The 66,684-nt window shown below is 56.7% G+C and overlaps 5 protein-coding genes across 11 annotated transcripts; 2 read left to right on the top strand and 3 right to left on the bottom strand.

The window, feature by feature from the left end:
• The first annotated feature begins 11,203 nt into the window (after window positions 1–11,203).
• ENTPD2 (ectonucleoside triphosphate diphosphohydrolase 2) lies at window positions 11,204–23,115 on the top strand. 2 transcript variants are annotated; one of them, XM_062505424.1, is made up of 9 exons: window positions 11,204–11,314; window positions 17,506–17,623; window positions 18,122–18,272; window positions 18,908–19,067; window positions 19,160–19,387; window positions 19,703–19,969; window positions 20,171–20,290; window positions 20,563–20,697; window positions 21,706–23,115. In XM_062505424.1, the coding sequence occupies exons 1-9, from the start codon at window positions 11,204–11,206 to the stop codon at window positions 21,904–21,906; spliced, it is 1,491 nt and encodes a 496-aa protein (XP_062361408.1). In that variant the 3' UTR covers window positions 21,907–23,115. The 2 variants fall into 2 exon arrangements, with proteins under 2 accessions (XP_062361408.1, XP_062361409.1); XM_062505425.1 differs by having other exon boundaries at window positions 19,160–19,392; window positions 19,711–19,969; window positions 20,632–20,697.
• TMEM141 (transmembrane protein 141) lies at window positions 21,095–25,983 on the bottom strand. Of its 4 annotated transcripts, none has more exons than XM_062505426.1 (6): window positions 25,930–25,983; window positions 25,756–25,822; window positions 25,572–25,655; window positions 25,263–25,394; window positions 24,599–24,656; window positions 21,095–21,137 (listed from the first exon to the last, which is right to left on the bottom strand). In XM_062505426.1, exons 1-6 carry the CDS (start codon window positions 25,981–25,983, stop codon window positions 21,095–21,097), a joined length of 438 nt encoding a protein of 145 aa, XP_062361410.1. The 4 variants fall into 4 exon arrangements, 1 of the variants encoding a protein (XP_062361410.1); XR_009933798.1 differs by lacking the exon at window positions 21,095–21,137 and adding an exon at window positions 23,292–23,352 and having other exon boundaries at window positions 24,387–24,656; XR_009933796.1 differs by lacking the exon at window positions 21,095–21,137 and adding an exon at window positions 23,643–23,822 and having other exon boundaries at window positions 24,387–24,656.
• An 82-nt stretch (window positions 25,984–26,065) lies between these two features.
• Window positions 26,066–28,406, top strand: PAXX (PAXX non-homologous end joining factor). Of its 3 annotated transcripts, XR_009933806.1 has the most exons (6): window positions 26,066–26,151; window positions 26,236–26,296; window positions 26,424–26,458; window positions 26,554–26,744; window positions 27,271–27,909; window positions 28,023–28,078. XR_009933806.1 is itself a non-coding variant. In XM_062505607.1 (4 exons), the coding sequence occupies exons 1-4, from the start codon at window positions 26,360–26,362 to the stop codon at window positions 28,060–28,062; spliced, it is 591 nt and encodes a 196-aa protein (XP_062361591.1). In that variant the 5' UTR covers window positions 26,336–26,359; the 3' UTR covers window positions 28,063–28,406. The 3 variants fall into 3 exon arrangements, 1 of the variants encoding a protein (XP_062361591.1); XM_062505607.1 differs by lacking the exons at window positions 26,066–26,151; window positions 26,236–26,296 and having other exon boundaries at window positions 26,336–26,744; window positions 27,271–27,342; window positions 27,816–27,909; window positions 28,023–28,406; XR_009933805.1 differs by lacking the exons at window positions 26,066–26,151; window positions 26,236–26,296 and having other exon boundaries at window positions 26,336–26,744.
• Window positions 28,407–29,269: 863 nt separating this feature from the next.
• CLIC3 (chloride intracellular channel 3) lies at window positions 29,270–32,214 on the bottom strand. Its single transcript, XM_062505876.1, has 6 exons — window positions 31,873–32,214; window positions 30,970–31,079; window positions 30,502–30,627; window positions 30,259–30,365; window positions 29,767–29,942; window positions 29,270–29,431 (listed from the first exon to the last, which is right to left on the bottom strand). The coding sequence occupies exons 1-6, from the start codon at window positions 32,203–32,205 to the stop codon at window positions 29,270–29,272; spliced, it is 1,014 nt and encodes a 337-aa protein (XP_062361860.1). The 5' UTR covers window positions 32,206–32,214.
• Window positions 32,215–34,573: 2,359 nt separating this feature from the next.
• Window positions 34,574–65,947, bottom strand: ABCA2 (ATP binding cassette subfamily A member 2). The gene is made up of 49 exons (XM_062505661.1): window positions 65,882–65,947; window positions 58,832–58,925; window positions 56,329–56,440; window positions 55,780–55,946; window positions 55,462–55,589; window positions 55,189–55,293; window positions 54,526–54,711; window positions 54,226–54,444; window positions 53,277–53,611; window positions 52,873–53,032; window positions 52,533–52,661; window positions 52,084–52,251; window positions 51,251–51,347; window positions 50,722–50,895; window positions 50,539–50,641; window positions 49,882–49,996; window positions 49,343–49,533; window positions 48,961–49,111; window positions 48,469–48,673; window positions 47,860–48,024; window positions 47,380–47,560; window positions 46,882–47,094; window positions 46,377–46,573; window positions 46,114–46,296; window positions 45,515–45,699; window positions 45,306–45,426; window positions 44,319–44,606; window positions 43,110–43,316; window positions 42,879–42,981; window positions 42,218–42,524; window positions 41,836–42,122; window positions 41,558–41,663; window positions 41,150–41,261; window positions 40,663–40,723; window positions 40,232–40,406; window positions 40,033–40,148; window positions 39,443–39,590; window positions 39,110–39,233; window positions 38,147–38,279; window positions 37,856–37,973; window positions 37,558–37,736; window positions 37,115–37,256; window positions 36,646–36,780; window positions 36,368–36,471; window positions 36,013–36,105; window positions 35,615–35,717; window positions 35,344–35,481; window positions 34,935–35,141; window positions 34,574–34,694 (listed from the first exon to the last, which is right to left on the bottom strand). Exons 1-49 carry the CDS (start codon window positions 65,945–65,947, stop codon window positions 34,659–34,661), a joined length of 7,572 nt encoding a protein of 2,523 aa, XP_062361645.1. The 3' UTR covers window positions 34,574–34,658.
• Between the last annotated feature and the right edge of the window lie 737 nt (window positions 65,948–66,684).

The following is a 66,684-nucleotide window of genomic DNA, read 5'->3' as shown; positions in this document are numbered from 1 at the left end:
CTGACAGAAGCTTCACACACCTGGATTGATATCAGCTCTCCTGAGGACTCACCAACCTGTGCAGCTGCTCCAGCACCTGGTGCAAGAGAGTTTGAGACCTGGCAAGCGGCTGCTGAGTGCCTCTGGCAAGCTGCCTGCACCCCCAGGTGCTGCCAAATTTCACACTCATGCACTGTTTCTCTTTTGAGCCCTGCCCAGGGACTTTGAACAGAAAGAAATTACCCCAGTGAAGAAAGCTTTCCCCCACAACAAGGTAGTGTCTCACTGGAGCACCTGTCGTTACCCCATGAAACTATGATTGTTCTTCCACACCACAAAAACTAAAATCCACCCGAAACTGGAAAATTTGCACTCAGTAGTTTCATGCAAGTCACCTGCTGAAACCTGAGAGCAGGAGGTGGGACAAGCATCCTTCCCATGCTCATCCTGGGCATGGCCCTATCCCTACAGGCACACAGGAGCACATAGAGGTCACTGCCAGTTTCCTTGCAATGAACCTGGGTAGGTTTTTCTTTTCCTTTTGTCCTAGGAACAATGCGTTAATGTATCTTGAAAGGGCAGGGCCATGGCCTGGAGTGAAGTATTAGCAGCTCTGAAGGTCTGAGAATATCCCAGTATACAGCTGTTCTTTATCTCCTTTCCCTTCCTGGTGACTCAATCACCTCTGCAATCTACTTCAGCCTCAGATACGCATTTAACCCATGCCATCCCAGGTGAGTATCCTGATTGTTCTCTTGTCCTGCAGCAGCGAACATTTGTCATGGGACCTTTTCTTCAAAATATTTTGCAGATCAGAACCATAGAATGGTTTGCACCAAGGGACCTTCAAGTCCATCTTGTTCCACCCCCTGCTATGGGTAGGGACACCTTCCACTATCCCAGGTAGTTCCAAGACCCGTCCAACCCGGCCTTGGATACTTCCAGGATGGGGCAGCCACAGCTTCTCTGGGCATCCTGTGCCAGGGCCTCCCCACCCTCACAGGGAAGGATTTCTTCGCAGTAGCCCATCTAACCACTGAGGCTATTCGCCCTTGTCACTTCCATCCCTTGTCCCCAGTCCCTCTCCAGCTCTCCTGGAGCCCATTTAGGCCCCGGCAGGGGCTCTCAGCTCTCCCTGGAGCCTTTTCTTCTCCAGATGAACACCTCCAGCTGTCCCAGCCTGGCTCCAAAGCAGAGGGGCTCCAGCCCCTCAGAGCATCTCTGTGGCCTCCTCTGGACCAGTGTTAATGAAGGAGGGAGCTGGACTCCAGACAGGACTGGGACCCTGCCCAGCACTGAGTGTGATGCTGCACCATGGGGGCTGTGGAACTGTCCCAGACTTGCTTCGTGCTGAAGCAACATTTTTTATGTTTCAGAGGTTTGCACAAAGCCAGCTGACCTGCCTGAAGTGGCCTTAAGGCACCCAAAGACGTGTCTGTTTTGGGACAGGAATGGGTACCTGCAGCCCTGGGGTGTGTCTGAGGGTGTCCCTCTGCAGCTGGAGAGACCCCTGTGCTTCCTTGGGAGCATCCAGCTGCACATCAGTCACATTGGTTTGTAGAATGTGGAGGAGGAGGAAATGAATAAGGCTTCCCAGGGCTTTTTGAGATCTTCACAACACATGATTTTCTCACATTCAAGCTGGTTGCATGCCACAATCAGCTCAAAAGCTCAAGCTTCTCCTGAAAGACAAATAAAAGTCCAGTTCTGCAGATATGTCAAAAACCTGAAAATGTATAACCATGAAAATCTCTGCCAGTTATAAATGTTAGAGATTTTTCAGTGTCAGGGTTTTGGGTTTTCTGACTCTCATCTTTGAGTTCTGAGTTGTTTGAGAAAAAGCTCTTAGGATCGCTGGGAGGCCCTGGAGTGCACCAGGAATTCAGGAGGAGAGTTCATACAGAAGGCTCCAGGTTGGGCAATGGTGATGAAGCAGGATGGTTAAATCTGGGGGAAAATTAGTTTAATAAATTGATTAAAGCTGGATAACTTTCTGACCAGGGTATGATTTGACTCAACTGTTACAGGTGATTGCACTGCAGCTCTCCAAAGCTCATCCATTTTCCTGCATGAGCAGCCCTGTGGAACCTCAGCTTTGCTGGAAGGAGACAAGTCTGGCTGCTGGAGGGCTTGCCAGGAAGTGAATGTTGAGGGATGCTGAGGGATTGTCTCCAGGAAAGTGAGCTCCCAGTAGTGTTTGTCCAAAGTGGGAGCTGTCAGGACCCAGGAAAGGTCTTCCCTTTGCCCAGATGTCAGTGGATTTGGGTGGGAATCCTGCAGGGCCTGGGCAGCAGGAACAGGGAGGGATGCTGCCAGGAGGCACCCATGGCCGAGAGACAATATAGGAGATGGAGTGATCCCTTGGCTGAGCCTTGGCAAAGGCCACAGCACCTGCTCTCCTCCCCTTGTGTTGCAGTGGGTCCACTGCTGCCATCCCTGAAACAGGACTCCTGCAGCCAGCCAGGAGCATTTCAGGCTGCTTCGGGCACCTTGCACTGCCCTCCCTACCACAGTGGTGGGAAATGAATCTGCTGTGTATGCCACTGTCTGCCTGTGCCATCAACTGTCTGCGCCACCATTCGCTTGAGTGTACCATTACCTGCCCTGCCTGTGCATTATGCTGATATTGCTCTGCTGGACACGAGGGGTTTGTTCTGCTACCAGGAGCAGTGACAGCTGGAGCCAGGAATAACAACAGCCTGTGATATCCCCCTTCAGAAGGGCTTCTGTACTCCTCTGCCCCCACGAACGACTGGGAGCCCTGGGAGCACATAAGCACTGACTTCCCGAGGGCAGTGGGAGCCGAGTCCTGGGGCACCCAGGCAGTACATTTGGGTTTTGGCTCTGTCAGCAGGATGGCACCAGAAAGTCCTTGTCCAGGAACAAAGGATGCTCTTCCAGTCTGGGTCCAGCATAGGTGGCTTTGAGTCGTCTCCTGACCTCCAGTAATCAGCTGGCTGAGGCTGCACACTGGAATCCCAACAGGCAGGGAAGGATCTGGCTGCCCAGTTGGTGGGGAAAGCCATTTGGACTAAGGCTGGGAAGAGAATGCACATTGTGTCAGTTAGGGCCAGAGCAAGCCCTGGACTCTAGCAGAGGAAATGGCTCTCCTGAGATTTCTTGCTGCATTTTGGGATGTGTAAAGGACTAGAAATGTGCCAGCTGGCTGGAGGGGTGTCCTTGACGCTGTGTACCTTTGCATAGAGGCAGTGACCATCTGTCACAAGAAAAATCCATTTTCAGGGCCACAAATTTAACTTTAGGATTGTTGTTAAGGCAGTCACTGGATAGACAAAGGATGGCTCCAGGCTGGTGGGGAGATCTGAGCCAGTGTGCTGGGGTTGCTCTCATGGCTCCTGATGGAAAACAGTGGGAAAAGAGACCAGTGAAACCAAGGAGTCCAGACAAGATGTTTCTGTGATGCAGAGCTTTCCCCAGAAGTACTGTGGAGTGGGAGAGGGAACACTGCAGGATAGTTCTTCTTGGTGCTCCCCATCTCCTGGGGGGGTTGGGAACAGGAGTGCACCAGGAAGCCCAAGACATGCTGGGAGTCTGTTTTTTATTGATGTCCTACCAAAGAAGAGGAGAGACCCCTCCATTCCCATAGGCTGAGTTTCCAGTGTGAGATCTTGGAATAAACAAGTATAGTGTGCTGCCAAAGATTTGCAGGAGCCTTAGGACAGGATGAGACAACTTCTCCAGCTGCAATGCTGTGCAGCAGCATGGAGGGACAGAACGTTGCCACTGGAAGTGGAACCCTCCATGGGATGCTGATCCTCAAACAGACTGTCAGCATTAGAGGGAAGAAAGATGATTTTGCTCAGTGCAAAATGGGACCCCCTTCCTGTATCCTTTTCCAGAGCTGAGGAAAAGGATGCTGGAGCAGCATCAGCTAGCTGGCCTATGACTTGCTGCTAGAGAGCTGCAGTATGGCAATGGGAAGGTGGCTTATGCCCTAACAGAGGTGCTCCTGCCTCCTGAACTGGCTGCTATGGCACAGTAGGGGATGCTCAGAGCCCTCCTAAAATGTTTGCTTTTCCCTAACAACTCTAGGGATTTGAGGGAACCTCTGGGCAGAGAATTTCTCCATGCAGTGGTAAAGAGCAAATTCACTGCACAGAAGAGCTGATGGAGAGATGCCAATACAAACCCTATCCTTTCAGGTTACTTGAATTCTGCTTGCACATCAGTACAATAGCTGAGCATGGAGTAACAGGTTCTGTTTGGAGCTTCAAGGGACACAAATCCCTCATATAGCTGGGTTAAATATAGATAACTGGGGAATAAGAGACCACTTCATGTCAGAAAAGATGTGGGTTTCAGGAGACAATAGACAGTACTGCTTGTATTCACCCCAGGAAAAGAAGACACTCCCAGGCGCCCCACCTCCCCATGCCCTGCTACCTGTCCTCTTGCCACTCTCAGGGACCTTTGCAGCATCCCAAGGCCCTTTGCACTTCAGGCCTCTGGGTGTTGAGTAGCAGGGTTGGCAGAAGGGCCCCTCAGCTGCCCCAACAGTGCCCTGCTTGGTCAAAACCCTCTGATGCTTTGGTGGGGCTCAGCAGGGACAGCTTGAGTGTCTCAGACTCCCCCAGAAAGTCCATTCTTGCTGTGGGTCTCCATGGGGCTGTGTTGATGGCCATGGGCTGCTTCAGTGAGCCTGCTGCCCTGAGAGCCAGGCAAGGGCTCAGCCTCTGCATGGCCCAGCTGCTCACCATGGCCATGGCCTGGTACTTGTGGAGATGAGATGAGATTGTTGAAAACATGGTTTCTCACTTGGAATTGGAGCCTGTGGGTAGTGTTGGCCAGTTTAAGAAAAGTGACAAACAGTTCCCTGCTTTATTCCAAGAAGAAGATAATTTTTCCCCTCCATCCTGCCAGCTCTGTCCCCGCCCCACTACTGTTCCCTCCCTCACACTGATGATGGGGATCAGCCCCTTGTCACAAGGCTGCCCAGGAGGATCTCACTTTCTTCATGCTTCGCTTGTGTTCATCCAACCCGTCCTGCAGGTGTAGGGACAGGTGAGCATGCAGTGGCTGCATGGAGCCAACAGGATGTGACCGTGACCCTGGGCCTCCATGTGCCAAGGACACCTCTGCCCTGGGACAACAGCGTAGGGGACGGGTGTTCTGCTGGTAGTGTGGTGTCCTGTGCCAGCATCCACAGGCTCATGTCTTGAGCTTTGGGGAGAGAGTTTGTCAGGTGTCGTGCCAGGCTTGCAGGAGCAAGGCTGTCAGCCTGAGGGGCTGCCCATGCCTCAATACTTCCCAGCCCTCTGTCCTGGCAGGAGAGGGCTCCTGGCAAGACAGCCAGGAGAAACCAGTGGGGCTTTTCTGGAAAAGCTACCTACTTCCTGACGGGTTCAATGCCAGGACAATGAGGATCCCTGCCCATGGACCCCCTCAGGGCTTGCATCACACAGACACTGTTCTGGGAAACAGGAGACAGAAAAGAGTTTAGAAAGTGAGGCAAGAATAGAGATTTGTACTTGGGCTTGATTTTCCTTCCAGGCAAGGATCCTTGCCAGGAGGGGGATTATAGCCTTGGATACACTGAGATCCTTCCAGACCTTCAATGCCTCTAAGGGGACAAGATCTGGGCTTGGAGCCGAGGCTGGAATACATCAGTGGGCTCCCACTCACAGGGTGCAGAGGCTCAGCAGGAGCTGCACTCTATCAGGACCCCACTCCTGACAGAGGAAGGTTTTTGCATTCCCTTATTTTTTTAACTCTACCAAGTGTAAACACTGGTTGGATTTGCAGCTTCACTGGCCACAGACTCGAAAACACCCCATAATACCTCACACGTGTGTGCTGTGGCCTTGCTCAATGCTAGGACTGGTGTGGGCATCCCCAGAACTTCCTGACAGGTCCTTGCTTCCATTTCAGTCCTGTCTGACTCCAGCTTTGCGCAGGTGGAGATGTGGGTAAGTGCACCCTGAGTAAAAGCATCTTTCTGGCTCCAGGTTCACCCAATATCTGCTGGAATGCAGGATACACCCAACAGCAAGACAGGCAGCTGGACGGTTTCCTGATACCCCACACAGTGTTGTGGCTCCTCCATGCAAGGCAACAAGATACTGGGGAGAGAGTCAGCCTCAGCAGTTGGGGAAGCCTAGATATCCAAATCCTCTGGTTGCTACAGGACTCACCCTGTCTGGAGGTCCCTGAGGAAGAGGCACCTCTGGGCTTGCTCAGTGGCCTGCATTAGCCTGCACTAGCCAAAATATGCACTTGATGTCTCAGCTGAGTCCCAGGGTACGTCAGTCCAGGTCCTGACTGTAGTCACAGAGCCCTGGGGACTGGGAGCAGATTCCCACTCCTCCATCTCTCTGTGCATCCAGTGCAGCTTCCAGGCAGAGCTGAGATTGGGAATGGGAGTGGGATTGAGGTTTGAATTGAGAATGGGGTTGAGGGATTTCTCCTATGGACCACAGCCTGTGGATGGGTGAGCAACCTCAGCCCAACCTGAGACCAAAGGAACAAGTCCCTGCCCTTATTCATTGGTCTGTGCTTCAGAGGTAGATGTGGGCTGTGTTCCTTCTGGGAACACCTTTGCAACCTCATGCTGTCTCAAGTATCTTTCTGGTTGCTACAGGGACTAGGCTGCTCTCCAGCCATCCCTTCTCTGTCCCTGCTGGTTCTTGGTCTGAGTGCCTCTGCAAAGGAACTCCACTGGCTTCCAGTGCTCCCTCAGGTGCAGGTCAGGACCCCTGTGGCTTCTGCCAGGGCTGAGATCACTGTTGTGCTGAGCAACGGTGGAGTGTATTGTGGGACTGTTTGTGCATTGCTCAGGGCTGGCCCGTGCTGGGCCAATCCCAAAGCTGTTGAATTCTTCTGGATTGAATGGTTCCCTGCACTTGCTGTTGGCTGAGGAGCTCACAGATGGGAGCAGAGAACCCTGTCCCTAACCCCTCCCTTTGGACCCCAGCCTGTTGCAGGGTCTACAGACTCATTGTGTTCTTCCTGTTATTAACCAACCACATATGGAGCTGCAGTGCCGCCCACCAGTGCTCCCAGATGTGCTCATCCATGTTTTACAAAGCCATGGAGCAGCCCTGAGTCCCACAACCAGCAAACCCCACCTTTCACCAGCCACCAGGTAATTCCTTTTCCTGCTCCAGTGTCTCCTTTGATCCCTCATTCAACCCTGCAACCCTACCCCCCCCCCCCCCCCCTCGCCCAGGTGGCTCTAACTCAGAGGCTTTTTTTTTTGGAAGAGATGGATTAGAAAACCTCTCTCCTTTGTCTGGGGAAGTGGAGAATCCCTGCACTGCTGGATGACTAATGCACTCCCCACATTCTCCTCTTTGTTCTCATGTTCCACTCTGCCCCCAGGGATAATTTCCCCTGCTCCATGGTGGGGACAAGCTGGGATGGGTGCCAGCATGCCCCGTTGTTCCTGGGGAGTCTGTGCCTGTGACTCTCCTTGGAGGAAGGCCCTGTCTCCCTGAGTCACTGAGCTGAAGCCCATGTCCACACTAGCTGCAGGGGATGTAGAAATACAGACGAGAGTCCTCAGGTGTCTCAGGCATGCTGGTCACATATCCTTATCCATCTTTACCTGGGATTAAGCTCTCTGTTTATTACAGGTATAGGGTGAGCCAAGGATGCCAGCACAGTAGGGAGTTGGGGCTCCTGAGCTGGTTTCCCTTTGCCTGGGACATCCATCCCTTCCTCTGGGCTCCTATTTCATGCCACAAAGAATGATAGAACCATAGAACGTCCTCAGCTGAAGGGACCCACAAGGACTGAAGAATCACAGAATCATTAAGGTTGGAAAATACCTCTAAGGTCATGGAGTCCAAGTCCTAGCCCTGCATAGGATACCCCAACAGTCCCACCCTATACATCCCTGAGAGCATTTTCCAAATGTTCCTGGAGCTATGGTAGCCTCAGGGCTGTGCCCATTCCCTGGGGAGCCTGGGCAGTGCCCAACACCCTCTGGGGGAAGAACCTTTCCCTGATATCCAGGCTAAACTTCCACTGACACAGCTTCATGATGTTGCCTTACGTTCTGTCACTGAGCAGCAGAGAGGAGAGATCAGCACCTGCCTGATCTCACAGGTTAACTTGGTCCCTTGCTGCTGTGGCCCCATCACAGTGATGACACAGACTGTAATCATGAAAAAGTGGCATTAAATTGTGGGGAACTTATTGCTGCCCCACAGCAAAACCTGTTCCTGCATCTGGTGGATCGTCTGGTTATTCCAGGTTACAATGCCATTTTCATATTTGGTCATGCTGACGGGATCTGTCCCTCCCGCTATCAAAGCAGTTCCCCAAAAATTCACAGCGTGCCTCTGGCCCTGGGAATGGTCAAGGCAGGATGAACATATGCAGCACTGTGGAGGTCAACAGAGGTGACAGAGCTGAGATGCTGGCAGGCAAACAGATGGCAAGCAGCGTGGCAGGCAAACAGGTGACAGCATGGCAGGTAGAGATGTGGCAGAGTGGTAGCATGGCAAGGCAACCAGGCTGTGCTGGGCTGGCTCCCCATGCAGCTGCTTGCTCATTGAACCTGCTCATTTGGGCAGATTGTATGCTTTACAACGTGAGTCCTGCACAGGTGACATCTGTTCTTGCCTTTCTTTGATGGTGCCCAAAATCCACATCCCTGTTTCCTCAGACAAACAAGGCTGCTCTCACCTCCTGCCATTGGAGCAAATGGCCTACTTTGTCTTCTATGGCAGAGAAAACCCTCCCTACCCTTCACTTGCTCTTTCACACTGAAATTTCTTGTGCCTGGAGCTCAGGCACTGCCCACCTGGGGCAGCCACCTCAGTGCAGACACCTGCTCCTCCCCAGGGACGTGGCTGGGGCTGCCCACACACCATGGGCAGAGGCACTGCCACCTTCAGTGCCCTGCTCTCTAGCCTGTGGTGCCTTGACGGGACTACATGGGAAAGGAGAAATTACATGAGCACCCCTCCCTTACCCACCCCGCCCTTACTGGGGCAGCAGCTGGCAGTGCCTGATCCTGGCTGGGCTGAGCTCAGACATCTGTGCTCCCCACCTGAACAATACTGCCACAGGGTATTTGGGTATTTCGCTGGCTGAAATATGTGTGGCCTGGCTGACATTTCCCTGGGAATGGGAGTATTTCCACCTGAGCATGTCCAAACTTTTGGTGCCTTCCTGTTTGCACTGGAGGTTGAGTATCCTGGGACATCAGTGATTTCCTGGGCTTGGCACAGGCTCCCTCAGACCTCAGCTCACACCTCCTACCCCATTGGGGCTGGAAAGAGGGTGGCAAAAGTGACCCCATGAAGAGGAGAAACAGTCCCCCCTGGGGAGGGAAGAGATACCAGCCCCCCTTTCAAAGCCACCCATGGACCATCTGGGAATAGGATGGCCAAGTCTGCACAAGACCAGGAATGGAGGACACTCATATCTCCCAGGGTGGGTCCCACCACACCAAGGACCACCTGCCAGATAGGAACTCGCTCCAAAGTCTCCAAAACCAAAAGAAGGATGAGGAGGAAGGGGACCATCCCTACTCCTACAAGGCACCCACCAACCCTATTTCTGCTCCCTACCATCCAGAAAAGAGATTTTTTTGTTTCTTTTCATTCTCTGAAGACCTCATTGCTTGTCCATCTAAAGGTGAAGCGGGAGGTTTGAGAAAGGGATTAAGTGCAGTCCAGAAAAGATTTCTCTGTGGTAATCCCTGAAGCAGTTGCACGGTAGAGAATGGCAGATGAGTGCCTCAGAACATGAGGTGGGCAGCATGAAGAGTCAAGAATAGGCAGGTATTTTTCCCACAGAAACTTGAGAAGAGTCAGCCTGGGAAGGCAGAAAGGCAGTGGAAATGATGCTGTGCTGAGCCTCAGGGACAAGACTGTGGTTTCCTGTGGCATAATCAGGAGCAAAGAGGAATATTTTTTTTCACATAAATTAATATATTAATGTCTTGGAGTAGATTGACACGGATTTTCCAAGATTAAGTGTTTAATAAATTGAAGTGAGGAGGTAAACCCCTCCAAACAGAATCACAGATTGAACACAGCAGTCCTGCTGAGAATGCCTGCTCCACACTGATGGACACTGCCAGGGTGAGAGTGACTCTCTGTGCCCTTATTTAGCCATTTTCTTCCCCACACTCTGCTGCCAGTCACTGCTTTGGGGACAGCACTGGAGCTCATTCCCTGTGGGACCCCCAGCAGCAGAACCTGCACAATGGAGTGGGGCATCAGGGCTGGGGGATCCTGCACCACAAGCCCTGGGCAAAACTTAGCCCCATGAGAACTTCTGCACCCCAGTAGCACAGTGAGGGGCAGGAAGCTCTGCAGAAGGTTCAGCGCTGATGCAATGTGTGCTGTGCACGGGTCAGCTGTGAGCAGCAGAAAAGGTCCTTGCTTCAAAAACCATTGGGAAGCCAGAGAGGCATGAGGAGCTTCAGCTCACACCCTCAGCATGAGGATGTGACCCTCAGCCTGCAACCCAGATGCTCTAGGAGCCATGTCCTCCTGCCTTCTCTCCTTGTTTATTATTTTGTTGACTGTTGTATCCCACTGTGTAAGCAAGCTGCAAATGTCCTTCTCAGAGGAAGGAACCCAACCTCCTTTGGCTCGCTGCTCCCTATGCAAATGTATCACATCACTCTTGTGACCATATTGAAAACAGCCTCAATATGCATCTGGGCTCCTCAGGGCTGTCATGAAATTCTTGTGATGATTAAAAGCAGGAACACAGCCACAGTTGTTAATCACTGTAGATGAGAAGTTCTTGGAGCTTTTCTGTATCTCAGGATGTTCCCACATCCCACTGAACCCATCTAAGGACTAAGCCCCAGGGTGGGGGCAGGATGGAGTTGAGCCTGGGGTCAAGGACCATGACGGGAGGGGTAGATGGGGCTGATCCCAGGGATCCATAGGCTGCGCCCAGGGAGAAGGGACAGAACGAGGCTGAGCCGTCGCGGAAACAGTGATGTTCAACGTCCAAAGCTGATTCTGGGGCCGGGGCGGTGCCTGAGGGGCCGGGCTGAGGCTGATCCCGGCCGAAAGCACCGTCCCTGTGGGATGTAGATCGGTCTGGTCCCGGGGCGGAGGTAGCAGGAAGATCTGAGTCCGGGTCCGGGGCAGCCTCAGGACGCGCAGCCCGGGGCCACGGACCCCGGTGTCCCACCCGGGTGACTCAGCTGGGAGAGGCGGGGAGGAGGAGGCGGAGGAGGAGGAACGGCAGGAGCCGCCGCTGCCTAGCCGCTCACCTGCCCGGCTCCGCCATGGCCCGCCGCCTCGCTGTCCTGCTCCTGCTCCTGGCCTTCGGCTGCCTGCTGGGCATCCTCCTCCTCCTCCTCGGCTCCGGGGACACACGGGGCCCGCCGGGCTTCAAGGTGAGCGGAGCGGCGCGGGGGCACCGGGAAGATCCTGGGCTGCCGGGGCTGTGGGAGCCACTGTGGGTACCTCGGTGCACGGCATTCCCGGTGTGCGGGATAACCGGTGCGGGAGACATGCCGGCATCAGAGGATCCCCAGCGTCACGGGAGGCGCCGGGGCTGAGGGGCCCCTCGTCTGCGGGGAGGGTCGCAGGGAGCAGCCCCCGCTGGATGCGCAGGGACGGAGCCGTCCCAGCAACGAGACCCGTCGTGTGGCATCTCCCTGCGGGGCCTCCCGGCTGCACGACCCTCGGCATCCATCCCTTGTGCCTTAGGACGCGCGCTTTGGGAGGGGAATCTGTTGACCACGCTGAAAGATAGCGGCCCCTGCCAGACCAGAACAGCCGAGTCAGTATCCGCTGCTGTGGCACTGCCTGGGCCAGGGCTCCCCTGCGCACTCCAGTTCTCCCCAGGCTCCACTGCATCGCCTAAGCCAGTGCTGCTGGGTGACAAATGCACTTTCCTTTGAATAGAAGCTGCTTTTTTTTTTTTTTCTTTTACATAGTAAATTCAGATGATGAAGTTCCCGAACAATTACTTGTTGGCCAAGTACTCCTTTTGTAGGCCAAGTCTTTTGTTTTAAAACAGTTCCAGGCTCTTGTACTGAAATATAGTCCATCTAAACCCCCTTTTTCTCATCCCAAGCAATTTACTTGGAAACTTTCTGAGCCAGCCTGCATGCCAGATGTGCTGCTTCCTTCTCTCTGAGTTTGTCAGATGTAATGAAGACTAAGAGCTGGCTTAGCCAAGATCACCCTTTTTTGCTGTTAGTATAACTACCAGTTTATTAACTCCTTCTCTGTGACACCTTTCTTTGCCACCCATTACCACATGCTGGGGCATCTTGGGCAGTGCCCTGAGCTGGTTTCAAAGTGGATTTTATCTCTTGGAACATGGAGGAATTAGATCGGTACCAAGACCCCCATATGTAGCACTTGGATCAGCCTGGAAAGCCTTTCTTCTTTCTGGTTCCAAGATGGACCTTTGATTTTAAACCAAATTAATTTGCAGAAACTATTTTTCTTGAGTTTATTTTTCTTTTCCTTTCTTTGTTTGGGTTTTGTTGTTGTTGTTGCTTTTTCTCTGAGTGGTAGCACCTTCTAGTCTGCAGGCAGTGCTGTGGTTTGGGGCCAAGCATCCCTGAACACCTGACTGGGTCCTTACTCTGCTCCACACAAGGCCTGGCCCAGGGACTCAGGGTTCCTGGACATGCCAAGTGCTGTGAGGTCCAGCATGATGCGTGCACCAATGTGTGCACACCGATGTGTGTCCAACAGTGCCTGTTGCCATGGGGCTGGCACAAGGAAGGTGCTGAGGGGTTGCTTTCACACAAAGCTCAGTGCTGTTGTACTGGTTTGAACAGCAAAACCAGTGAGACTTCAAGTCAGTAATACAATTTTTAATAGGGAAGAGGGAAAAAAAAGAGAAAAAACAAAATACATGCAATAATAAAAATAAAACCACTGACAGAGTCAGAATACAACCTGATACCCTGTCAGTCAGGGTGCTGGTGCAGTTTTCCTCCAAAGGGTCCAGCGATGATGTGGATAAAAACCTGGTTCTTCCTCTGGAATCCAGTGGAAAAAGGCTGCCTTTGGCGTTCTAAACCTCAGTTTTTATCTATGTAGGAAAGGCTTGGCTCGTCCTCCTGGCTGGAGCATCTCCCAATGGGATGATGTAATCTTCTCAGTTATACAGTAGGACTCAATGGCCCATTAACAGAAGATACTTCCCACAGAGATAAGGATGATCACCCTTATCAGTTATGGCCCATCAACAGAAGACATTTCCCACAAAGATAAGGATGATCACCCTTCTCAGATGGTAATAGAATATGCACGTTGTATTGTAAACCAGGACAGCTGTATTGAGAATGCAGAACTTTGTGTTATTTTAACTGAGCCCAAAAGATGCCCACATGGTTTAGAGGTTGGTCCTGCTGTGGGAGACCCTGGGCACATCTTCTGACAGTCTGGACAAGATGTGGTCCTTACTGACTCAGTCCATGTTAGCTGCTGGAGAGTGCTGTTCACTGCAGAGCTACAGCTCCACATCTTCCCTTTCCAGCTCCTTTTCTTGGAATATAGCCATAAAACCATCCTGGATTAGTTATCTTGCTCCTGAGGGACTGATCCTTCCCTCATGGGTTTGCAGTGGAGCTCATGGCCTGACTGCCCTGAGCTGCTGCCTGCCCTTGACAGCGCTTTTCTTTCTTCTTTTGGCAAATGTATCTCTGGCAGTTTCTACATCCTGTGGCTGCTGTGGCTATTGCAGCAGGAAGGAAACCTGTTGCAAGTCACTGCAAACCTGGGTGCCACATGACCTCAGAATCCTTGAGAGAGGCAGAATGGTGGGAGGCCAGGGATGAGCCCCTCATGTGACATGGGGCAGCCTGGAGAGCCTGTGGGATGGGGGCTGGAATCCTGGGCATGGCCATGGGGCACAGTGCCAGGCAGCAACACATGGGGCTTTCTCAATGTCTCCATCTGCCTCTGCCCCTGGGCAGAGCCATACTGATCAAGAGCCCCAAGCCCTACCTGTGGCCTTTGGGAACATGACTGTCCTCTGTGTCCCCTCTGCAGGGGCTTTAGGACTGAGCAGCTCTGACTGGGGATGGGCTGAGTGGTGTTGCATTGGGGAGAGCCCTTGGGACCATGGGTGACCCAGGAGGCAGCAGAGATAGGGCTGGCATTGAAAAACTGTCCCAGTGTGGGACCACAATGGGGACCTCTCTGCGTCCCCTCTGCCTGCAGCATCACCAGGGTCTGGTCAAGGGGTTGTGTTAGAAAAATCTCTGTGCCACCAGGAGATGCTGGTGTTGGGGACTGTCCTGCATGCATGAGGCCCTGCCAAAGCCCTGTAAACCAGCAAGCAAACATGCTGAGGCAGATGAGAGGGGTGATGGGAGCCAGGTGATGGCATGGGGGTGCTCCAGGGCATCCCTTTGTTTCCCCAGCACTCATTTGCAGTGTGCTTGTTAGCAGGCACAGTGCAGCTCAGCTGGCAGAGCTGAGGGCAGCACTTACACTTCAAATCACTATTGGAGTGGGCTTTTATCCTCCCTCCTGGGGTTTCCCACCTGTAGGGCCCCTGGAGCCCACCTGCCCCGTGACTCAGACCCACACGGCAGCACACTGCTCTGGGGAACGCTGTGGCTCCGATGCCCAAGCCCAGGGTCTGGGCAGGGACAGAAGCCAAGGCAGGGACAGGATCTGGGGCCAGGGGCTGGCACCATTGCATACCACTGTAGGTGACCCCATTCATGATTTCTGTGTGAATGCTGGAGGCATGGGGTACCCTCAGGACTGGAGGAGATGCATTCCTTCATCACTGAGAACATACTAGGCTGCCCAAGCCTGCCTCGGTGCCTTCATGCACCATACATGATTCCTACTCCTGCTTACCACTGGCAGGCGAGGACAGCTTCTCCACAGGGACAGGATGCCAAGGCCTGTGCTCCCAGGAGGGGCTGGCACAAGGCTGTGGCTGTGGGGTGAGCTGTGGCAGCAGTTGGCCAGGCACTCTCTGCAGTGGCAGCGCCATCGTGCTGCAGCACCTTACCTCAGCCAGGCCAAGCGCTGCTGCTGCCACTGCCAAGGCTAGGGGACCCATGGGATACGCCTCACCCACCACTCCATGCCTGGTGGCAATGGGCTGGAGGTCCAAGAAAGAGAGACCTCCACCCCGACCCACAGGTGTTGGCAGCAAAGGGCACTAGGATGTGCCTACATGTGACAGCCAGTTCTACGTCTTGCTCCAATGGTGCCACTGTTGTCCCAACATGTTATCTCTGTGTGGGGCTTACCCTGGCTGGGTACAGGTTCCATGCTGCCTCTCACTGCCTGCACTTCCCTGGGCCTCACACACCCATGCACACGCACCTCCTAAATGCATGTATGCACAGACACACGTACCCATGTGCACACACATTGGCAAGCTGATGTTTGTGCACACCTCACCTGTGCACACCCACATGCAAGCACCCCCACATACCTATCTCTACACCTAAATTTGCACACACCTTTGTGTGCCTATGCACACACAAACATGTGCATTCCTGCAGAGTGTACCCCACATGCACACATAAATGCATGCACAACCATGCATATGTGCACATACATGTGTGCACCTCTCTACATGTGCAACTCCCAGGTATGTACCCTCACAAATGCACCCTGCGGTACCAGCTCTCCATGGGGTGGGAAGTGGGGCACAGCTGAGCCAGCCCTGCTGAGGGCAGAAAGAAACTCTGGGAATCAGCCTTCTCCCTGGCACAGGTGCTGGGTCTCCTCCTGCTAACCCCGGAGCCAGCCATGTAGCCATGTCCCTTCCTGCCTGGTGTCTCCATCATCCTCCTCCCAGGCTGACCCCATTCCTGGTGGGTGGCACCAGGTATTCCTGGCACTGCAGGTCATCCTCATTGTCTCATACTCCAGCATCTCTCAGCCCATGCCATACCTATCTCCAACCTTGTCCCGCTCTGTGGACTTCAGCCCTTCCATGGCATCTCCAGGCTACAGACTACTCCCAAGGTCTTGGCTGTGCTCAGCCCTGGGTTTGGGATAATCTGTCAATGCTTTCGCTTTGGGGACAGCCTTGTCACCCTGCTCCTGCTAATGTCACTCCAGGTGATACTTGGGGTAATGCAGTGCCTTGCTAGCAAGAGACATATGCATGTTGGCTACAGGCTGCGTGGGTACACGCACGTGTGGCACCAAGGTGGACAGAGGGGGTCCTCTGGGACTGGACCCTCCTCAGAGTCCCCTGTGCCTGGTCAGTGAGTGCTCATCTGGGGATGCAGGGGTGACCACGGGTGGGCAGGCAAGGCAAAGGTTGCTCTGGCAAGAATGGACTGGGGTGCTATGTGCTGGGCAGAGAGGGTGTTGAGAGTCCTCTAAGCCTGTGCCTTCTAAGGCACTCACCCCAGCACCCAGCCCAGGAAGCTGGGGAGAGGTACTGGGAGAAGTTGTCAGCCTCCTTCCTCCTCTCTGCAGTGTTTGTGAGGAGCTGAAGCCACTACACTGCTCCAGCCTGGCCACAGAGGGAGATTCTCTGCTGGCTTGTAGTTTTTAGCCCAGGCATGAGCAAATTACTGGGCAAGTCTGGGAGGGTCACCCATGTGAGATGGTCCCCTGAGGGAGCAGGAGGTGCCACTGGTGCAGGGCCATGGGTTCATGGTGTAATTTGGGCTACCTATAAGTGGAAACCTCAGGTGTGCCTACCTTTGCCCTGACACTTCTGTTGCCTGAGGTGGTAAAAAACAGGTGGTAGGGACAGGGGTGGCATGGGGCACCGATGGCAGGCAGGGCCGGGGTGGCTTCCAGAGCTGGGCAGAGAGAGGAGCTGCCTACTCCAGCCCTTGGTTCTGTCAAGTCTGGGCAGGGCAGGAGCAGACAAAGACTCATAGGAGGTTTAAGCCTTAGGTGGCTTCACCCCAGAGATGCTCAGTTGAAGTGGTGCTGGATCCTGCATTGCTTTCCCCCCATACTCACAGCCCTGAGGGGGCACAGCAGAGGCCAGCATGGGCAGCCCTGAAACCATGAGCAGCAGGGGTCAGGCAAAGGGGTCCACCCAGGGGTGCTGCAGGCAGCATGTATGGTGTCCCCTTCCTGGGAGCTGGGTAACCTTGTTTGGCAGGAGGAACAGGGTTATTAATAGCCAGAGAATGGCAGAGCCATACAAGGGCAGGAGGGATAAGGGGCCTGGCTGCCCTTCTTTGGCCAAGAATATCCCAAGGAGCCATTTCAGGTGTCCCTCCCTACCACCAGTCCCAGGGACCTGCTAGCATGACTCAGGAGGCAGTCCAGGAGTGATGGTAACCTGCAGTGGGGGAAGAGCCCCCTGAGCTGCACTCAAGGGGGTCCCCTTACCCAAAAAGCCAGAGTCCCTGTGCTGTTCCAAACAGCATCCCAGGATGGCCAGTATCCCACTCCCATTGACATCCCATGCCCTGTTTGGGCAGGTGTGGGCCCAGCAGTGCCAGGCTGGGCTGAGCAAAGCCTGCCTCTGCCAGATGATGCTCCAGAGCTGCTGGACACCAAGAGGGTAGGAGTGGTCGTGCACTGAGCCCCAGTGCCTTCCCTTGGTAAGGGCTGGAGCAGCCAGGGGACCTTCAGCCTCCAGGCTTGACACACTGCTTTTCCCCTGCAGTACGGCATTGTGCTGGACGCTGGGTCCTCCCACACGGCCATGTTCATCTACAAGTGGCCTGCAGACAAGGAGAATGACACCGGGGTGGTCAACGAGCACGGCATGTGTGATGTGGAGGGTAAGGGCTGGCTCTGGTCCAGGGCTGGTGGCTGGTGGTGGTGGCTGTTGCATCTCTGTGGCAGGGCACCATTGTGTGAGTGCCCCTTCCATGCCCAGCTGCCTCCCTCTGAATTCACTGGTGTAGTGACATGTTCTAAAGGGTTCAGCTCTATTCCTAAAATGTCTCCCAACTTCCCCCGAGGCTTGCAGCTATGTGTCCTTGTGGTTTGTCTTTTCCTGGCAGGTATTGAACCACCAGGGAACAATCCAGCTCCCTGCCTAGCCCAGTAAGGAGCCAGGACTGGTTTTTCACTCTCCCTTTATCAACTTTTCCCAGACTTGCAGCCAGCAGGGGATGCAGTGTGGGCAGGGAGATGTGGCTGGACCCTGGATGGCTCCATGCCCACAGGAAACTGCCTTTTGGACAGCCTGAAAGGGGCAAAGCTGCTCACCAGGCATCTTCCCACTGAGCATCATCTGTTCACCAGCAGGGAGCAAAGCTGTTTCCTCCTCACAGGTCCTGGCATCTCCAGCTACAGCTTGAACCCTCCAGCAGCTGGGACAAGCCTGGAGCACTGCCTGAACCAGGCCCTGAGAGATGTGCCCAAGGAGAAGCACGCAGGCACCCCGCTTTACCTAGGTGCCACGGCTGGCATGCGCCTGCTCAAGTGAGTACTCAAGGGGGCCCTGTCAGGCCACTGTGACATGCCAGCTTGCCGCACACAGCAGGGGCAGAGGTGGTGAAGGGTGGCTGAAGTGTTGCCCCTTTGCTGGAACAAAGCTCTTCTCCACCCAGCTGCCCAGTGCTGCGTCCCCTGCAGAAGTGGTCCTGCCTTTCAGAGCAGGATATGATCTGCAGGGCACAGCCAGCACAGCACTAATGGAAAGGGGCTGGTGGTGGGGCAGCACCAGAATAACACTCCCAGACTTTTTGGATGCTAGGAGAAAAATCCTTTGTACCCACTGCCAGCCTGATGGGACACAGTGAGAATAAACGCCCCTCAAAAAGCACACATGGGGAGGAGTAGTGCTCCCCTCACTCAGCCCAGGCAGGATAGATTCCATTGTCCCAGCAGGAGAGAGCACACTTCATTCTTGCTACCTGCCTCCTCCAGCAGAGACAAAGGGAATTAGCTGGTACTTTTTTTGGGACATATCTATTATGGGTACCCAGGCAAGGGCTCACCTCTCTCTTGGGCCCTGCTATGGCAGTGCTGGCCTCCAAGGGGTGTAGGGACAGGGAGGGCTCTGCAGCACTCTCGCACAAGCAAGCCTGTCACTCTGCCCTCTCTCTTGGCCACAGCATTGCGGACCCACAGGTGTCAGATGCTGTCCTCAGAGCTGTAGCAGCCACACTGAAGATGTACCCCTTTGATTTCCGGGGAGCAAAGATCCTGTCAGGGGAAGAGGAAGGGGTCTTTGGCTGGGTTACTGCAAACTATCTCCTGGAGAACTTCATCAAGGTGGGCAGGGGATAGTCACATCCAGTGGGATGGGTGTGGTGGCTGGGCAGCACATCATATACTTATGCCTTCTCTTGTCCTCCTTGGCTCAGCGTGGATGGCTTGGAGAATGGATCCAGCCTCAGAAGAAGACCCTGGGGGCCATGGACTTTGGAGGTGCTTCCACACAGATCACCTTTGAAACCAGGGACACGATTGAAAACCCCAGAAACAAAGTGATGCTGAAACTGTATGGCCAGGCATACAAAGTGTACACACATAGCTTCCTCTGCTATGGGAGGGACCAGGTCCTCAAGAGGCTTCTCTCCAAGCTCCTCCAGGTACAGTGTGTGCTTGATGTGGATGCTGGCTGTCATGACCCCACGGTTGCCCCTTCACTCTGGTGTTTATGCTGTCCCTCAGCCCTGGACCAGCTGCACGCCTTTACCAGCCAACTCAGGTTTTGCCCCCAGCCCTCTCCAGTGATCTCAGGGCTTTCTTTCACCATCTTGATTAGATGATGCAGCCCTTGGCTAGAGCCAAAACACCCCAAGCCATTTTGAGACACTTGACAACTGTGTGTCTTGCTGCTCAAGCTCTGGGGGAGCTGCGGCTATGGCACAGCTCATGCACCTCATGTGTCCCTCCTCTGGCAGGCTGAGAGCTACCAAGCAACTGTCTTCCATCCCTGCTGGCCTATGGGCTACAACAAGAGCTTGTTGCTGAGCAGCATCTATGACAGCCCCTGCACAGAGAAGGAGAGGCCAAGCCTTGCCCTCAACTCCACTGTTACCTTGGTTGGCACTGGGAATGGGAACCTCTGTGCTCTGCATGTCAGCAAGCTCTTTGACTTCACCACCTGCTCCTTCTCCCACTGCTCCTTTGATGGCGTTTTCCAGCCGAAGGTTTCAGGAAACTTCATTGTAAGTCCTGGCATGGGGGAGGTGACCTGGCTGCTGGCTGGGCAGGTTGTCCCCAGCTCCCCAGCATCATGTGGCAGCAAAGTCAGATCCCCAGCTCTGCAGCAGTGGTTGTTGGTGCCCACCACACTGGCCAGAGTGTCTGCAGATGGTGAGAGAGTTTGCTCCCAGCCTGTCCTACAGCTGCTCCTTTCCCTCCATCAGGCCTTCTCTGCCTTCTTCTACACGGTGGACTTCATCCAGACTGTGATGGGAAGACCTGTGCACCTGCCCAGCGACCTGAAGGATGCTGCAGAGACTATCTGTGCCACCAGTTGGAGTGAGGTGGGTTCCCTGGTTATCATGGGAAGTACGGGGCTGCTTCATGTGGGGTATCGCCCAGGCTTTGAGAAAAGCCCTTGGAAGTCATTGGGTTTCCTGGCACCAGTGGATTAGGGGGAAGGCAATTTATGGCTCCTACATGGGACTGGAAGGGGGCTGTGGTGGGTATGGGCAGCCTTGGCCACACAGGTGTAACCACCCTGAGCTTCAGGCCACAAACTTGGGTCATTGCTGGCTTGCCCCTTCTTCTCTTTCCCTCTGTGCATTCCACCCAGCTGCTCCAGAAAGCCCCCAAACTGGAGAAGAGGCTGCCAGATTACTGTGCTGTCAGCACATTTGTGTATTTGCTCACCACCAAAGGCTACAGCTTCAACAACCATTCCTTCCCCAACATTGCCTTCCAGAAGAAGGTAGGTAGCACAAAAATACATCCCCATCCCATGGGATCTCTTTGGAGTTAGGCCAAAGAACCCTGCAGGAGAGATGATCCCACACAGAAAAAGAGCCGAGCAAAATCAAGGAAGATCTCAGTCAACAGGGGCAGGATGGAACTCTCAGTTTTTGGAGGGATATTCTAGGGGATAGAAACAAATGAGCTGAGCTGGCTGTTGGGGTGGTCATGGGGTCAGTCCTTCAGCCCTTCCTTGGCCCTCAAGACACCAGCCATTCCAAGCAATGCTTTGCTGAGGCTTTTTGGGAAGTTACGTCAGGGCAGGATCCCACTTTCGTCTGCACGTGATATGGGATGTGCAAGATCAGGTATGGTCTGAGCATACAAGGTTTTACTCCCTAGGGAATGAGCTCAGTTCAGCACAGGATGGTCACTTCTCTGTCCCTGGGCTGGCTGGACCTGTGGACAAGCAGAGACTTGGGGGGCTGTGGCTCCCCCACGCTCTTCTCCTTTGGGCTGACACTAAGGCTGTCCCTGAGGGGTATGGAACACAAGTCTTATGAGGAGCAGCTGAGGGAGCTAGGGGGGGGGCTCAGCCTGGAGTAAAGGAAACTCAAGGGGGACTTTCTCACTCTCTACAACATTCTGACAGGAGGTTGTAGCCAGGTGTGGGGTTGGTCTCTTCTCCCAGGTAATATGTGGCAGGACAAGAAAATGGCCTCAAGTTGTGCCGGGGGAAGTTTCAGTTAGATTTTAGGAAAAATTCCTTCATGGAAAGTGTGGTCAGGCATTGGAACAGGCTGCCCACAAATGTGGTGGTTACCATCCCTGGAGGGATTTAAAATGCGTGCAGATGTGGCACTTGGGGACATGGTTTAGTGGTGGTCTTGGCAGTGCTGGTGTTACTGGTTGGACTCTGTGATCTTAGATGTCTTTTTCAACTTCAGTGATTCCATGATTCTGAAGTTTCCTGAGGCTGATGCAGCTGGGCTGGCTGGGCAGTGACCATGCCATGCTGTTTCCACAGGCAGGAGAAACCTCCATTGGCTGGGCCCTAGGCTACATGCTGAACCTCACCAACATGATCCCAGCAGAGAAGCCCTCGTTCCACAAAAGCATGTTGTACAACTACTGGGTCATCCTCATCCTCCTCTTTGTGGTCACCACCCTGACATCACTGGTGACTGCTATCTGCCTGCTCCGGTACAGTAAGTCCAGCATAATTTGATGGCATGGACAGGGTGGGCTACGTCTGCAGGATAAGCACCATCCTGCCTGCTGGAGGCTTCACGGTCTGAATGCTTGGGATGTGGCAAGTGCTCAATGTCCCTTTCCAAGGCCTGACATCATCCCAGAAGGAAAGCTGTCCCCATTTGCCCTCCCCTTGCCCTCAAGCTACAGGAAAGGAAGGACAGAAGAGATCACTGGCCCTGTGGAAGGACTTAAATGTTTCCCAGTACTTCTCAGGGATGGACCCTGGAGCAGGCCTTGGAATGGGACATTCAAAGCTAGGACATCTTTTTGCCACCAGAGCTGACCTAAACTGGGCCAATGAGCCCAAGCAACAACAGGATTCATTTTCATGTGTATGTGTATGAATGGAGAATATTACTTACACTAGTCCTTATAGCTGACCTCACTAGCCTGACCCTGGAGCACCAGCCCTGCCTCCTGGGGAGCTCTGGGCATCATCCATGTTGTCCTTCTGGCTGATGCACAAAACCCACTGACCTTCCTGAAAGCAAGGTCTTGGCCTTAGCCATTGGCCTCAGCTTTGGGTAAGGACTTAGCAACATGTGGGAAGATGGCAGCTTCCAGGTCCCACTTCAACAGTCATACATGGTGCCTTTACTATTCCCATGGTTCCTATGCCAGACTTGCCTTTGCCACAACCAGAGACTCCTGCACACCTCGGTTCCTGCAGCTCCATGGTGCACGGCCATGCTGACACAGAGCCGATGGGCTCCCGCACTGTGGGGCTCTGCTCTGCACTGGGAATTGAGCCTGGCATCATCCTGCATGAGGCAGCTGGAAGGATGCATCTTTATTTCCAGTTGAGCAAGATCATGGATGTACAAACATGAAGAAGGCTTGTTTTTCTTCGAGGTTTTTTTTTTAATAATTTGAAATAAACGTTTGTAACCACTCCTATAGCTCAGTGGCTTGTTAGCCAGTTCAGCCTGGCTGTCCCATGGGGGCAGAGCCCCTCAGTCACATCTACAGGTCAGGCTCTGTCTGAAGGTCTCAGCCCTTGCAGCCTGTCCTGTGCTGAGACACTATCACACCTATGTGCACTCTACCAGCCTGGAGACAACCTCAAATATACCAAGGTGGGCTGGAAACCTCACTCCAGACCCACCTGGAGGTGAAGGAGCTCTAGCCAGCCACAGTCACCAAGCTTATGCTTCCTCAGTGCTGGAGGTGCAGTCACCTCAAAGCCAGGAACAGGCAGCTCAAGCTGTCCCTCACTGCCACGGCCCCAAGCAAAACATCCTGCCAGCAGCCTTCACTGCCAGGGCCCAGCGCTGGTGCTCAAGGATGGGAGCAAAGCAGCTCACATTTGCTGCTGCAGTCGCTGGCAGATCAGATGCACCAGGACACACATCACACGGTGTTCAGCAGCTGCATGGGATTGGTCCCAGCCCTCCAGTCCTTTGGGAAGCCTCCCCCTGCCCTGCACATTCCACAAACACAGAGAGGAATGACTGTAGGGAGCTGCAGTTTCTCACTGCCCTCTTTGCTCCTGCTGGCAGCACCAACTCTGCTCTGTGGGTTTGCTCACTTCCCAACACCCTTCTCTGCTCCAGATGAATTCCTGGAATGCCATGCTTAACACACCTGTTCCCTGCAGTACTTTGCTTTCGGTTCTTCCACTGGCTGCTCCCCATCTCTCTGCACAGGGCAAACCTGATTCCAGTTCAGGGGATGCTGTGATCCCCCAAGCCCAGTCTTCTCCCCAAGTTCCCCATCTCCTCAGCACAGGGATGCCCTCCTGTGGTGAGGTTCTGGGCCTGTGGACATATCTCACATGGAGAAGGCACTTCTGGTTCCTGAAGTGGAAATGCTGCTCTAAGAACCCAGGCAGCTCCCAGAATTCAGGCTGGGTTTCCTCTTCTAAGAAATTCAGTTGTAGCTGGATCAGAGCTGGACATACAACAAGAACAGACAACTTACCTAGTCAAGACTTGGAGTCTGACATGGAAAAAACCCACATATCCCAGTGTGTGCATGGGATTTGAAACAGCACCATTACCTTGCCGAGTAGTTATGGATCTTGATGGGCTATTTGGGACTAGCCAGTGACAGGTGAGCACTGCAAAGAGGGGCCCTGAGCACATGGTCACCTCTGTTGCATGGGACGAGGACACCCCAGAGGCCACCCAGCCATGGGACTCAGCTCAGGCCTGTTCAGATAGGTATGAAAAGCCTTGCTGCTGCAGTGGAAAGGACATGGGGACTGGCTGGGCTCAGGAAACAGGTGACACAGCAACAGGTCTGCCCTCATAACTTGGCCCAGACCTGTCTGTGCCTGCAACTGCCTCAGAGCAATATAGCAATCCAGACTGTGACTGCCATCACCACAGAGGGACCAGAGCTCTCTGCTCCAACACTGGCTGCAGAGGTTGACATTCAGGCTGACATTCACCACCTGCTCTGTCCTTCACCTCAACCAGAACGAGTGCCTTCAGCTCTCAACTTTTATTGTACCTGCAGTGCAATTTGCAGAGGCCATAGGCCAGGCAACAGCAATCCATGAGGTTCCTCCACCACACTCTTGCTGCAGGATCAAGTCTTCTGAGCTTTCCATCAGTGTCACCAAGGCACATGGGCGGTGTCGGGCTGGGCAGGCAAGATGGGGTGAAGCAGGACATGAGCACAGCATGCTAAGCGCTGCTGGCTAGTCCACCACATCGCCGTACCTGTTCTTCCTCACCAACGTTGCACTGCCATCCCTGTCCTCTGCACTGGGGAGGTTTTCTGCAACAAGAAAGTACATGTTCCCTGGAGCTCCAATTACCCTGGTGAGTTTGCCAAGAGTGGGCAAAGAACCACAGAGTCTCGGTGAAGCACATAAAGCCTCTTCAAGTTGGCCTAGCTTTGGGAGCTCAAGGTATGTGTGGGAGAGAGCAGCAAGCAGCCATGAGAATTGTCCAGCAGCACCTGTCTTGATGCTCCTCCAGTTTTGCCCACCCTACTGAGCAGCAAATCCCTCCATCCCTTACCTTCTCCTTCCTCTTCCAGTAAATGAGCCTTTTGTGCCAGTTCTTGTGAATACCCAAAGCAGGCAGGGCAGGAGGCAGCAGCAAGTGCACCCAGCCCACACCACCAGCCTCGCTCAGGATCCCACTGAGTGCACAGAGGGACTGGTGGGGGAAGGGAGGGGAGGCAGGCATGAAACCAGGTAAGGAGCTCCACCTGCCATGGGTGCTCTTGCTCCCACCCCTTGGCTGCAGGGTGCCACTAATGAGATTTTGGCAATGACATTGTCACCTTAATTAAAAGACAGGCATAGCAAAGTAATTGTAGCAGGGAAAAATCAGGCACGACAAGCTTAGGGAAAGTAGTTGGAAGATATGACTGTACCTGAGGGCTGAGACACCCCATCAGTCACGGCGAGCTCCTGTGGGGACTTGCCTGTCTCCAGGTAAATCCAGAAGTTGGAGCATTTTTGCGTCTCAGCTCTGGTTACCACGTAACTTCCGAGGGTCCCTGCAGCTGGAGCGGCCGAAGTGCTCCTGAGAATGCCAGCAGCACCTCGACAGGGACAGCACCTACTGCCGCGAACCTTCCTGAGCCACGGGGGCTGGGGCACAGGGAGGTGTCCGGAGCCAGGGACGAACCCCCATATGTTATGGCAAACAGCCCTCTGTACCGCTCGGGCTGGACACTTACCCACAGCCAGCAGCAGGCTCCACTGCGGGCTGTACGGCAGCTTCTGCTGCGCCACCTTTTGCGCCGCAAAGGCGGCCCCGCCGCCTGCCGAGACCAGAGCCGGGGTTACCGGACACGGGCGGGACGTGCCCGCTGCCCCCGGGGAGTGGTCGGGGGATGCTGGGGTGGCTGGACCGACCCTTACCTGCCAGGAAGGTGCCGATGCCCTTCATGAAGGCGTGAGACTGGCAGGCCGCGTACTGCTGCAGCGCCTGCGGGGACGCGTCAGCGTGGGTGAAGCCCGAGGCCCGCCCGGCCCCCTCAGTCCCGGCTCCCCCCGCACCCCCAGGCCTCCCAGCCCGTCCCCTGCGGGGCGCACCGGGTGCTTGGTGGCCACTTCATCCTCCACCCGCCGCACGCCCAGGTTCACCATGGCGGGGACGCCGGCCCGCTCCGGCCCTGGGCAGGAACCACTGCTGCCGCCCGCCCCTTCCACCGCCCTTTCCGCCGCGGCCATGGCGGAACCGACCGGGCCGTTTTATGTGCTCCGAGCCGGGACCGGCCGGTTCCTCTGCTACTGGGGACCCGACGGCGCCGTTTAGTGAGAGCGGGGCGGGAGAAGGAGCAGCTGGGGACGGGCACGGGCCCGGGCCCGGCCGGGGTTCTGAGCTGCTTTCTCCCGCAGTGTGACCGACGCGATGGAGGTCTGGGCCGGGGAGCTCGGCGGCTGCCCGGCGCTCGGCTGTGTATGTACTGGGGTGCCAGGGGGCGGGGGGCGACCCCGGGGCTGAGACCCCCGCGGGGCAGGGATGGATGTGGACTCGGGCTGGGCCGTGTTGGACGCGCTCTCCTCCTCCTCCTCTCTCTCTGCAGCGGTGCCCGCCGGAGGAGCACGGCGCGATGCTCAGGTGGGTCCCGCCGCCCTGGGACCTGCCTCGCCAGAGGCACCCTCTCACCCGGGGCTCCCCTTCTCTCCCGCTTCCCTCACCCCCGCTTCCCGCAGGGCCGCTCTGGGTCACGGGGCCGCCGCACTGAGCTTGGGCCGGGGTTCGGCCACGCTGCAGCTGCCGGAGGAGCCGCGGTGCCCGGCCCTGGCCCTCGCCCAGCTGCCCGCCGCCGAGGCCTGCAGCCAGCTGCAGGCGCTGGTCTTCGGCATGGCCGGCTGTATCGAGAGCCTGGAGAGGCGTCTGGAAGGTCCGTGGTGGGTTTAGAAGAGGGGAGGGCTAGCAGCTAGCAGCTCCTGCCGCCTTCATGGGATCGTCACCTCCACACTCCCTAAAACGCCCTAGATGCCCCAGTTCAGCCGTAGCAGGGGAGGGTTTCACCCCAGGTGGTTTCTTCTCAGTGGTCCCGATGGGCCAGCAGAAGAGCTGCTGCCTGTAACTTCCCTGTTTGGGCTGGCCCATTCTCAAAGCTGGCCAGGGTCTGCACCAGACCTCCATAGGCAGAAGAGACCTTGCCTGGGCCCAGAGGACACTAGTAGTATGTCTCACATCCCTGTTCTCATGGCCAGGATCACACCAGCATTCTAAATGTGGAGTCACAGACATATTTGTTGGAGGGATCTGGAAATATTTTGGAGCAGCAGCAGTCTGGATGGAAGTGTTGAGAGGAGAATGGGGAATTGGAGTGGAGGGAGCTCACTGGGGAGGCTTGAAGTGCTGCATGTGGAACTGGGGGGTGTTGTCACAAGCTTTTGCTCTGGCTACTGTCTCCATAGCAGTGGAGATGTTAGCATCTTCTTGCAGCCGTGAGAAGAACGCTGCCCGGAGCCAGCAGCTCTTCCTGCCAGGTAGGTACCGCCAGGGGCACCTGGCTTGGTCCTGCAATCTTTTGACTTCTCCTCCCTGGAGGCTGCTGGTCCTGTATCCATGTGCTCTCCAAGACACTCTTGAGTGCCCTCGGCTGTGGCTGCTGGCAGCCACCCATTGTCCTGGTGCTCTTCCAGGCAGAGCAGTGGCAAGGCTTAGTGTGGTGGCTCTCAGGGTGTCTGGGATGCTTAGGTCAAAGGCTGGGCATTGCCAGCCTCAGAAGGAGGGCAGGCTTTGTTGTGCTTCCAGACTGGAGGCTGTGGCAGATCCATGGCTCTTTTTGATAGAGGAGCCCAAGTTTGGCCCTTTCTTGAAGTCCGTCAGCCCTCTGCGGCTGCTGGTCCTGCCCGGCTCGGTTCCCGGAGGCTCCCTCTGGCTCTGGAGGGACTGGCAGGGGTGCCAGAGCTCCTGGGTAACCTGAAATCTGTGTCCCGCCTGTTCCTGACCGAGGCAGACCCCAGCCCCAAGAAGAGTAAGGCTTCTGGCTCAGCTTTGCCCGCCAAAAGGAAGGTCCCAGGGGAGTCTCTGATTAACCCTGGTTTCAAAAGGTCAGTGTGGGGCTGGGTGCTGCTTACTGGGCACCCTATGGGCTCTGCTCTGAAGTTATGTGACAGCAGGGCTTGGGGCTGCGGGCTCTGATGTTTCCTCCATCTCTTTCCAGCAAGAAGGCGCCATCTGGAGTGAATTTCGAGGACTCCTGATGGGTATCATCCTGTGCGCTGATGACAGCCCTATGGACCCCTGTGTCTAAAGGAGGAGGTGTCCCTGTTCCAGACTGCTGAGCTCCTTGACCCAGGGAGACAGCAGAGGCAGCAGTACCTGGCAGCCACCCCTCAGCTGGGGTGGTGGCAAGGCCCTTTGAGGGAGATAGGTGGAGCAGAGGGGACTCAGCATTGTGGGTTTTCCTCCTGCAGCTCTTCCCTGCTGGCAGGGACCAGCTCCTGACCTCACCATGAACTGTGGGAGTTTTAGATGGAGCTGTGATACTGTGGAATGGAAAGATCACCTGTGCTTTGCTTCTGGCCAGTAAAGGTGTTTTTAGCCAGCTGATCTCTCTGGGTGTGTTTGCCCATTTTGCCTCTCCCTTTTTCAGGAAGCCTTGGGCCTGTTTCAGCTGAACATGGAGGTCCGGGACTCAGAGAAGTTCCCTTCCCTGCCAGCTTTTTGCAAATGGGTGGGTGGTTAGAGCCTGACCAACCCCTCTGGAGAGCTGGTAGGGTGGGTTTTACCTTGCTGTGCACTGGGAGAGGATGAGGATATCAGTACAAAGCCTTGTGAGGGAGGAGCTGCTAGGGTGATCACACCAGACTCACACTGGTCCTTCTTGCAAAGCTTTTATTGATATCCAGGAGCTCTGAAGCTTAGCTTGGGTTTTCCCTGCTTCACAACCCCCAAGTCTGTTGAGAGCTTCCTGATAGTGTGCTTGGGGGCAACTGACCTCTGCCCATTACCTGTGCCATCTCCCTCCGGCTCTGTTCCTAGGTATCTATGGCTGTGCCAGGTCCCCTGACCCAGTGCAGGTGTGAGGGCACCCTGTGGTATCTGCTGCCCAAGTGGCTGGCACAGTGTGCCTATGCAAGTGGCTGCAGGACAGCTTGTCGTCCCCACCTCTGCCCCTGCCCTCAGCTGGGCACAGCTTTGGCACTGATGGTGCCCATGGTTGTGACCCCTTGCCCTCATCCTGATGCTCAAGGGGCCACAGAGCTTGTCCTGGTTGTGAGGAAGGGTGGGTGGCACAAGAGGGGCTCAGTGCACTGCAGATTGCTGCCAGCACCTGTGTGCCAGTGGAGGGAATTGGGGTGCAAGGGGCACAGCTCTCCTGTGCCCCTGCAGGCAGGGGCAGGGTGGGCACTGACCTCCTGCCTAACCCAAGCCTAGGCCCTGCACCCACTAGGGCACATGCCCGGCTCACTGCAGTGCCCGGACCACAGAACGATAGGCTTGTATGATCTCCTGGGTGTTGGGGCAGGTGTATTTGAACTCCTTGGTTTCACTGGCACTGTTGAGGTACCGCCACACGCCGCACATGTCCTTGGGGATCCCAAAGCGGCGGTAGTGCTGGCACACAACCTGCAGGCATGAATGGGAGAGACTTGCCTGACACTGTGCCAGGGAGAGCTCTACCACTGGGGCAGGCACCAGTTGGGAAGGGTGGCAGGGAGCCAGGGACATCCCTGGCACTGCACAGTTGAGGGCTGGCACTCAGGAGCAGATGCAGAGAGGAGTGGGATCTGTGGAAGGGCACTGTGCTGGGCAGGACTCCTGGGGAGAGGGATGCTGGGGCACACATAACTGAGAGAACAACAGGGAAAAGAGGAGGGGCTTGCTGTAGCCGCCAAGATGAAAGTGAGGGCATGGGGATGTCAGGTAAAGAAGGGCATGGTACTGGAATGACCGTGGCTTACCTGAACAATGTTGAGCTTGGGCAGCAGGTTGCAGTCAGCCAGTGTGAGGTGGTCTCCATCAAGGAAGCAGCGCTGGGAGGCCCGGAGATGGGGGTCCTGGGCCAGCTCATGCTCCAGAGGAGTGTTCAGGTATTCATCCAGCTTCAGCAAGGCCCGCAGGAGGCTCCGCTGCAGTGCTGCAGGAGGTTGGCCAGGTCAGTGCAGTCCTGCTTCAGGCAGGGGGCCCCTGCTCTGCTGTGGCCTCCTGCCAGCCCAGCCCTGTGTCCAGGCAGCAGCTGTCAGCCTCTTCCCATGTGGCTCAGGCTGGCACCTGCCTCTGCCCTCCCACAGAGACCTGGCACAGCCACAGTGGCCCACATATGGAGGGCAGTGCCTGGACAGACCCGACTGTGGACTGGGTGGGGGGACTGGGAAAACTCGGTGTGACCAGACTAAGCTTTGGGGTGTGGCACCTAAGAGGTTGCATGGGGTGCTCCCCTACCCATTCCTCACCCTCGTCCTGGGCAGGTACTGGATTCTTGATAAAGGCTGAGAACTTGTGGAAAACGTCGTTTCCAGCCAGGCTTGACTCCGGGTACTGCGGGACCAGACTGGGGCACCTGCGGGGACATGGACACAGTTGAGGCAGGTAGCAGAGGCTGACAGGCTCATCTGCTGTCAGCCCCCTCATCCCTCAGCTTGTCCTGCCCTTTGGGAGGGGCCCTTCCTCCTTTCAAGGCAGCACCAGCCACTTACATGGGGGGGCCCAGCTGGTCCTCCAGGAACTCCTCGATGGTGATGGTGTCGGTCTTGGTCTCACCGTTGTAGAGGAGGACAGGCAGCTGAGCACCTGGTGCAAAGTCCTTCAGCATGTCCAGCGCCCTGTGGGAGATGGGTACACTGCTGATGCCTGGTATGTCCAGGGCTTTGCAGAGCACTGTGTGCGTGTGTTCGTATTGTGCATATGTGTCCCAAGCAAAGGGAGTTCTGGGGGGCTGGTGCACAATGTGGTGCCCTCAGGCCCATCCTGCTCAGTGTGTGCCTAAGAAAATACCTGGCCAACCTCCCCCAGGCACCAATGGTCACCTGGGGAGGTACAGAAAGCTCCATGCATCCCATAGTGCCCACCCTTCACATCCCTTCCCAAAGTGTTGGGGACCTATCAACCCCCCACCCTGCACATGATCCCGCCCCAGGGCTGGCACCCCCTGGGACACCACTCACCTCTTCACGTCCACCGTGGTGAGAGTGAAAGGCACACCTTTGAGCAACAACACCATGAAGAGCCGCTGGCAGAAGGGGCAGTGCCCCACGCTCTCCCCATCTTCACTTGCCTGTGGGCACAGAAAGAGGGCTCAGCTGCCCTTTCGCCCTGGCATGGCCTCACTGGCAGCAGTCCCAGAGGGTACAGGGTGGAGATGACACGGCACATACCTCAACCCAGCCTGGCAAGCTGTGCTCCGGGCTATGGCACTAGCACCTGGCCCCTGCCTGCTCCCAGAGCCTCAGAAGCCATGTGGGACTGCAGGTGCTGGTCCTGGCACCCTGTAGGGGCAAGGACCTCCAGGCTGTGCCAGCCTCACAGTGCCAGGGGGACAAGGGCTTGAGACCAGTAGTGGCAGCAGGGGTGGCAGTGGCAGAAGACAGTCCAGGAGCAGAGATGTGCCAGAGGAAGGTGACAGCGATACTGGTGGCCCTGTCAACCCCTGCCACAATCCCAGGCGAGCTCCTTCCTGCCCTGCGCAGCCAGACAGACTGCTCTGGCCAGGCAGGGGCTGGGAAGGGCCTGGCAGGTGCAGGCTGCTAGGCTCTGCTTTCGGGGGTGAACCTGGTCCAACCTCCCGAGGTTTAGCTCCCACAGCTCCTGTGCCTGCAGGGCAGGAAGCAGCAAGCAGTGCACCCTGGAGAAGAGCCCAAGCTGCCTGTCCACCCACCTGCCTGCTGTCAGCCCCATTGCTGACCCAGTACTTGACCCCCTGCCCACTATCTGCCCCCCTGCCTGCCCAATGCCCACATCTGGGCACTGTAGTGGGTGGGGGCAGCCCAGCCACCCCACCACAGCACTGCCGGGGTTGTTTGCCAGGGCTGCCCACTGGCCTGAGGCACTGACGTGAGGACCCCCCTCACCTTGATGAAGAGCTGGATTTGGGGTTTTCCAGCCATGCTGCGTGGTGGCTCCTGGTGCACTGCTGGCTGCAACCTGAGTGCCCCAGCTGAAACCATGGCCCCTCCCAGCCCACATTCCTCCTCGGGGTGCACCCGCTTCCACCCACGCCTGGCCCCACGGCACAGACAGGAGGCCGTGCCATGGGGCCCCACCACTGGCTGCTGCCAGCCCCAGGCCGGTGAGTGCAGCTGGTGGCATTGCCAACTGCTGCCACTCCTGCCTGTACCCCCAGCCACCCCACACTGCCTGAATGATGACAAGCACTGGGCATAGGCCTGCGTTGTGCCCAGCATTTCTCACCCCTAGCAGGATCCTGCACCCCTGGGCACTGCCACTCTCCTCAGCCCAGGCCCTCCCAGGCACCCATCCTTGCCCTTCCCCCATGACCAACTACAGAGCCTGAATGGATCCAGTTATTTTTTAATTAAAATGATCATTATTTTCACATTTCATCTTCTTTTTGTTTGTTAGCAATATACAGGCAGCTCCAAGACATCCCCACCCCCAGGGGCCCCATGCCCAGGGCTGAGCATGGCACTGGCACTATGCCCACAGCTGCTGGCCAAGGACGTGCAGGGGGAGGCAAGGCCGGAAGTGGGGCCAAATTCAACGAAGTGACATTGTTAAGGCAGCAGCCACCTCTGCCCTGGGCACTACCTTCCCACTCCCACCCTTGGAGTGACTCGAGCAGCAACTGTGCCCAGGCAACCCTAAGCCCAGGGCAGGGAGGCCACTGTGACCATCCACTATATGGGCACCTCCACTGACCCTCAGAAGCATGGGGATGACAGCATGGTAGCAGGGGAAAGACTGGGTGGATGGGGAAGACGTTGTGCCTGTGATGCCAGTGCCCTTCTGGAGCCTGGAGCAAGTGTAGTGTCACAGGTCTGGGGCAAGGATAAAAGCCCAGAGCACAGCAGCAGTGCCCACCCTGGGGTGCCCCAGGGTGCCACCAAGGTGACAGCTGGGGACTCAAAGATGACACTATCCCCTCTCCCTGATAGCAAAGGGCAAACTTTGAGCTGGCTTGGCCCCCAGTATCCCCTTTGGAAGGCAGAGTGCGACCAGCATAGGAGCAGGTGCATGCTGGTGAGGGTTGCCCCCCTGTGCCCTCCAACTCATCCCAGATCCAGCCAGTTTCCCATTTGCCATAAAAAAAAAATATGGTCTGAAAAATCTGAAAATAGAGCTTCTTCCCCCAGTTTTCCCCCTATTGAAAATACTGTATATTGTATCACAATCTATAGCAGGTGGCATATGGGGCTGATGGTACCAGGGGGCATCCGGACAGTTAAGGTCAGGCCCTGCTCCTGTGCCCACATGGGGCCAGAGCCAGCCTCTCCTCACCTCCCATGGCTGCCAGCTGAGGTGCCTGGTGCTGCTCAGGGCCTCCAGAAAAGCCTGTGCCAGGGAGGCAGAGAGGGCATCAGAGCACACAGGGCAGACAGATCCTGGGTGCTCCCCAGGAAGGTACATGGCCGCCCTGGTGTGTTGCCAAAGACTGACACCCAGCAGTGCGGGGGGCAGGGTCAGCATCACAGGCCCTGCTGCCACCCCACCTCTAGGCACAGGTGCAGCTTGTTGAGAGCTGCAGGCACCAGCCATGGTCCCTGTGGGTGACAAGGCAGCAGGACCCTCTGCAAAAAGGAGGGGCACTGCTGGCTAAGGGGGTGCACACTGCTGGCCAGTGACACTGCCAGTCCCACTACTGCAGTCCATTCCTCCCCACCACCCCAGGCACTACTGCCAGGCTGTGCCAGCACCCACCCAGACTTGTCCTAACCTCATACCTTAAGGCCACCCCCCCAGCAGCTTCCAAAGCCATCCTAGGGTGCTACAACCCTCTCCCACTACCACCAATGACCCAACACTAAGAACCTAGTGCAGGTGGTTCCTGAACAGTGCTGGACACTGAGGAACAAGTGTCAGGGGAAAAGCGATGAGGAAGGGGACACAGCAGAAAGGTGGCAGAGCTGCAGCAATGCCCTGGGATAGGGGAAGCAAGTGGTGATGGCAGGCAAGAGGCAGGGTGAGACATTTGAGGGTGAGCAACAGGATTAGGGGCAGAGGGGAGAAAGAGCTGGTGCCAGCATGTGAAATACCCTGTGAATTACCCCTCTGGCCCCCCACATGCCTCTGTCATGGCACTGCTGCCTGGGGATGAAGCCAGTGCCCAAGGCCAGGGCAAACAGACCCCAGGGTGGGCAGGATGTACTAGCTGGAGTCGAGACATCCAATGACATCCCACTGGTGACAGAAATCGGTCATGAGTGAAGCACCAGAGCACCTGCCCCTGTGGTGCCCAGGGCAGCATCAGCCAGGGGTGATGTGGAAGCAGCCATCCTTCTTCTACCTCCATGGCGCCAGGCCTTGAGGGGGACCCACAGCCAAGGGTCCCCAGAGTGTAACATGCATGTCCAAAGGCACCGCTCACAAGACTGTGTGTCTCTGTCCCAAGGTGAGTGGGGGTGGCAGTGCTGGCACCAAGCCATATCCTTTCCTTCACAGTCTCCCTCCACAGCGTGTTGAGGACCATGCTGCTGGCATCATGCAGTGATGCTGCTCCAGAGCTGACGGGGGCAAAAGCCACCGCAGTGGTGGCTCCTGAGGTCCATCCAGGCATTGCTGTACCCACTGTGTACTCCTGGCATGTGGCTCCAGCTGCGGCAACTCCACTCCACGGGGCAAAGGGAGGGGAGAGGCCAAAAGGGTTTGGTGGCTTGACAACATGGTCGTCCCAAGGGTCTCAGCACAGCGTGTCCGTGTTGAAGGAGAGCTGAGCCTGAGCAGGGAGACAAGCAGGGCTCAGGGGCTGCCCACTTAGCCAGTACACCCAGAGCATCTGGAGCCAGATTATGGCACACATGGCAGAGTAGACACCTCTCCAAGAGAGCCCCCACCCCTCCCGGGCCCAGCCCCGTCTCCACTGTCACCTCTATGGTGTCACAGCACCCAGTCCCAGGGCCCGTGGCACAGACACAGATGGCACCAGGAACACCCACATCTAGGGACCACCTCTCACCCTCTCCTCCTCAAAGCTGATGAGGCCTTCGTCATCAGTCTCCAGGTCCTCCTGCTCCTCCACCACGAGGGCCTGCAGCTCAGTGGGGGCAGTGCGGGGGCGCAGCAGGCTCAGCATGCGCTCCAGGGGTGACTGCAGGACACAGCTGGGGCTGGTCTCCTGCTGCTCCAGGTTGTCACTTTGCTTCTTGGCAAAATTCACAAACACCTGAGGAGGAAGGGGCAGGAGACTCAGGTATTTGCAGGCACCTCCACCCCATGCTGGTCAGCATCCAGGGCATCCTGCCGTGCGGTGGCTGCAACATGTTTCCCATCTAGCTCCTACCCCTGCCCCAAAGGCAGTTCCTGCCTAGCACTTTGTAACTCCCTGGGGATAAGCATCCAGGTGCCCATGCTGTCCCCAGTCTTACATTGTCCAGCGTGGTTTGGCTGACAGAGTAGTCTTCAATGCCCAGCACATCCACCACCTGCTCCATCTTGCTGAACACCTGTGCCAGTGAGATCTGATCTGACTTCAGCTGGTACTGGGCCTTGGTGTGATGACGCTCCTGGGGGGTGGTCAGAGAGAGCACTGAGCCCTCACTCCCAGACTCCCTCCCATCACCCCATGGAGGATGAAGGCTGCTTGTGCCCTGAAGTGGGGGCTGGTAGGGGACAGCACGGCCGCCATGGGCAGCTCACCTTCAGGACAGCCTCAGGGAAGTTACGGTTGAAGAACCTCACCACCTCCTTGACATTGAGGCTGGACTTGGTGCGCACTGTGATCATGTAGCCATCACCAAACCTGCACAGGAACAAGGCACCCCATGAGGACCTGTCCCCTCATCTGCACTCCCCTGACCCTATGGAAGTGAATGATGCTCTCAGGCAGCCACTACTGGACACCAGGCCAGTGGCAGGGCAATTCAGTAACCCCATTCCCTGCCCACCTCTAAAGCAGCACCCATACAGAGGGCTGGTATCTTGTCACAGATGCCACACTGTCACCCAACCATGGGGATCCTGCCTCCTCCTGCCCAGCAGCACACAGAGGCTGCTGGGCCCCATGCAGGCATACTAAACTCCTGCCAGGCTCTTACCTGTTTTTCAAGTGCTGAATGCTGCCAAGACACTTGAGCCGCCCATTCACCATGATGGCCAGGCGAGTGCAGAGGGCCTCGCACTCCTCCATGCTGGGGTGGTAAGGGAGGATTCAGTGGGGGGCATAGGAGGACAATGCCAGGGCTATAAGGGGGGTAGGTGGAGAGCTGGGCTTCCCAGGCCATCACCCAAATGCCGTGGCCCCACCACCAGGGATGAGAGAAGGCCACAGAGGGTGTCCCCTGCTCCTCGTGCCCCGACCAAATGCCATTCCCTGGGGAACAAGGAGCCCTCTCCCTCCCACATGGCACCCCAGGTGCTTGGAGGCGTCAAAGGCACAGAACCCCTGTGGACCTGTGAGATGTGAGCACCACGGAGCGACCTGTTTTGATGACATCAAGGATGAGGTTCCAGAGGAAGCGCCGTGCCTTGGGGTCCATCCCTGTGGTTGGTTCATCCTGGAGACAGACAGCACCCTCAGACATGCCAGCCCTGGGAGGGACCCTGCCATCTCTTCCTGTCCTGAGTCCAGCTCAGGCCATCATCCCACGCTCCAGGAGATGCGTGGTGTGTGGTGAAGCAGGGGGTGGGCACTGCCCACCCAGGGTCATTTTTCTACCCTCAGGGCGCACCAGGAAGATGAAGGCTGGGTATCCAATGAGCGCAATGGCTGTGGATAGCTTCCTTTTGTTGCCCCCGCTGTAGGTGCTGGCAGGCTTGTCTGCGTACTTGGTCAACTCCAGCTTCTTCAGTGCCCACTTGACCACCTGCAAGGCATGAGGGACTGATGGCATCCTGCCAAGGCCACAGGGCTGGCAGAGCAGGAAGGGCTTGGGCTCCCTGGCACAACAGCTGCTGACTACAAGCCACGTGCCAATCAGGGGAGCCCCATGGCAACCCATGGTGCAGCCATGAGCACTGGTGGGGATGTGCAAGTGCATGTGCCTGGCCCTGGCAGTCCATGTGGGCACACTGCCAGGGTGGCACTGCCATGAGAGCAGCAGCAGTGGCTCAGGCTGCTGCTGCTGCCCAGTGAGATGCCATCCCTGTGGCACAGCACCAGCCCTTGGATGATGCCAACTGGTTTGCCCAGAGCCCTACCCGCTCCTCATCCTTCCAGGGGATGCCACGCAGGCGGGTGTAGAGCTCCAGGTGCTCTTGGGCTGTCAGCTCATCGAAGAGTGCGTCAAACTGGGGGCAGTAGCCCAAGCTCTGCTGGACCTGCAGGAGCTCCTTCAGGATGCTGCAGGAGAGGATTGAGGGTTTGTGGGAAGGAATTCTTTTCGTGAGGACTGCTGCTGAACCCCTTTTCACACGCCTTTACACTGGAGCATATTACCCCAGGTAAAACCCCACCAGGCAGCCTCAGCACAGGGCCACTGTCACTTGCCCCACATTCCAGGTTGATGGTCACCCAGGAGGACACAAGGCTGCAGAGTCCTACTGGGACACAAAAGCTCACTCATACTGCTCTATCCTGGGAGCCCTCCAAGCAGACCTCATCCCATCCCCAGGAAAGCAGGCAGCCCCAGGCCTTCCCTTACCTGTGTCCATTTATGAACGCCTCTCCACCTGTGGTGCTCTCATCCCCTGTCAGCATCTTGAATGTTGTGGTCTTGCCCGCACCATTGACACCCAGCAGCCCAAAGCATTCTCCAGGGCGCACACCCACACACAGCCGGTCCACAGCCAGGATGCGTCCAATCTTTCGGGATTTGTACACCTGGCAGGGAAGGGTGTGAGGACTCAGCCCACCAGGAGCCAGTTGGACCCACTGCCCCACCCACATCCCTGGGCTGGGCTGATCCCAGGAGTCTCCTTGCAGCCTGAGGCAGCCCCCACCTTTGTGAGGTTCTCGATCTTTAGCATGTCATTGTCAGCATCACCACGCAGGACCCGGTGCCTCTCATTGGCCACGTCAATATCATCCTCAATGGGTTTGGTGGAGACAGGTAGGCGCCTGTGGGAGGGGGCAGAGGCAGGGGGGAATGTGGGACCAGGAGCTGCATTCCTGACAGGCCCAGGCAGTTCCCACTCAACACTGCCAGAAGGGCAGCCTGAAGTTCAAGGGTCCCAATGGCAAATCTTTACCCCATGGCCAGCCCCGACATCCCTGCCCTGCACCACACTCACTGAGGCTTCCGGAAGAAGTTGTACTGGCACATGATGGTGATGAAGAAGCCAACAAAACCTTCAATTGTCATGGCAACCAGTCCCCGAGTCACGATGTCCCATTCAAAGGGTGATTTCATTTTATCAAACTGCCCTGAATAGGAGAAAGAGGAGAAAGCAGCTGGGGACACCTTCCCATGGGGAGAGCTCGGTTGTACCTCCTGAGTTGAACCATGACAATGACACTGCTCCTCTGTTCGCCCACCACAGCTGCTTGGGCTTGTCGCAACACGATTCCCTCTCAGAGCACAGGTGCTGTGGAAATTATCTGGAAAGTTTTCAACCTCAGTAGGATGAATCAACTCAGCTGAGAGTGGAATCAAGAGAGATTTGTCAAATCCTGACCCCAAACTGTCCCTCATGATGCCAGCAGCACTTGGGTTATGTACAGAAGCTGCTCAAAAAGCAAAGAGCAGGGGAGCTTGTGAGGCCAGGATGAAGCTGTAAGTGGCAAAAGGCTTGTGTTTGCTGGGCACCATAGCCCCCAAGAAACCCTGTATGGAAGGAGAGTTCCTGCAGCCCCCACCCCTCCTATCACAGCACAGACCCACAATGGCCTGCCACACCTATGCTATGCTGCCACTAAGATCCTCCACAGTCTCACCGTGGCCCACCACAGGCAGCGTGCACAGCAGCGGAGTCACATATCTCTGTCAGGGCTCACACCCTCTTCTCCCAGTGGGGCTGCTATCTGGGATGGCCCAAGGAACCACTTCCAGCAACACTGGCACTATGCCACAGCTGACCTCCAGCTGTCTCTTTTTCTGTGCCCCACCTAGAGTTCATCTCCTTGGCTCTTTGCTCCAGGTTGTTCTGGACCTTGGCACACCCCCATGGGGCAGGCAGAGTGGATGTGACAGCATCGTGGTCCCCTCCAGCCCCACATACCCTGGAGCAAGGGAGGGAGAGAACAAGAGGCCGTACCAATCTTGGCATAGTACTCATTGATGTATTCATTGTAGGCCATCTCCATCAGGCCGTGGCCCAGGTTGTAGTTAGGGAACACGAGGAAGCAGCTCTTCAGGTAGCTGTTCACCACCTTCAGGTCCTGTGAGGACAGCAGAGAGCACACAACCATCAAATAACCCTGAGTGAGTGGAAGAACCAGGATCCCCAAGATCCACAGCCCAGTCAGGTCTCATGGCTGATCCTGCTAGAAACAGACCTCCTGAGGTCTCTCCAAGCCTGAGCTGCCCCACAGACAGATGTCAGCATCTCCCTTCCAGGTGGCCCTCAGCAGCACCGTGAATGCCATACCTTGTCATGCTCAAAGAGCTGCAGCAGGAACGTGGCGACAGTGGCTGTGATGCCAATGAAGAGGTTGATGACGATGAGGAAGACATAAGCAGAGCTGGGCACCTCAAACCAGAAGGAGGCTGGGTACATGATAGGAGTGATGGACCAGCTGGGTAGGTGAGAAGAAGCACATGTTGATATGGCAGCAGAGGGGTCCCCAGCCTTGGGACTGCTAATTTCCTGCTGTTCCCAAGCTCTCCCACCCCAGCCCTCACAGCCACTGTACTCCAACCAGCTATGGGGGCTGCAGAAAATCACAATGGTTTGGACTGGAAAGGACCTTTCAAGGTCATCTAATCCAGTCCCCGCCCATAGGCAGGGATACCTTCCACTAGTGCTCCAAGCTGTCTGACCCAGTCTTGAACATTTCCATGAATGGGACAGCCACAGCTTCTCTGGGCAATCTGTGCCAGGGCCTCACCACCCCCATAATGAAGAATTTCTTCCTAATATCTGGTCTAAATGGCTGTCTTTTAGTTTAAAACCAGCACCCTGTAAGACTCTGGAAGCATCCCCATTGCCTCCTGACCAGCCCCCTCTGAGCAACGTACCCATACAGCAGGAAGAGGGAGAGGACAGCAGGGAAGTTGGTGGGAGAGGTATATGCTGGGAGGTCAAACACGAACAGGATGATGATGCAGCATGTGGCCGGCACCAGGTAGTTTAGCTGGAGAAGACAGAAAGCTCTGTGACTGCCCACTCCCTGGCACAGCTACCGGCTTGGCCAGTGGGGCCACATGTCCTGCTTACCATGTCCCACATGTAGTTGGCCAGCCAGTAGATGACAGGGTCACAGCCACTCACAAACTGCAGGTGTTTGGCCTTGGTAGCCTTTTCAGCCACCAGAAATACCACAAAGCTGGCTGGGACGAAGGACATGGCCACAATGATGAAGATGGCAATCACCACATCTGTGCCTTGCAGGCTGGATGGGGAACAGGAAGAGCAGGGACTCCATCACCCTCAGTTGCCTGGGGAAGGGCCACCCACCCTGGTGTGGGACAGTCACTGTGCACAGAGCAGGGCATGGCACAGGGACCCCAACATCACAGCCACCCTGTCCCTCCCTACCATGCAGCCTGTGGAGCAGAAGCCTCGGCCTTCCCCTGCAATCACCAGTAAAAAGCCCCCTACCTCCCATGGGACAGCCACCCACCCTCAGACCCTCTCCTTGGACCTACAGGTAATCCAGGGACAGGCTGGCACTTGTTTTGTTCATGGGGTGATTGGTGACTGTGATGCCTGCAACAACGATCAAGAAGAAACAACGGAAGCATGAAAACTGGCTTAGGACACAGACCTCTGTCCCCAGTCTGTCTGGTTGTGGCTCCGAGGAGGATGGGTTTCCAACCTGAAGCTCAGCAGGAGCTGGGCTCTCTGAAGCAAGTCAGCACCTCAAGGACAAGCCCTCCCCTCACTGGAGACCACCCTTGGACATGTCACAAGCCCAGGCACTTTCAGGCAGCACTTTGGGACATTCCAGCCCAGGCCTTACAAAGAGCTCATGCCAGCTCTCATATCTCAAGAGCTGAGGTGTGTGAACCCCTGTTCCAGCTGGACATTAGCCTGCTTGGCCCAAAGTAGACACTGTACTTTGGAGCCTGGTTGGACCATGCCCCAATACTGTTCCTGACATGATCCTACCCGCAAACACCTCCAGATCCTCACCATAGGCAGCAGGGTTGCCCTTGTTCTTGGGCAGGTTGGCTCTCAGGATGGCATTGTTGAGGGCATTGAGGTAAGTGGGCATGCTGTGGTAGCCCTTGTTGTTGTAGAAGACCTGGAGGAGGAGAGAGGAACAGTGGGAGATGGCAAGAGAGCTGGGCCCAGAGATGTACTGGGAGGGAGGGATAGGATGGGACAGACAGCCAGCCAGGGCAGGCACCTTGTGCTCAAGGCTGTGGCAAGAATAGGCCATGGCTGACGGTACTGGGCCAGACCTGCTGACCACTCCCCCATGGCTCCAGCCTCCCAAAGCACTTGGAGAGCAATACAGCAGAGCAGTCCCAGGGGTCCCTGACTGCCCCCTTTCCTCCCCACCCATCTCCCCTGCCCCGAGGTACGGTGCTGTCCCACCTGGGCCGTTCTCCGCACAGCAATCTTGCGCACTGTGGCTGGAGCCCGGGCTCCGAAGGAGGCTGGGATGGATTTCTGGACGTTTCCAAACGTGAGTGCCCCATACCTGTGGAACAAGGCAGTGCTGAGGAAGTGGCAATTGCTGTCCCCCACCTCCATGCATGCTTGAGCATGCTGCTGTCTCCAGCCAGCATCCTAGGGAAGGTCTGGAACCCAGACCCCAGTTTCTCATCCCTGCTCTATGGTACAGGGGAGACCCTCCCAGCCTCCCCTCTTGCCTGTGCAGCCGGAAGCGGTCCGAGGTGTAAAGCAGATACTCAGAGACGTTGCGCCCTGTAATATCCGTCAGGATGTCCCCTGTCACCACCTTCATCTGTGGGGGATGGCCCCCCACGCCACTAGGGCAGGAGAAGCCAGTCCCCTGCATGGAGCATGTGCACTTGATGGGCTCATGGATGATGCGGGGCAGGGCGGGGGCTGAGGTCACAGTCCCTGAGGAGCAGAAGGGATGGCTCACAGGCTTCTGCCTGCTCCAGCTGCTGGGGATAGCATGAGAGTTGGGCAGCTGGCCAGGCAGGGTCCTGGTGACCTCCCTGCTGGAGACAAATCCCAGACACAAGAGCACCCAGCATAGGTGTTACCTTTAACAGTGGAGAAGGCTGTGGAATTCCACGCATGGAGCAGGTCCTCATCCATTGACATGGGGTAGTCAGAGGGAGCCGGGGATGGAGGCAGTGGCACGAAGTTGGAAAGCGGAAGGCCCTGGGTGAAGGAGTCAATGCACATGGCATCAAAGTACTTGGCTGCGAGCATTCTGGTCTCGTTGCTATTGAGGTTGAGGGTCTGCATGGGCTGGTCCAGCGTATTGTTGAAGGGTGTCTTGAGCACACAGGTGGCCCCCACACCAGAGGGCAGATGGAAAGTGTTCACCAGCTGCTGAGGGCTGGCATCGGGAGACAGCCTAATGCTGCAGGAGAAAGGAGCAGGAGACACCGATCTCAGCACTGTGGCCATCTTCCTCTGGGACGTCCCTGAGGCCTTGGCACTTATGGGCACACACACAGCCTGTGCCTGGCATGACTTAGTTGATAGTCACAGTGTCAGGGCTGGCACATCTCCCAGAGACACCGTGGCCAGGATAGAGGTTGCTTTCTATAAGGGAACATGGCACCAGCCAGGCTCTGCTCCAAGCCTGAGCCAGCCCTGGCACTAGGCCTGCTATGGGCTGCCCTCCCCACCTGCCCCCCTTACAGTCCCACAGATTGAGTCAGGGATGGGCCTTGGGCACGGGGTGCTGGTCACTAGCAGTGGCAGCTCTCACCGGTACTCACGCCGCTCCTCATTGGCATAAGGAATGAAGTTGCCCTTGGGCTGAGTGTAGTTGTGGTACTGGGATGGCGAGAGAATGAGGGGTGGCAGGTCACCTGTAGGGACAAGGACAAGAACCTGCTTGTACCCACACTGCACACAGGGAGACAGCCTTGGCCTTGTCCTCCTGCAGCCAGTGGCCACAGTGGGCAGGTCGCCCAGCATGCAGGTGGCTAGCATGCACCTATTTCAGGCACGGAGAGTGCCACAGTCATGGCCACACAGACGAAAAAGGCGGGCAGGAGGATCTGCGAGAAGAGGGCCTTGGTGTTGCGCTTGGCACAGTGGAAGCGTTTGACAATCAGCCCATGGAACTGGCGCAGCTTCAGCCACGAGCCTTCCAGCTTGAAGCTTCCCTGACCTGCCAGGTCACAATCCTCGGCTTCCACCTCTGCTTCTTGCCCTGGGAGGGAGAGGGGCATCAGCCTTCTGGCACAGCTGCTCCCACACCTGCCTGGGCTCCCAGGAAGCTGAGCCAGGTACCCAGCCAAGCTCAGCCACCCTAACGGTCAGGACAGCACCCAACCCCAACTCTGCCACCCAGCCACAGCAGCAGTGCAGTGGGAAGCAAGGTATCTGGCAGGCGGGTTCCTCTTGGCCTCAAAATGAAAATTCAGACAATAGTTAAAGAAAAACAACCTAATTTGGTGCTTTTTTCTAGGACCCTTCCATTTTCCCATCAGCTCTGACAGCTAGTGAAGGGTCAGCACAGTCAGGAACAGAGGACAAGACACAGGTACGAGTCCCAGCAAGACAGTGGGAGCTCTGTCTCCCACAGACCTGCTGGGGGGGAAGAGGTGGCACATTCCTAAGTTAGTCACAAGAGTTGTGAGATAACCCAAACAGGATCTCTGACTACAGCAATAACCTCGAGGCACTTCCCTGCATCCTCTCTATCCAGCAATCCCAGCATCCCTTGCACACAGGGCAGGGTATGACAGGTGAAGCCATCACCTGGAAGGTGACACTGTGCCCAAGGACCAAGAGGAGAAACCCAACTGGTGCCAGTGTGGGAAGAGAGCATGTTAGTGGGGCAAGTCTGCAAGGTGGCACTGGAAACCTGCAGGAAGCAGAGGCAGAGCCAACACTGGCTGCTCTCACTGGCTCCATGCCTTGGCACATGCACACCCTAACAGTAAGGGGTACGAACTTGTGGAAAGAGGCTGTTCCCAGCCCTCCCACCCAGGCTGTGGCTCTCTGGGTGCTGGGTTTCTGGATGCCCCATCAGACCCCTCCCCAGGGGCTCTTGTCCCAGCAGTCACAGCCACCCATGTCAGACACAACCACATGCCCAGAGGGACTGGGCCAGCTGCCTGCCCTGGGCAAGACCTCCATGTCCCAGCTAAGTGACTCCCTCAGCCCCTGCTGCTGGCAGGGCACCAGCGGCACCAACCTTGCAGACTGACGTTATCGGGGTCCTGCTGGTTATCGAACAGGGGCACATAATCCCCAAAGAATTCGGAATAAGCCCCACCTTCATCACCACGCACAGAGCCCACTGAGGATGCTGAGTGCAGGGAGGCCTGTGACTGCGCCAGCTTGGAGCAGGTCACCAGGTTGCTGAGCTCCACCTCAGGCTTCTCTGGCATGGCTGCTTCAGCCAGGGGCTCCCCGTTGGCTTCAGACTTTAGGCCCAGCTCAGAAGTGGGTGGCTGCAAGGCATCCTTGGACTCCTTCATGTCTGAAAGGGAACACGTGGGTTGCCACCAGCCATGCTACTCTTCACTGCAGCATGGCACCAACTGGGGATGGATTGTATCACAGAATCTCAGACTGGCTTGAGCTGGAAAGGATCTCATCTCATTCCACCCCTCTGCCACAGGCAGGGACACCTTCCACTATCCCAGGTTGCTCCAAGCCTCATCCAACCTGACCTTAAACACTTCCAGGGATAGTGCACCCACAGCTCCTCTGCATGACCTGTGCCAGGGCCTCACCACCCTCACAGGGGAGAATTTTCTTCTAACACCTAATCTAAACTTTTCCTCTTTTTGTTTAAAACCATTCCTCCCTTGTTCTAACACTATCTGCCCTCTCTCTCATTTCTTCAAGACTCCTTTAGGCACCAGAAGGTGCCCATAGCCTCTTCTCCAGGTCAACACCCTCAGCTCTCCCAGTCTAGCTCCATGGCAGAGGCGCCCCAGCCCTTGGAGCATCTCTGTGGTGTCCTCTGGAGATCTGTGCTGAGGACACCAGAGCTAGCCACTATTCCAGGTGGGAGTAAACCCAGAGTGGAGCAGAGGCTAGCTGCCCTTGGCTGGGCTCTGCTGGAAATCTTGCCACCTGGAACAGCAGAGTCCTGCAGCTACCGAGCCCAGCAAGATCACACAGCCCCTCACTAGCCCCAGCATCACCTTGTGCCCCCCCCCAGCACCCATACCCACGTCACTGTTCTCCAGAGACTGATCCTCCTCAGACACCTTCAAGAAGACTTCTTCCAGTGTGGTGTCCATCAGCCCAAAACTAGTGAGGTCCAGCTCTTCCAGGCTCTGCTCCAAGTGCTGTGGGAGCAAAGCACTGTGTGAGGAGGGCAGATGTCTACAGTGCCACAGCCCCTTGCTTGCCCACTCTGCCAGCCCCTGCAGGCACCTGGAAGAGCCTCTCAAAGCAGCCTTTCTTGACAGCTTCACTGGGCAGGATGTAGGAGAGCTCTGTGTTGGTGTCTGAGATGAGGAGGCAGGAGGCCACGTACTTCTTGATGAACTGGGAGACACGAGGCTCAGAGCAGGGGCTCACAGAGGAGTGGCCCAAGGGGCTGTGTGGCTGGCCTGGCTCTGGGACAGAGGGATAGTACCCATTGGTCAGTTGACATCTGGCCTCCCATGAAGACCCACCACATCTCCCCTACTCCCCAGTGCCATAGGGGCTTCCCTGTCACCCTATCTGTACTGGGGATGGTGTTCTGCAATGTGGCCCTCACTGGACATCTCAGTGGGCAACCCACAGGCTCGAGAGAACCAGCACCTGGAGACAAATGCCACTGTATAAGGTCTAGCCAAAGACCCATCTGGGAAAAATTAAGGCTGAGCAATGGGACCTCCTACACCCCTGCCCCATCCCCTCTGCCCTCTGTGTGGCCTAAGGAGCCTCAAGATGGGAGTACTTGGATGTTGACCTCTCCTTCGCTGGGCTGAAGAAGTGCTGGTGCCATCTAGTCCTTTAACAAAGGGTCATATTGCTCCCCAGACCTGTGCCATTCCTGGTGTCTGACTGCTTCTTCACCACTGTCAGCTTGTAGCCGTCACCATAGGTGCTCTTGAGGAAGAGTGGGGAACCACAGCACTTGAGCTTGCCATGGGAGATGATGGCGATGCGGTCCCCCAGCAGGTCAGCCTCATCCATGTGGTGTGTGGAGAGCAAGATGGTCCTCCCTGATGGCAACACAAAGCCTCAGCAGAGGGGCCATGGCTGACACAGAGGTGCATGCCAGGTTCTCCCTAGCTTTGCTCACCTGGCTTGTACTTGAGGATGAGGTCCCAGATGGCCCTTCGGGCATATGGGTCCACACCAGCTGTAGGCTCATCCAAGATAACAGCCCGCGACCCACCCACAAAGGCAATGGCCACTGACAGCTTCCTCTTCATGCCACCCGAGAGCGTCTGCACCTGGCAGTGCCGTTTGTTGGAGAGTTCCAGGTCCTCAATCATCCTAGAGACAGGGCAGAAGCACCAGGAATGCTGGGGGGAGCTGTACTGATGCCCAGTGCCTGCAGGGAGTATGTAATGCCTCTTCCCCTCATGGTATCTGCAGCCTTCGGCTGCTGAGACTGCAGTCAGGCTATGAACATCTTCTGCTCACTTCCACACCTTGACACCCCAAGGGTGGGAAAACACTTGGTGAAGCTGTTCCATGGGATACCTCTGCCACCAGATCACCCCCCATGGCACAGCCAGCAGGAAGGAGACTCACTCGTGCCAAAGGTATGGATGAAGACAAAGGAGCTGGAGGGTGCCTACTTGTCCATCTCCTTGCGGATCTCCTCCTCTGCCATGCTCTTGAGCTGCGAGTAGAACCAGAGATGCTCCTCCACTGTCAGCCTGTCAAAGAGCACATTGTGCTGGGGACACATGCCCAGATTCTTTCGGATCTTGTCCATCTCCGTACGGATATCGTGGCCATAGATGGTAGCAGAGCCCGATGTTGGAGGGAACAAGCCAGTGAGGATGGACCTGGAAGGATGGAGAAAGGCAACAGCGTGAGGGAGCTCATACTCCGCAGTCCAGACCCAATCCCAACCACCACCTCTGGGAGCATCTGCTGGGCCCCAGGCAGAGCAGTATCAGCACAGGGCCATGAGCCTACTACCTGTCCCATGTTTGTGCCAGCCCCACACCCACATTGCTGCTCTCTGAGCGTGGCACCAGCTGCTACAGGGCTCAGCAGAAACATCCTGAACCCCCTGCTGCACACCCTGCAGCTGGCCAGAGTCTCTGTCTTCCTGGACAGGCACTCACATGGTGGTGGTCTTGCCTGCACCATTGTGCCCCAGGAAGGACACAACCTGGTTCTCGTAGAGGTTGAGGCTCAGCTTGTTTAGTGCCAGCTTCTTGTCTGTCTTGTAGACTTTGGTGAGCTTGTCGATGCAGACAACCAAGGGGAGGTGGGTCGGCTCCTCCTCGATGCCCCTAGTCTCCTCTGCTGTGACAGTAGGATGGTGAGGAGCCAGGGGAGGGGAGAAAGCTTTGAGTAGGGCTCCCTGGGAACGAACTGACCCGCCTCCCTCCCATGGTGGCTATGCTGGCTTGTGACTCCTTCCCCTCTGCTTCTTGCCCATTCTCCCTCTCCCACATCACAGTGGCAGCTCCCAGAGGCCACAGTGCTTGGCCCAGTATCCTGCCCTGACTGGAACACAGGGGTCCATGGCCAAGGCAAGACACCATGGCAGGGCCAGGGCCACCCTTGTGCCACCCACTGCCGCCCCCAGCTGGCCTCACCCAGCCTCCGGCTCTCCATGGCACAGGCCTGATCCTCCTCCATGATGCTGAGGCGGGTGGTGCGTGACCATGGCCAGGTCCATTCCCAGGTCTCCACACGCCCGTTGCTGAGCCAGTAAGACTTCTGGAAAGGGAAGTACCAGGGCCGTGGCAGGCCGAACATGCCTGCAACCACAGCCCCAAGGAATCAGGGCCAACCCTACACCCAGAGCCATGCAGTAGCTGCTGAGGACTGGGTCAGAGTTTGGCATGGGCGCAGGCTTGGGGATTTTCCCAGGTCACCATTGCAGGGGTGAGGGCTACGAACAACTCCAGCCAGCTGGGCTCAGGGCAGCTCTGCAGGCTGTGCCAGGAAACAAAGTCCTTTGGGATTTGGCTTGGATTGGCTCACACTTCAGCTTTACAATGAAAAAAACAGAGAGCAACTGAGATGCTTCCACAAGGGGGATAAGGGGGATCGGTGTCTCAGCTGTGGACTTCTGACTTTGCTACAGCTGAATTGAGACACCTGGCTGACACCAGCAGATGGGGACATGTGGGCAGGTGTCACCCAGCAAAGAGGCTCCTGTAAGGTCTGGGGTGCCCTCATACCCCTCTGCCCACACGTACCCGGGTGCACGGCCTCAATGTACCACGTGAGCACCCCGTACACTATGGCATCCACGACCAGCATCATCATGGACAGCAGGAGGTTGAAGTCATCTCCTTCCACAGGTGACTGGCTGAAGGTGTGCCACTGGATACCCACGCCAGCCACCTCATACAGCGCGAAGTACTTGGAGCCCAACCCAAAGGCTGTGGTGGACATGAGGGACTGTGAAGAGGTGGAGGGAAAGGAATGGGAGGTCAGTAGGAACCACAGGCTAGCCCCAGAAGAACAGGTTGGGTTGAATTCCTACCCAGTGCGGCCCCACCCAGCCCCATGGAAATGCTCCTGGCCCAGAGAGGCACTAAACCTTCTGGAAATACCTCCAAAGCCCCACAGAGAGTTGGTTCATACAAGCAGTCACTTGCCCAGGGCTTGGTGACAGCTTGGTGGCTTTGTACTGGATATGAAATGCCTGAGGTAAACCTGGGACTAAGCTACTGCAGCCAACTCACCGCAATGCACTTCTCAAAGGCTGTGATCTTGTCATGTGCCACCTCCTCCCGGATAGCCACATACATGTATGGCACATAGCTGAGGAAGTAGATGATGCCACCACAAGCAGAGGCCAGCTTTGCCTTGGAGTAGAGCACCGACACCAGAAAGCTGTAGGGAGGATAGCATCTCCTTGGATGCTGCCCCACCAAGACCTTCCCCATACCATCTGGTTTTGGTGGTGTTGAGCCAATAAACTGGCTCCCCAAATCAGCTGCTTGGAGAGACTTGTGTCCCTCCACCAGTCCTTGCCCACATAGTTCCCAGCACCCTCGCTCCATGGCACAAGAACCCAACACTGCCCACACCCCTTTACTGCCCAGCACAGACCAGGCATCTCACCAGAACATGATGGTGGCCACAGCATAGATGGCAAGGAAGAGCCATATGATGAGGACATCGCTGTGCATCAGGACCTTGCCGTACTTGAGAATGGCAGTGAGTGCTGTGACCGAGATGGAGAGCTGGACAAAGCCAGTGATGAACCAAGCCACCCAGTGTACTGCATTGTTCAGGCCCATCATCTTCATCACCTGTGAGGTCAAAATTACTCAGAGGAGCTGTCCCCAACCCTGTGCATCCCTGCTTCCATTCTCACTGGGCTGAGAGGACAAGGGGTAGCACCAAATGAGCTGCCCGGAGTGGGCAGGACACAACACCCTCTATTGGGGTGCCAAGGAGCTCAGCTCCCTCCAGGTCTGGGCAGGGCTCATCTCATGCTGGGGACACTCAGAAGGACCAGCTCAGCCCAGGGATTTGGGATCTGCATCTGCCCTGGTTCATGCAACCAGAAATACAAGGAAGGTGCACTGGGATATGGCACAGAATGTAGGGCTCAGATATGCCCACTCCTCCCCAGGAATCTTTTCCACCATCCCTACCTCTTTCAAGCGATGCTCCTTCTCTGTCACAATGTGCTGGATCATCATAGCCACTGAGTAGACCCAGGAGATCACCATGCAGAGGGGCATCATGTGCTCAATGACAAAGAGAAAGCTGATGGGGTAGACGAAGAGAAGAGAGAACTGGATGGTGGCACTGCCACAGAGACCTGTGGAGACCGTGGGGCATGGGGCCTTGGAGGGGCTCTCCCACCGCTCAGGGACAACCAGTCTCTAACTCAGCAACTCCTTAGTGTCCTAAAATGACTTCTCCAGTGAGCCCACAGGACAACCCAGTGTGTGGCTGGCAAGCCTTCACAGGCAGGTAGTAGCTCAGCCCCAGAGCCCTGCCTACATTGGTGTGGATGGGGCCTTCTCCAACCTCCTACCCAGGAGTGTTCGTGGCTCTGGGACTTCTACAGGTGCTGCCTCCAGACCACTGTAATCCATAACCATTGACAGATCCATGTGCCATTCCTTTACTTTTCCCTGCCTTCCTGAGCATGGTAGTCCAAGGAATTGGACTTGAACTGGTTGTTCATCACTTCCAGTGCCATCAATCTCTTTCAGGCCCCCAAACTTGTTCCCTTTTCCCAGCTAAAATATCCTGGCTCACAAAGTGGAAGGAGGAAGGTCCTGCAGGTGAGTGTTACTCACTCATCCCGGGTATAACACGGGTACGGGAACATCTGTACATAGTTGCCAGGCTCCACGACATCGTGGCCAACAAATGTGTTAATGAGGGCACGCTCCATCATATCTGTGGAAGAGAAAGAGAGGCCAGGCTGAGCACACAGGGACCAGGGCTGTGGGCAGCTGTGGCAGGGCGCTGACACTTACCCTGGATCCAGACAAAGCCATAGAGGAAGTAGAAGCGGCCGCCAGTGTTGGGGCCAGGCCGCCAGTATGCCCGCCGGATCTCGTTGGTCTTCTCTGTGAAGCTAGAATTCTGCCGGATCTTGTACATGACATGGGGGGGCAATGAGCCATCCCTGTTGGTCTGGAAGATGACACCTGTGGGCAGCAGAAGAACTAGGGAGTCCACAGGGGCCAGCCACATCAGCTGGCCACAGTTACAGGCAGGGATGGGGGGGGCACTGTGAGGGCTGCCATGGATGAGATGAGTGGCATGGCAAGGGATGTGAGACCCCAGTGGGATGCGAAGGCACACGGACAGCACGCCATGTCAGTGGGAGAGCCAGGACAGCAGCATGGGGCAGAGGATGGGCACCATGAGATATTCAGCCCCTTCATCCACCCAACACAGGCACCAAGGGACCCACATCCCAAAGTCAGTGGCTCCACTGCACAGCTGGAGAAGGGCAAAGTTTCAGGAACCCCTGAGAAGAGCTGGCTCCCAGGGACATACTGGCAAAGACCGTGACATTGTCCTGATACGCCTGGTTCAGTGTGTAGTTGACAATGCTCTCCTCATCCGGGAAGCCCTTGAAGATGTCCACGCTGACCTAGTGGAAGAAGAATCATAGAATCATTAAGATTGGAAAAACTCTCTGAGATCACGGAGTCCATTAACTCAAATACTATCAAGCCCAGCACTAAACCATGCCCCCAGGTGTCAAATTCACATTTTTTGAACACAAGGGTAGTACCACTGTCCTGGGCAGCCTGTTCCAGTGCTGACCAACCTTTCAGTGAAGAAAGTTTCCCTAAAATCTGATCTAAACTTCCTCTTCTACAACTTCAGGCTGTTTCCTGTTGTCCTGTCACTTGTCACCTGGGAGAAAAGACCAACCCCCACCTCTCTCCAACTTCCTTCTCAGTAATTTGAGAGACTTAGAAGGTCCCACCTAAGCCTCCTTTTCTCCAGGCTGAGCTCCCCCAGCTCTCAGTCCCTCCTCACCAGACTTGTGCTCCAGAACCTTCCCTGGCTCCACTGCCCTTCTCTGGACATGCTTCAGCAGGCTAGTGAGATCCCAAGGCCCTGGATGGCTCTAGCACACAGAGCCTGCACACAGTACAACATGTGCCACCCAAAGCCAACCCCAGCCCCTGAAGTCAGCAGTGTGTGAGGACCTCCACCTTAGACACCTACCCCAAAGCTCTGGACACTGCAGGAGCCACCACCAACCCCAGCACTCCTGTCCCATGCTCTTAAAACGGTCTCAGTGGATCTGACCCTCTTCAGCCCAACAGAGCCTGGCAGTTGGCGATTTAACCTTCCACATGTGGGCTCCACCTTACCTTGGCCATGAAGCGGACCCAGCCACAGGCAGCATTGTCAATGGTATCCAGCTGCTGGAGCAGGATGCTGGCATTGGGCAGGGAGAAGTTGCCATTGAGAAAGTTGTGGAGAACATCACTGTCAGAGACATTCAGGATCTCTGGGTGCTTGTGGAGGTCAGTGGTCAACTGAGACAGAGAAGACATGGGAGGGAGAAGTTGGGGTATGCCCTGCCTCTCAGGTCACTACCCCCCCACCCCACCCCACAGGTAGGACCCAAAGCTCCTGCTGGGGATAGGGGACAGTGTGCACACTGTGCAGGGATCCAGACTAATGTCTCCACAAGAGAAGGTGGATACCAGGGATTACCACACAAAGAAGTTACAGGGTATCTAAGGGAAGAATGAGCCCTTCTCCACTGCCAGGGCAGTAAATCCCAGGCAGGCTCATCCTCACCACACTGCCCTACCTGCTGGAGCCAGCGGATGCGCCTCTGCAGCCTGCCCTCTTCCAGGTAGGCTCGGATCTCGGGGGAGATGTTCAGCCAGGCCTTGGCGTAGTGGGTGACATTGCCCACAAAGGCGAAGGTCTCATTGGCCTGGGGGCCAGGCAGAAAATCATACAGCAGGCAGAGGCAGGGGCTTCCTGCTCTATGGAATGACTAGCAGCTATGGAGATACCTGCCCACCTCCCACTGCCTGTAGAAGCTGCCTGTGTCTGGCAGTCAACCTCTTCCCTGCCACACAGCCCACCTGCTGAGCAGGACAGCGGGAGAAGAAGGACAAAGGTCCTAGCCTATGCATCCTCACCTTCAGGATGACCTTGTCAACTTCAGTGCCCACAGGTGCATACAGGATTTTGGGGTTGCTGGTCATCAGATGCACAAGGAGGCCCAAGTTCCGCTGCTCCTTGCTGGTGAAGCCCAGAGAGCTCATGTTGCCCTGCTTCAGTGCCTCAGGCTCGATGGTCCTGCACAGGGACACCAGGCTTTCCACTCTGCTTCAGGCTCAGCACCCCATGCTGCAGACAGCCCTCACCCCTGCCTATGATAGGCCTTCACACTGACTCCAGCGCCTGTGTGGTGCCGCCCAACACAGGGAGTACCCCTGGCTGCAGCACAAGGCTGTAGTACAGCACCCATCCTGCTCAGCAAGGGGGGATGGCCTGTGCAGGGAGAACCTGAAGCCATCCATCCCCTAGCACTCCTACCTACCGGTTGTTGCCGCAGAGGATGGGCTGCAGTCCTGCCCAGAGCTGCACAAACGCTGAGAACTGCCCCTGGGGGTTGTCGATGCCAGACGGGCCCTCCACAGCACCCTCCTCCTCCTCTGCTGTGGCATTGCCAGCCGTGGCATTGGCGCTGACCCAGCTGGTGCTGTTGGCCACGGGTGGCGGGGCCTTGCTGGCACAGGCTCCCCTGGGCAGCAGCTTAGCCAGTGCTGAGAGGATGTCCATGTCCCGCAGAACCTTCTCCATCTCCACCAGGTCCTCGAGGAGAGCACGGAGGCGGTGCTGGGTAGCTGTGCTGTTCACCTCCTCCAGCTTCAGCTGCAAGTATGAGGAGGAGGAGGAGTTACTCATTGCTGGGACAACAGGGTCCTGCTTGCCATTAGGAAGGGACTAATGAGGATGCCAAGCAGTAGCAACTCCACTTTCTTGGTTAAAAGGTTGGAGCTGCGCTGAGGTAAGGCCCTGGATTCATTGCTGTGCATCTGTGGCTATGAGGCAGTGAGAATGGTGGCAAATGCTGGCAGGGACTTGTGTGAGGACAAGAGATAGCACTCAAGACAGGAAGGGTAGTCCTCTGCTCCTACAAAGGACACACTGAGCTTGGGTGGTACAAAGAGTGGGACCTCTGAGTCAGGCTTGAGCTGTGCCACAAAAAGCTTTGCTGGTCCTGAAGAGAGAACCTGGGAGGGGACACCTAAGAAGACATTGGGGATAGCCAGCCCCATCCAATAGGCAGTGTCCAAGCAAGTGCTAGAGGGGAAACCACCTGGGATCTTACCATGGAGCTGGGTGTGGGGGGTACTCATGTCAGAGAAGGTAATCAGTCAGGGGTAACCAGGAGAAGCCAGGCCATGTAATTGTTCCCCAACATAATACCAGCTGAGTAGAAAACCCTGCTCAAGTCTCATCCCAGCCACCAGCCCTGCTCTCACCCTGCTGATGATCTTGGGGGTGTCCAGCTGCTCCTGGAGCTCAGAGGCCAGATGGGCAAAGCGCTCCTGGCGGGTGGCTCGGCTGCCATTGCAGGCCAGCGCCTGGTATGCTGCCAGCAGTGGCTGCTGCCTGGGGGACACGCGTAGGAGGCGTTGCAGTCCCCCGGGGTTCTGCTCACATGTCACCTGCTCCAGCACTGGCCCAGTGAAGAAGACATTCTACAGGGCAAGAAGTTGCAGGGACAGCACTGAAGTGCCTGCTCTAGCAGAGCAGCCTAGGTTGCCCCATGAAGTGCTCACCTCCATCTCGGTGACAAAGGCCTGAGGGCTATCAGAGATAGCAGGTGCCACAGCAGTGCTGGTGAAGCCCAGAGCCTGAGAGAGCATGCGGAGCAGTGCCGGCCGGCGTGGGGCTGCCACTGGGCCCTGCAGCACCCTGTGAACCAGCCCTTCCTGCACGCTCCTCCAGCCACTGGGGAGGCTCTTCTGCAAGATGAAGAACGGGGATGGCTGGTGGGATGGGGGCTTTCCCCAGGTCCCCCTCCTTGTGTGTCCCCAAGCATACATGAACAGCCCCATAGCATCCATGGTTTCCAAGGGGAGGGGAAGAAAAGGGATGTGCAGATGCAGGGAGCAGGGGTCCCCTGCATGCCAGACACAAGGTGGGGAACAATCTCTCCTGCTTCCTCCACAGCCACCACTCAGTCAGCACCAACCCCCACTGCAATGGTAAACCCAGGCACCGGTACTGGTGTGTCTCATAACACTGGGGGAATTGGTGGCAGCACCAGGATGGACCCCAGCCATCCCTGCTGCTGCTCTGTCCCCTGACAATGTTCTGTCATGGCCCCTTCTACTGGGACAGACACTCCCAAACCACCTGGGGTGGGATATGGAGGGGACAATAGGACAGGCTCTACCTCTACCCCACCAGGTCCCCTTGCATGCAGCACTGCTCCTCACCTCCAGCTGTTTCATCCTCTTGCTGGGGCCAAACCCATCCCACAGGTCTTGCTCATGGGTCTCATCAGGTACCAAAGGAAAGGAATCAAAAAACTGCTGGTACACCTGCACCGAGATGAGAGCAGGACTGCCACATATGCCAAAAGTGGAGCACCAGTGCTGCACCTGCTTGCCCAGCAAGGCCCTGGCATAGGGTAGTAGGGTAGCACAAATCCCAGCTGGGTACAATTCACAGGGCAGCACAGACCCTTGCAAAGCCCAGAGGTCACCTACCTCTCTCAGGTCAATGCTTGAGCCCAGGAGCAGCTCAGCCGTGCCATTGGGGAGTGACAGGTTCTGCATCAGGAAGCGCCGCAGCTCAACCTGGTCTTTGGCTGCCCATGCCAGTGTGAAGCTGGACCCTGCCAAAAAAGGTGGGAGGTCAGAGCAGCCCACCAGCATCAGGGAGATGGCATAGCCCCAGAGCTGTGACCCGATGTAGTGATCTATGACAATGGCAGGGCACTGCCACACACCATCACTGTGCTGGGTAAGCTGACACTATCTGTCCCTGCCTGCACAGGCAGCAGGGGCAGGCAGAGCACAACCCACCTGCTCGGCTGCTGAAGTGGGTGTCTATGGAGCTGGGCTCAGGCCTGCTGAGGGCCTCCAGGTGCCCACGCAGCGACTCCAGCTCCTCCTCCAGTCCTGGGTGCTGTGGGTCGAAGAGGCTGCTTTGCTCTACTGCCTCGCTGAGGTGTTCCAGGATCTGTGTCACCCTGCGAGAGTCCAGCACCACTCTGGCTTCAGGGACAGAGGGATGGGAATACCTTCCCCAGAGTTTGGGGGGAAAGAGTCCCTCAGGTGTGGGGGACAGCAGTCCTGTCTGAAATGAGGCACCACTGCCCTTGCCTGTGAGCCCCAGCACCTCAAGGTGTCTCAAAGGGCCACCTTAATCCTCCTCCCAGCACTGAACACCTGGGAGCCCACAGCAGAACAGACTGAGGTGTTCCCTGCACCAAGAACACAGTAGTCTGCACCCAAGCACTTTGGGGGATGCCAGCTTCCACCTCAGCCCCAAGCTGGCAGTGGAAAAGGGGCAGGCTCTGTGCAGGAGCATTAGGGGTGGGAGAGGAAGTGCATGGTGAGGACAGGACTCACGTGGAGTTGGAGTACTGCAGGAAGCCAAACTCATCACGCTGGCCATCAGGGCACAGGGACTGCATGACTGGCAGGATCCCAGCTGACGTGAGCGGGGCCGCCGTGTAGAAAGCTGGAGCCAGTAAGAGTGCAGAAGAGGCCAAGGAAAGTGCAGGCAGCGGGGAGAAGAGGCAAAGAGGCAAGGGAACGGAAAGGGGCCACCAGAGAAACAGACATTCAGTTCAGAAAAGCACGCGTTGGGGTCTGTGAGCCCATGGGAGGCTGGTGGCCATGGTCAGAAGTCAGCAGCTTTCCTACCAGGGCTGTCCTGGCTGGTGACCCTGTGGGGCTTCAGGCAGCTCCAGCACCCCTGGCTCCAGCCCTCTTGCCCCCACCCACTCTTCCCTGGATGATGGCTCCCTCGAGCCCCATGATGATGCCAATTTCTGCCACTTGCCCCAAGATGGCCACCGACCTCCTCCAGGCTCCTGGCCCCTCCTGTTAGTAGCCTCAGAGGCAGTGGTGGATCTCCAGAGAAAAAGGAGGAAAAATATAATAGGGAAAATAGACTTGTTGGTGGCAGCTCCCAGAGCCCCCAGCCTCCCCCAAGCCCGGCTGCCCCAACATGTGGTGGCTGGAGGTGGGTGGAAATGGAGACAAGGAGCAGGAAGATGGAAGAAACAAGAAGCAGCAAAGGGCTGGCAAATCCTCCCCCCTTCACCAGCACTGAGCCATCATCCCTGCTGGGACAATCTAGTGTCCTTCCCCAGGGCAGGGCAAGCCCAGAATGACCCTGCCCAATGGGGACCACAAGTTGTCTGTCATTGGGCAGTGCCAGGCAGGGACCCTGCTCTTGCCACCCTGGCAATGACCTTGTGGTTAGAGGTAGGTCAGTGCTGTTAGTAAGGCTGCAATCATCAGGGACTGGTGAAGATGGACTTCTGGCAGGAACAAGGGAAAGGTGCAGCATGGGATAGGCCAGCAGCCTGCTCGGGCGGTGGAACCCACACTGGTGGCCATGCCATGGTTTGGTGACAAAGTCAGGGCATGGATGGCATCTTGCTGGCCTTGAGGCTCTAGTACCACATCCAGCTTGTCCCAGCCATGAGGGACCAAGACAGGGACCTGGTGATGGTGCCAGGGTGGGAGCCAGCCCCAACCCCTGGGTGACTGCACAAGACTGGGTGACCACAGGCTACCACATGGGTGACAGGATCCAGCAGACTTTGCTCCAGGAGGCAGGCAAGAAGAAGGGATAAGACAAGCTTCCATCTGGCCTGGATAGCCCTATGCAGCCCAGGAGGCCGGAGACATGGCCACCAGTGGCCCCAGCCACTGTTCCCCAGGGGAACCCAGCATCATCAACCAAGGGGGTACACCACCATGGCTAGTCAGTCCCCAGGGAGGAGTAGGCAGGTGCCATACCGTGCTGCCCAAGCTCATCTTCACCAGCCATGGAGGAGGGCAAGGGGCTTACAGAGGCATGGATTAGGCCGGAGTGAGCTAATCTAAACCAGGCTCTTCCTCCCCAGACTATGAGGCCAGCACTGGCAAAGGAATAGGGGGAGGCGCCCACCCGTCCCACCAACTTACAGACTGGTGCATGCAGTTGAGGCATGAAGGGCAGGCAGGCAGGGGAGATGGTGGGAAAGAAAAAGAAAACATGAGCAAAAAAAAAACCAAACCAAACCAAAACAAACAAACAAAAAAAACAAACACCAACAAAAAAAACCCCAAAAAAACCCAAACAAACAAACAAACAAACAAACAAAAAACCAAAAACCACACAATAGAGAGCAAATATCAGTGCCAAGGCAGGAACCCGGGCAGTGCCTGCTGCAGCCGGACCACTCTGGCAGCTGGGCTCTCCCTTGCTGGGACACACTGAAACACAGGCTCAAACCACTGTTACATGGGGTCACCACCAGTACGCAGCATCTACCCTGGCAATGCACTGCCACCTCTGCCAGGGGACCCATCAACATGAGCATTCACGGGCCTTCGTGAGCTGGCAGCTTCACTCTGCCACCTCCTCCCAGTAGCACAGCCTATGGGCACCAGAGCCCAGGCCAAAGCTCCAGCTGGAATTCTCCCAGAGCCCTCAGCCCCAGTCCTAACAATTTATCATCCTGCCAGGCCTCTGAGTGCCCCAGGGCCAGGCGTAGGGGCTTCCTGTAGGTCTCTCTCACTGGGGAGCCCTTCCCAGAGCCACTCCAGCTGACCCTCAACTACTTAGGGGGACTGTGGCTGTTCCAGCACCATGCAGCTTGCCCTTCCCCATGCAAAATGTCTGTGCCCATGACGGGCACAGGCTGGTTGGTGCTGCAACCCCCAGGGGAGCCTCCCCAGGCTGGTACAGACTCTCATACTTCCACCAGTCCTTGGCTGTAGACCCTGCCCAGTGCAATGTGCCCCTAAAGGCCTTTCAAGGTTCCCCCCTGCCCCCAGGCTGGAGCACCTCTCCAGGGCCTCAGGGTGCCCCCAGGTGTAGGAGTGCCCCAAGCACCACCTTGCTGGGACTCACCTTCCTTCACAGGGATGGTTGGCTTCTTCTGCCGCAGCCCCAGGAGGATGAAGAAGAGTACCAGGGGGATGAAGATCTCAAAGGCCAGCACCCACTGGGGATGACACAGAGCAGAGGAAACAGGATGCTTAGGGACAGAATCCAGCCACTAGGGAGAAGCATGGGCAGTACAGGGGCCCCCAGGCACTGGTGCAGTGCAGCACTGTGTCCACATACTGCAGATGGCTGGTGGCTCTGTCACAGCTCAGCGAGTGGCAAACAGGTTCCTGAGCATCCCACAACCTCCTACCCGCACCACTCTGTCCAGAGCACTGTAGGACACGGCAGGGTACACAGAGGAGATGGATGCCTCCTGCAGCAGTGTAAACAGGATGCTGGGGCTTGAGCTCAGCTTCAGTGGTCCACCATAGCTGGGGTTGCCCAGGGAGAAGACCTCAAGTCCTGAAGCCTAGTGCCCTCACAGCTTGGAGCAGCATGATGTCCTCTGTCACCTGTGCCATTGCTGGATCTCATGATGTTCAGCAGCTGAGTCTAATAGCAGAGGATAGACCTTCAGTTCACCCAGCTCCAGGTGCAACTGGGCCATCCTGGCACCCCTTCCATGCCCTCCCAAAAGGCTCTGGCTGTAAGGAATTTCCACTGGCAGCACATGGTAAAAAACAGCAAATCCCCAGGAATTCCTGGCCATAGTGGCTCAGAAGCCCAGACTAGGCTATGTGCCCAGAGGCCCTGGGGATAGGCATCAGCATCTCCACTGGCAGGAGCAAGCACCCGGCACACTGCCAGCACTGCTGCTGCCACTTTGCACCAGAGTGCTTGGATACGTCACAGCCCCGCTGCCAGGAACAGCAGCAGGGAACCACTGCAGGATCAGAAACTGAGGCACAGGGTGAGGTGAGCCAACTGTGGCTCACTCCAGGGCCAGATCAGACCCAAGGCTGCTGCTGAGACCCTGAGACCTGCTGCTACCCATGGGCAGGGCAGGGCCCAGCCCCACTGCTGGGAAGGTGCATGCTACACAACCCACACCAGCCTCCCAGTAGTGACCAGTGCCAATGGGCAAGCCCATGGGCTGGCAAGAATGGTCCTTAACATGAAGGATGCAGCTGCCAACAGGTGACAGCGTCAGGCCCTCCTGTCTCCAACATCACCTGCACACTGCCTCACTCGGGGGTTGCCAACACTTTGTCAAGAAAGTCTGAGCAGCCCCAAATGGCAGTGGGCAGAAGGAGCAGAGCACCCACATCCCTGCCAGCAAATGGCCACAGTGCTACTTCTGTGGGATGAGCACAACTGCATCCATGGGCGCTGCCCACGCTGCACCTGCCATGCCAGAGTTGCTGGTTTTGGGGAGGAAGAAAGGGCTGGAAGAGAATAAAATGCCTCCAGGAGCAGTGCCTGAGAATCCTCATCTTTCTGATAACACCAGTCCCAGGGACAGTCACTGGTATCGCTGTTCCTGCACACAGGACAGTGGACACACACTGTGTTCCTGCATACAGCAGGGGACACCCTGACACACACTGCTGTCCCATGGCCTCTGCTCCACCCCCTGCCTGTTTACCAGGCACACAACGGGGACTCTGTGCTCAGGCACTGAGGGGGACCATGCCCACACACCCATGCTGGCCTGTACCAGGCTCATGTGGGGACTGTCCTTGGTGGCAACAGCTTGTTGAAATCTGCTTGTTGTTGTTTTTATGATAGGGTCACTGACTTTTGCTCATTTCCATCCCCAGAGATGCCCCTTGACCCCAGTCCCTTCTGCACTGCCACATACCCCAGTGTCACAGCAGGCTGTCCCACATCTTTGGCAACCAGAGTGACGTGGTGATAGGCAGACATGGTAGCAGATGGCTATCTGCCAGGCTGCACCTCTAGGACTGACCCTGCCCTCCTGGTCCCCAGGGCTGCCCCCATGGGAACTTCCCAGGGGTGGGGAGACCAGGGCTGTTCTACACCCACACTGGGGCATTGGAATTCAGTGGGGCCTAATGGAGTCTTAAGACTTCCAGAGAGGCACCTGGCAGGGACACCACCAGCACAGCCTGGGGATGGTAGGGTCCCTGCCCACAGCTGAAAGACACTGGGGGATATTTTGGAATTGTGTGAGGGAGCAAGGAGGAAGGCCAGGATGCAAGATGCTGAGAGGGAAATACTCCCCAGTAGGCAGGAGACGGCCAAGGAGAGAGGAAAGGGGGCAGTCCCTACCAGCAGCTGGCCATGACTGCACCAGCTAGTCTGCCCTGCCCTGTCACCCATCCCCTGTCTCCCTCCTCTCTTGACAAGGGCACAGGTGCAGGACCAAGGGTGGGACACTGGTCCCAGGAGCCTTGTACCAGGTGACAGTGGCTGTGGAGGCCAGGAACAGCTCCTGGCTGGTGGCATTCTCTCCTTCCACATGTTCATTTCAGTCTGGTTAGATGTGAGCAGGATGATCACAGGTGCTGTCCAGGCTTGCACAAGTGCTGGGTGTCCACCTGCCACCCTAAAGACAGTGTCCCACGTTCGGCCCTGCCCTTGGCTGGAGGCAGGGGTAGTGGGGTCCTGCCCAATTCCTTGAGCAGGGAAGAAGAGCTGGGTGGGTGCCACAGGAGGGTGCTGGCCCCTGGCAAGGGGACGTGTCTTTCCTGGAGCAGTGGGACAGTGATTCAACACCTATGTCCATGCTCCGCCACACTGTCAGATGGAAGTGAGAGGCTGCTAGCAGGCTGAGTAAGAGGCAGCAGTGCCTGCTGCAACACACAGCATGGTCGGAGAGGGGCAGTCAGGGGCTGGGCACACCCATAGTAAAACGCTCAAGCTGGCAACTCCAGTGACACTCCTGCACCCCAAACCTGCCATGTCAGCCCCCCTCTCCCATAGCCTGGCACCTGCAAGGGGGTTTACTGGTGTCAACACAGGTGAAGCAACATCACACACACAGCATCCAAAATCCCCGCACATACGTCCCAGAGGACAGGGCAGGGTCTGCCTGTCTCCTCATAGAAGGAGGAGCTGCTGCCTACTCCATGCCAGCCTCTCTGCCCATCCCAGTGCTGCCCACAGTGCTAGTAGGAACTGGCAATAAGTGCTGGCCTGCAGGAACCCTGAGGGATGGGTCTCTCAGCTCCTGTAGTATCCAACTGTTCCAATAGCATTTTAAAGCTGCAGAAATACCTTTAAATTTTCATGGTTCCAGACTTCAATCACTGTTAAATACCCAATTTTGCCTACAGCCAGAAAGTAAAGGCAGGTAAAGCCATGGTCACTAGGAAAGATGAGCTCGAGAACTCTGGGACAAAATAGGCTCCATAATGCAAGAGGCTGTGCCAAGCTACCTAGCTCCAGTGGAGACCCAACCATGGACACCCACTGATGGTCACCACCCAGGTGTGGGCCTGAGAGGCTTCCTCAAGGTCACCTGCCCCATGGGGACAGACAGTGCCAGGTCCAGGGGCTGCCAACTCCCATCCTGCCAAGGCCTGGTCAACCTCACTTCTGCCTCTGGTCACTTCCAGTTATATCCATCTATCCCACTACCCCTTGCCTCCAGCATGGGCACACCCCCACCCCTGACAGCCCTGGCATGGCAGCCCGGGGTCCTGCCTCAGGGAGGGTGGAGGAGCAAGAAATCCCTCCTGGGGTTTATCAACAACTCTCCTGAGCTGAGGACCCAGGAACCCACCACAGTTCTCCCCATTACTGCAGTGTCAGCCAGGCACCTGTGTGTTGGACCAAGAGGGCACATTATCATCAGTGCCCTCACACAGCACTGGGATATGGCCACCCTCCCACCGGCACAAGATGCCTGACCTGAGCACAGGGTCATGCCTGCAGCCAGCATGGAGGAAGGTGTCCTGCAGCAGGTGCCACCCAGCTGCCCTGCCACCAGGGACTCACAGAGACTCTGCTGGGCCAGCACATCCCTGCCAAACCCATGATTCCCCTCCCCACACTTGCTGCAAACAACAAGGGGGCAAAGAGCACCCAGAGCCAGGACAGTACCCAACCAATTCATGCTGCGGGATCCAGTACCAGCATCCTCCCAGGGTGCACAGGCACAGGTTCTTAGGGACACTGCACTCCAGCAGAGGCACTGATAGAGCCCCCCAGCACGCCAAATTTCAGCCTCTCTTTTTCTGGCAGCATCAGTTTCTCCCCAGCTCTCTACCACCTGCCAGGGGGAAGGGACAGATCTGCTAGCTCCTGTGTGGAGAGTTTTCAGCCTTCTGGACAAAGTGCAGAAGGCACAGATCCTGCACAGAGCAGAACAGCCACACTACTGTCAGCTCTACCTATACCCCTCCCCTCATCCCAGGGCCCATGCCACAGGGAGTCCCATCAATGTGCTACAGCACCAAAACAGAAAAACTGCTCCCACCATTCCCTTCAAAGAACCCTGACATGTCCACCAGCCCTTCCCCAGGACCAAGCAAACTGGCAGCACACTTCTGTTACTGGGAGCTCCAGCTCTGATTGACTGCCCATCCCAAACGAAGGGGCACAAAGAGCCCCAAGGCAGGCAGGTGAACACCCTGAAGTCTGCCTGTGGTGACTTTTGAGAGAGCACCTGCTAATTTTGCATCCAACATAAGTTTAAACCAGATACCAAAGTCATGGGAGAGCCCATCCTTTAACAATTCCTGTCCCAGCAGAATCAAGGCACAGCCAGCAATCCCCATGGGCACTCCAGTGGACTCCACAGCCCAGGCTTCCCTTCGCCAAGAGCAACCGATGCTGTTCTACTCAGAACTCCATCATTCTGCCTGAATTTCTGCTCTGGGGAGGAAAAAAAAAAAAAAAAAAAAAAAAATCGGGACCAAACCCCAGAGTAGCCCCCAGAACAGCTCAGCCACACCAGATAAGGTCCAAAGCCATTATGGGCTCAGAAAAAGGCCTAAAAGAGGTGCCACTGACAGTGCCTGGGCATCCCCCTGGCCACGCTGCAGGTCTCCCTGCACCCATCATCCACCCACAAGTGGTAACAGCCAAACTCTTACCAAGTGCCTATGAATACAGTCTGCCCCAAAACCATGGCTGTACCCCAATGCAATCCTGCTCCTGAACACCTCCTGCTGGCAAGGACAATGGGGATGCCCCCAGGCCACCAACATTCACAGACAGAACATAAAACTGCTCCAGTTCTCAAGTCCCAGCCCAGAGCCCTCAGTCAAACCTGAGGTTTCTGCTTCCCTCCCTACATTGCAGCACTGGGTTTGCTGCTCCACCTGTTGCCAGGAGGGGAGAGTATGGTGGCAAGGACTGACCCCAGGGGACCACCTGCAGCACCAGGCTGTGCAAAAAGGCAACTGCTGGTAACCACACTCCCTCTCTGAGGCTGGAAGAAGCCCAGGAAACCCCAACTCTGCCTGCCCCTGGGTGAACATCCATCAGCAGAATGGGCTAGTAGTGCATTTCCCCTTCCCTGCTCCAGTCCCCCAGCCTCTGGCTGCTGCAGTAAGATCACCCCAGTGGGAGCTGGTTTCTTAAGAGTGAAACATCCATCTGCAGCTGCTGCCAGGGTAGACCTGCACAGGGGAACCCACTGCTGAATGCCAGGCACAGCCACCACCAGGGCCTGGCTCTGCCCGGGCCAGCCAGCACTGGCAGTTCAGCACTGCTAGGAGAAGGCAGAGCTCACCAGGAAACAGGCAGGATGATGGCTCCTGTGCAGACCAGGGACACAAAGTAACTCTGGGATTCACACACTGGAGTAGCACAAGGAAGGAGGTGACATACACAGGGCATGCGCATCCTCAGGGCACAGCTGTCCTAGGGACTGCATCCAATCCATCCATGAGCACCCACGACACTGGAACCAGCTCTCATCCTGGCACACAGCTGGTCCCCCGCACACCCCATGCACTCACAGCATCACTGGGTGGGCAAGGAGGGGCTGCTCCATATCCTGCCACCCTGCCTGCAGCACTGGCACTCCATCTATACACATGGAGGTGATGGGGCCTGGGCTCCTCACCCTCCTCCTCTGGCCACAGCTTCCTGTACTGCAACCCCATGCTCCCATGGGGCTGGCAGGGAGGGTCACATAAAAATGGGTCCCCAAAAGCTGTGTGCACCCCCACTCTGTAACCCAGTGGACATGGCAGCCAGGGCCAGGTCAGACGGTGTGTGTCAGGGCCCAGCTGTGCCAAGCTGCTCATCCTTGCAGGCAAGGGTCTGGTACAGCCCCTGCCGTGGCCACGCAGCTCTGCTCAGAGTAAAGAGGGCAGATGACTCAGCCAAAGAGCTTCATCCCCCTCATCTATTTTGGGGGAACCAGGGCTGTCAGCTCAGGGAAACCTGCCTGCAGCGTCAGGCTCGGCCCGGCTCCTGTCACAGGGGCCTCCGCAGCTCCTGCTACACGGGGTCTAGTGCTGGCAGCTGCCGGTGAGGAACGGCAGGATCGGGCCTGCTGGATATTTGGGAAAAGAAAAGCGATGCCAGCTTGCGAGCAGCAACTCGCTCCCCTCCCCCACCCGCTAAAAATAACCGGCTCCATCGGGCAGCGCACGCAGCCCCTGCCCACAGCTACGGATCCCTCGGGGGGCTGACGGGTGACCCCACACGGGAAGCCTGCGACAGAGAGGGCAGCGGCCCCAAAGCCCCAGCACGGTCGATGCCCTCTTGCTCCTTCTGCCAGCCCGGAAGGCACACACACCAGCTCCCCGGACCCCAACCCCACGAAGTTGCTTTTTCTCTAGCCCACGGAAGACAGGCTGCTCCGACCCACATATGAGCTGAGAGCCTATTTATACACGGCGGGTACCGGGGCTCAGGGAGTGATCCCACGGCGGGAGGGGAGGCGGGGGGGTGGGCGACATCCAGTCCCGGTCCCGGGCTCCTCCTGCGGCCCCCGGATCCGGGCGGCCCCACGGACACCACAGCGAAGCGGAGAGCCCCAACTGTTGCTGCCGCACAGGGGCCGGCGGGCCGGAGGATTCGTGCACAAGCAGTCCGAGGTGAGCGGACACCGGCAGGCCGAGGGACTGGGGGGACCCTCCGGCACCATTTCCGCACGGGGTCCGGCCTCGCCCCTCGGGACTACAGGGCCCCCCCGCCCCCGCTCACCGGGCTGCGCCGCTTCAGTGTCACGTTCTTCCAGAGCAGAAGATGCAGCTGATGCAGGAACCCCATGGTCACGTCGGGCCGGCCCCGCCGAAGGGCCGCACCGCGCTCAGCTACGCAGTCACCCGCCTCCCACCGCCATCCCCACCCAGCGGCCGATCTACTGCTTGCCGTGGGTTGCGAGGAAGCGGAGCGGCCTCAGCCCGGCCCTGACTCCGCCGCACCCGCCCCGACCCTGCGCCGCACCAGCACCACCCCCGCCCCGCGGCGGCCGCCCCTTAAAGGCACCGCCGGACCCGCCCGCTCCTCCCCGCACGGCAGGCCCGGCACAGCGCGACCCGGGCCCGACCCATCCCGGTAACAGTGGCGCCAGTGCTGGCTATCCGGAGCGGGACTGCTGCCTCAGAGGCCCGGGGAACCCTCGCTCCCCTCGAGCCGCCGCCCTCCTGCTCCTCAACCGTACACAGGTCACCTCCGTGCTTTTGCCCCTGGTGCAACCCCAGGACAGGACGGACTAAACCGTGGGCTGCTGGATCTGTGTACCAGGGTGCCATGCTGTCTTTGTTCTTGGATGCTGCCCACTCTGCTCCTGCCTGACTTCTCCCACGGGCATGTGCTGGGCCATCCATGGGTGTTTGTTGAAGGGACCAACCTGCTGCCACATCTCTCTCCTGTCAGCTCTGAACCCAAGGCTGGATGCCCTCAGCAGTAAGGACTGAACCAGGCCAGCTCTCCTCCTTAATCCCATCCACTCTTCCTTCTATCCATCCTTCCAACCAGCCTGTGCTCAGGGCAGACCCTTTGGC

The sequence above is a fragment of the Cinclus cinclus genome, chromosome 19, assembly GCF_963662255.1.
Source record: "Cinclus cinclus chromosome 19, bCinCin1.1, whole genome shotgun sequence".
NCBI lineage: Eukaryota > Metazoa > Chordata > Aves > Passeriformes > Cinclidae > Cinclus > Cinclus cinclus.
The sequence above is the reverse complement of the archived record's forward strand: the minus strand, read 5'-3'. Positions and strand labels throughout refer to the sequence as shown.

Excerpts from the sequence above, each read along its gene's own strand:
- PAXX (XM_062505607.1), top strand. The coding sequence starts at position 26,360 with ATGGATGTGGACTCGGGCTGGGCCGTGTTGGACGCGCTCTCCTCCTCC. Across the intron at positions 27,343-27,815 it reads CCAGCAGCTCTTCCTGCCAG|ACCCCAGCCCCAAGAAGAGT; the intron begins GTAGGTACCGCC and ends TGACCGAGGCAG. Across the intron at positions 27,910-28,022 it reads ATTAACCCTGGTTTCAAAAG|CAAGAAGGCGCCATCTGGAG; the intron begins GTCAGTGTGGGG and ends ATCTCTTTCCAG.
- CLIC3 (XM_062505876.1), bottom strand. The coding sequence starts at position 32,205 with ATGCTGGGCACAACGCAGGCCTATGCCCAGTGCTTGTCATCATTCAGG. Across the intron at positions 30,628-30,969 it reads ACCACGGTGGACGTGAAGAG|GGCGCTGGACATGCTGAAGG; the intron begins GTGAGTGGTGTC and ends CATCTCCCACAG. Across the intron at positions 30,366-30,501 it reads GACCAGCTGGGCCCCCCCAT|GTGCCCCAGTCTGGTCCCGC; the intron begins GTAAGTGGCTGG and ends ATGTCCCCGCAG.
- ENTPD2 (XM_062505424.1), top strand. The coding sequence starts at position 11,204 with ATGGCCCGCCGCCTCGCTGTCCTGCTCCTGCTCCTGGCCTTCGGCTGC. Across the intron at positions 11,315-17,505 it reads GGGGCCCGCCGGGCTTCAAG|TACGGCATTGTGCTGGACGC; the intron begins GTGAGCGGAGCG and ends TTTCCCCTGCAG. Across the intron at positions 19,970-20,170 it reads AGGTTTCAGGAAACTTCATT|GCCTTCTCTGCCTTCTTCTA; the intron begins GTAAGTCCTGGC and ends TCCCTCCATCAG.
- ABCA2 (XM_062505661.1), bottom strand. The coding sequence starts at position 65,947 with ATGGGGTTCCTGCATCAGCTGCATCTTCTGCTCTGGAAGAACGTGACA. Across the intron at positions 55,590-55,779 it reads CCACTTCAGCAGCCGAGCAG|GGTCCAGCTTCACACTGGCA; the intron begins GTGGGTTGTGCT and ends CTTTTTTGGCAG. Across the intron at positions 46,574-46,881 it reads ATCCGCAAGGAGATGGACAA|GATGATTGAGGACCTGGAAC; the intron begins GTAGGCACCCTC and ends CCCTGTCTCTAG.
- TMEM141 (XM_062505426.1), bottom strand. The coding sequence starts at position 25,983 with ATGGTGAACCTGGGCGTGCGGCGGGTGGAGGATGAAGTGGCCACCAAG. Across the intron at positions 25,395-25,571 it reads GAGCCTGCTGCTGGCTGTGG|CTGCAGGGACCCTCGGAAGT; the intron begins GTAAGTGTCCAG and ends CGGCCGCTCCAG. Across the intron at positions 24,657-25,262 it reads TGGGGTGTCTCAGCCCTCAG|AAAACCTCCCCAGTGCAGAG; the intron begins GTACAGTCATAT and ends TTCTTGTTGCAG.